The 60,176-nt window shown below is 41.8% G+C and overlaps 3 protein-coding genes across 6 annotated transcripts; all 3 read left to right on the forward strand.

Moving 5' to 3' along the window:
• The first annotated feature begins 635 nt into the window (after window positions 1-635).
• On the forward strand, window positions 636-40,618 carry LOC129821236 (disintegrin and metalloproteinase domain-containing protein 23-like). Of its 3 annotated transcripts, XR_008754285.1 has the most exons (27): window positions 637-958; window positions 1,828-2,054; window positions 2,818-2,894; window positions 7,380-7,443; window positions 9,528-9,610; window positions 9,755-9,818; window positions 12,630-12,702; window positions 14,333-14,400; window positions 14,708-14,773; window positions 15,157-15,225; window positions 16,072-16,238; window positions 16,504-16,588; window positions 16,674-16,761; window positions 18,041-18,092; window positions 19,749-19,848; window positions 19,971-20,042; window positions 20,131-20,217; window positions 32,144-32,224; window positions 32,316-32,366; window positions 32,500-32,563; window positions 32,701-32,806; window positions 32,957-33,076; window positions 33,215-33,383; window positions 33,667-33,778; window positions 35,666-35,756; window positions 37,806-37,986; window positions 38,720-40,618. XR_008754285.1 is itself a non-coding variant. In XM_055878660.1 (26 exons), the coding sequence occupies exons 1-26, from the start codon at window positions 883-885 to the stop codon at window positions 38,763-38,765; spliced, it is 2,358 nt and encodes a 785-aa protein (XP_055734635.1). In that variant the 5' UTR covers window positions 637-882; the 3' UTR covers window positions 38,766-40,618. The 3 variants fall into 3 exon arrangements, 2 of the variants coding, with proteins under 2 accessions (XP_055734636.1, XP_055734635.1); XM_055878660.1 differs by lacking the exon at window positions 37,806-37,986; XM_055878661.1 differs by lacking the exons at window positions 35,666-35,756; window positions 37,806-37,986; window positions 38,720-40,618 and adding an exon at window positions 34,591-35,659 and having other exon boundaries at window positions 636-958.
• A 4,096-nt stretch (window positions 40,619-44,714) lies between these two features.
• LOC129821537 (protein FAM237A-like) lies at window positions 44,715-46,223 on the forward strand. Its single transcript, XM_055879207.1, has 3 exons — window positions 44,715-44,802; window positions 45,306-45,690; window positions 46,053-46,223. The coding sequence occupies exons 2-3, from the start codon at window positions 45,306-45,308 to the stop codon at window positions 46,199-46,201; spliced, it is 534 nt and encodes a 177-aa protein (XP_055735182.1). The 5' UTR covers window positions 44,715-44,802; the 3' UTR covers window positions 46,202-46,223.
• A 217-nt stretch (window positions 46,224-46,440) lies between these two features.
• On the forward strand, window positions 46,441-54,668 carry LOC129821238 (caspase-8-like). Of its 2 annotated transcripts, none has more exons than XM_055878663.1 (13): window positions 46,441-46,736; window positions 47,901-48,184; window positions 48,436-48,541; window positions 48,683-48,827; window positions 48,927-48,994; window positions 49,145-49,190; window positions 51,002-51,075; window positions 51,250-51,283; window positions 51,397-51,492; window positions 51,642-51,730; window positions 53,011-53,131; window positions 53,250-53,763; window positions 53,907-54,668. In XM_055878663.1, the coding sequence occupies exons 2-13, from the start codon at window positions 47,904-47,906 to the stop codon at window positions 54,076-54,078; spliced, it is 1,746 nt and encodes a 581-aa protein (XP_055734638.1). In that variant the 5' UTR covers window positions 46,441-46,736; window positions 47,901-47,903; the 3' UTR covers window positions 54,079-54,668. The 2 variants fall into 2 exon arrangements, with proteins under 2 accessions (XP_055734638.1, XP_055734637.1); XM_055878662.1 differs by having other exon boundaries at window positions 46,441-46,615.
• Window positions 54,669-60,176: the final 5,508 nt, after the last annotated feature.

The following is a 60,176-nucleotide window of genomic DNA, read 5'->3' on the forward strand; positions in this document are numbered from 1 at the left end:
GCGGGCACCCCTTGGAGTCCCGAGGACTGAGTTTTGGAAATGCTGGTCTATAGACTTCGGTCAAGCAGGTAGCCTATTGGGCCAGTTACCAAAAGGTTGCTGGTTTGAATTGCCGAGCCGACTAGGTGAAAAATCTGTTGACGTGCCCTTGAGCAAGGCACTTAACCCCAATTGCTCCTGTAAATTGCTCTGGAGAGCATCTGCTAAATGACTAAAATATGATTTTTTTTTAAAGAAAAGCCAAGATGATTAACAAAACAATTAAATAATTCCCATCAAAATAGCTCTCCAACTGTTATGATGCTTACCAATTTGAGTTTAGACCGAGATAAACACTGTGGTGCAGAATACAGTAAAATACTCATCAGCCTTCAAAATACGTAGGCTAAATACATAGGCCACCATATCATAAAACTGCTCACCATTTACTTTGGACCATGTAAAATAGAGTGTGAATCAGAATAGGTATGACCTCATACACTATAGACAGAGTACATAATTGCAGCACGGATGTGATGCAGTTTATAAGCAGATGACCCGGGTTCTCTTCTCTATGAAAATCACCTGCATGTAGGCTACTTTAAGGCTCATGCACGAGCCTGTGCTATGTGCGCGCGGGCAAAGGGTGGACTTGTGTTGAATTGTGGCAGACTCGGCACTTGCGCGGATGCAGAATCAGGAGGAGTCTGCTCGTTGAATTCGAGTGGCTGGCCACCGCCTTCCATTCGCCCCCCCGCCCGTTGCTGCAGGAGTCCTCTCCCCCACTGACTGGATACATGAAGAATTACCCGTAAACGACATCTTCCCTGCAATAATGGGCCGCCAGCTAATTACTGCGTTGACGTGTTGATATAAAGATATTTCAGATATCAAATATGAATCATGCATTTGATATTTCTGGCAAATTTGCTCGTGAGCATTCTTGCGTCCTGGCTCCATCCATCCATAGCGGCAATTGGTATGTACTGCATATTCTTAGCCCAATCCTGTCCCTTCATAACGGTATCAGTTACATTTAATAACTCGCATGCTTCTTTGTGTCATTATCTAATATTTATGATAGATATGTTGGTTTTTCTCACTATGCCGTTTCTATTTTGTGACGGATCTGTCTGTGTCCGGAGGACAATTTAATATGCCGAGCCCTTTTAAGTGACGGTGAGAGAGGGGGCAGACGAAAGCACCTCAGCATCTTTTGTTCAGGTTTATGAACATGAAGTATAGCTAAATGAACCCGAGACAAATGTTTAAGATGAACTCGTTTTAGCTGTATAATTGTGTCTAATTATTAGTACCTCAAAGATCAAAACACCTTTATAAACTGCTGTTGCAGTTTACCTTAACGTTGACCTTAACAAGGCACTCCTTTATTATATTAAGCGCTAATTTAATTATGAATTGAACTGTTCTATTTTCATAGATTTCATTCGTAGAATAATATTCAACATAACAACATGAAGAAGCCTACCCAGTCGGTCATATTCAATTTATATTTCAAATATAGATTTTTGTAAAGCAATTTACACTATTTTGAGTTTATGTACATTTGTATTTAATTGTTTATGGGAATCCCCATATAATTATTTTTAGGTAGACCTTGAAAAAGGAATGTCATAGTTTACTGCCATACGCTAATGGTACACATACACAACATTATGCACTTAACTCTCTCAATTGTGTCCTGGAGGAATGGTGAAGTCATAATCACTTCCTGCAGTAGCAGCAATTGTTTACATGATTAGATTATGATTGACAGGCTTCCTTATGTTGGGGCTATGCAGAGTATAGACTGACTGTTATGCTCGTGTGGTATCTTCTCTTCTGCAGTTTCTCAAGGAGGAGAGAATGAGGTGGTTGAGAGGGACGCAGTGTCATTATTGTTGGAGCGAGAGGCAACTGCAGCAGCGGCCACAGACAACACAAGTCACCATGCGGCTGAGCATGTGATCACCTACCCCTCTCGGCTCATCTACTACCTGAACGAGGACTCAGAGAGCACTTACCATGACCTGGACACCCGGGCTAGGAACCAGGCCACAGAGGGTCATGATCAGGTAAGACTTTTGGTCAGAACTTGGGATTGTTATCCTATTGGGGAAAGGGGGATACCTAGTCAGTTGTGGAACTGAATGCATCTTCCGCATTTAACCCCTCTGAATCAGAGAGGGCTGCCATAATCAACATCCATGTCTTCAGCACCCGGGGAACAGTGGGTTAACTGCCATGCTCAGGGGCAGAACAACATATGTTTTACCTTGTCAGCTCAGGGATTTCATCCAGCAACCTTTCGGTTAGTGGCTCAACGCTCTAACCACTAGGCTACCTGCTGCCCCTGAACCTATTGGAGTGCAGTGGTGGTTATGCTTGCCAATGGCAGTACACTTGTCCATGTTGGCACACTGGATAAAGTAAACGGATGAATGGGTATAGTTTGATTTAAATGATAGAAGGAATCATCAATGAGAGCATTGTCTCGCTCTATCCTCCCCTCCTCTCCCATTTTATGAGGGCATTGCCCTATTTTACTTGATATGCAGGGGAGTTTCTTAACTTGGCTCGGCAGTGAAGTTGGCATGGCATTCCTTACAGTCATTACAGTTACAATTTCTCAATTAAATAACCATAGAAATAAGATTATAATTATATAACTATTAATAATAATAATACATGTGATTTTTATAGTGGTATCACTAGTCTTACCATTACCCTTACCAATGGCATCCATTCTCCCAATAAACCTACAATTAGAAAAGAAAACAGCCTGATAAAAACTGAAAACAAGGACCTGTGATGTTGTTAACATTCTCTCTCCCACAGGCAGTCCACCTTGCTCAAGCCAGTTTCCAGTTAGAGGCCTTTGGCTCCAGATTTGTACTGGACCTAACGTTAAACAAGTAAGTGTTTTTTCTACTTCATACCTTGCTTCTCTTACTCAATACGGTTTGGTTAGCAGGCGGATCTTTTAGCTTATGAAATAGGTGTGGGTATTAGCTAACAGTGATGGATATAGGCATTTGGGTGTTGCCCAGCTCTTGTTATTTCATGGTGTACAGCAGAGAGGTCATTTTATATAAACATAAGGAGTAATTTTCTGAACAGTCTTCCATTTTCATTCAGATCCAGTCTGTGGAACACATCCAACTACAATTTCTGTTATCAAGGTCATGGTCACAACAGTAGCCACGTTCTGCAGGGCCACCGTGCTAGACTCATTGATACGGAGAGCACCATGTTGGGCTGGATGGGTCATCTTTAAATCAAAGTGACAGGTCCCCATGATTCCAAGGGAGTTGTAGGTGATTTTCCTCGTAATGAGTAATGTAAGTAGTACATAGTACTAGTAACTAGTAATGAGGTGTACTATCGGTCAGGTTAATGCAGGGCCTCATGAGCCTTTGCTATGGTGATTGAACAGGTCCTCTTGGCAGAGACTGCCTGTGTGTCTCATCAATGGTAGACCTCATGTTGTGTTCACCATCAGTCTTCTCAGAGCTGTCACATGAAGAACATTAGCTCCTATGACCGTGAACATACATTATGTTGTGGGCTGATTATAATATCCTAAAGCTAAATGAACACTCAATGGAGACTCTTGGCAGCCATTGACCTTTGAAGGTAGTGTGGTTTGGTGACCATGTGTAGGAAGGTAGTAGAGATGGGGGAAGTGGTCATGGTGACCAATGCTGTCAGAGGAGATGGGATGATACACACACACACAATAAACTACAGCAGGAAGCATGAGGGGTCGGTGCCCTGTCCCTGACCTGATAACTTAACCATCTCCTGGCCTCACAACACAAACTAGTTTTCCTGTTACTCTCAGTCCCAACAGTCAGGCTTTGAACAATAGCATTTAATCAAGAGAAAATGTGTTTTTGATCAGACAATAATTACACAATAAGTAACCTTGTGGAAGTGAAGAGAAGCTGTTCTTTGTGACCAGATCCTATGTTGTTTTCATTGATTGTGAGTATTATGTGAGTGTGACTTTTTGGTGCAGGTCTTTATAGTCTGTGTCTATGGGTAGGATGAATTCTGCTCACTGTTGTAGCTGTGAGAATGCTGATCTAAATATAGATAGGTCTGCAACCTGCCAATGGGTGCAACTTGTACTGCTTGCTGTTCCTCTTACTTCTGCACCTGGAGAACATATTTTCAGCATAATAGAGTTGACTATTTTTAAAGGGATACTTCGGGATTTGTCTACTTCCCCAGAGTCAGATGAACTTGTGGATGCCATTTTATGTATCTCTGTCCAGTATGAAGGAAGTTGAAGGTAGTTTTGCGAGCCAATGCTAACTACCATTAGCGCAATGACTGGAAGTCTATGGGTATCTGCTAGCCGTTAGCGCAATGACTGGAAGTCTATGGGTATCTCCTAGCCGTTAGCACAATAACTGGAAGTCTAGCAGATACCCTTAGACTTGCACTAACACTATTTAGCAATTGTGCTAGCGCTAGTTAGCAACTTCCCAAATCCCAAGGTATCCCTTTAACAGTGAACTGTGTTTTATTGTCATTTCAATGTCAAAACCGATATAGTTTTCATGGAAAACCTATATGCAGATGGTTTAATGTAGGTCTAGATTGAGTATCTACTGGTCTCATAATATCTCTGTGTTTTAATTAGCATTGATCTGGGGCTGATTCAGTCATGCAGTGGTCTGGGCTGCAGTACAGTATGTCTTGTCCTCCCTTTCCCAGAGCATCACTATTCAATTAGGCGCAGACTGATTATTTCCATGTGCCAGGGCTATAGCAATGATAGCATCATGTGTCATTGGGGAATTTGGGCTGGAGCTGGTCTTTCGCCAGGCCCCAGAACCTCCTGCAGTTTCTGGTCTTTCCCCTCTCCTCTACCACTGCGTTGTGTAACTCAGTCTCCTGTGGACTCAAATACCTCAGGGTAGGACTCCTTGGCCCCAAACACATAAACACTCTCATACACACTGGCTGCACATTACACATTGCGACATGTACTTCTCCGGCCTCCCTTCTCTACACACACACATACACACACTTCGGTACACTCACGTTCCACTGCTCCAGCCCTCCACACTCTGCAATGCCGCACTCTCCCCTCTCTCCCCTCCACGCACTTTCTCTCTCTCTCTCTTCCTCACTCACTCACACATATACACACACTCTGTCTCTGTCTCACACATATATACATGCATGCACGCACACATACACACATTTTCTCTCACGTACACAGACATTCACACACACACTCACAGTGCTGTGGCACACTCTCCTCTCCCTGCCTCATACGTCAAGCTAAAAATAGCCCCTCACTCAGGAATCTCTCACAGACACTGCACTGGTGCTTTGACTCTCTCTCTCTCTCTCTCTCTCTCTCTCTCTCTCTCTCTCTCTCTCTCTCTCTCTCTCTCTCTCTTTCTCTCTCTCTCTACACTCAACTGTGCACAGCACTTCCAGCCCACTCGCTGAGCAACGCTTCAAAATGTCACACACGTACAGTACATTTCCAAAGACACTTCTTTTGTAATTTTTTTCTACTTTTCTGCAGCAAAAGGTGCTGTATGTCCAGGGGTGGGAGGGTGTTTTGAATGAGATCTACAAGGTTACCCCGAAAAGCGCCATTGTGGCAGAAATGTCAGTCTCTTGAAGTCAGTCGTCAGCTAACAGATTGAGTGTGTGTAACGGTGTGGTGTGACATGGCTCGCTGAGTCAGACGGTGGGAACAGCCTGGAGGACAGTGGTGCTCAAGGTGAAGCAAAAGCCTCACACAATCATTTATCATGTCTTGCTTCATTGACACCATTTTGAAAAGGGATATGATATCCTTAGTTACTTGTATCAATGTCATACCTGTCATGGCTGTTGTTCTATGTTCTTTGCCTGTCATGGCTGTTTTTCTATGTTCTTTGCCTGTCATGGCTGCTTTTCTATGTTCTTTGCCTGTCATGGCTGCTTTTCTATGTTCTTTGTCTGTCATGGCTGCTTTTCTATGTTCTTTGCCTGTCATGGCTGTTGTTCTATGTTCTTTGCCTGTCATGGCTGCTTTTCTATGTTCTTTGCCTGTCATGGCTGCTTTTCTATGTTCTTTGCCTGTCATGGCTGCTTTTCTATGTTCTTTGCCTGTCATGGCTGCTTTTCTATGTTCTTTACCTGTCATGGCTGCTTTTCTATGTTCTTTGCCTGTCATGGCTGCTTTTCTATGTTCTTTGCCTGTCATGGCTGCTTTTCTATGTTCTTTGTCTGTCATGGCTGCTTTTCTATGTTCTTTGCCTGTCATGGCTGTTGTTCTATGTTCTTTGCCTGTCATGGCTGCTTTTCTATGTTCTTTGCCTGTCATGGCTGCTTTTCTATGTTCTTTGCCTGTCATGGCTGCTTTTCTATGTTCTTTGCCTGTCATGGCTGCTTTTCTATGTTCTTTACCTGTCATGGCTGCTTTTCTATGTTCTTTGCCTGTCATGGCTGCTTTTCTATGTTCTTTGCCTGTCATGGATGCTTTTCTATGTTCTTTGCCTGTCATGGCTATTTTTCTATGTTCTTTGCCTGTCATGGCTGCTTTTCTATGTTCTTTGCCTGTCATGGCTGCTTTTCTATGTTCTTTGCCTGTCATGGCTGCTTTTCTATGTTCTTTGCCTGTCATGGCTATTTTTCTATGTTCTTTGCCTGTCATGGCTGCTTTTCTATGTTCTTTGCCTGTCATGGATGTTCTTTCTAATCAATGTACTTACTCATTTTAGAAAAAGTATTTGTTTTTGAAATAATGATACAATTTTAAATTATGAGTTGTTTTAGATATTCTCTTGCTCTAGATGGTGTTTAAAGGTTAGAATAGATTTGTCATTGGTTTGAACTCCAAAAGAGCATTTCTCCTTGTTTGTTCACTAAATGACAGCTTTGTGATGGATTCTCTATCCCTTTTTTGGAAGCAGTCTGTCACGACTGTGTGTTGACTGTCTTTCATACTCTTTCAGAGTATGCAGCTTGGTGTATTTATGCTGTATTATACTGTACGTATCTTATACATATTATTGTACTGTCTCAACCACCTGGCAGCCTAACAAAAATAATGTTTCCCTCCCCCCTCTCCTCATTCGAACTGAAGCATCTTACCTACTCTTTTTATAGCTGCACAGTATTCAACGTTTAAGCTACCTTTTTAACTGTGAGATGGTGTGGGTGTATTTTAAGTTCATGTGGGTGTATTTGACGTTGGGTTTTTGAAGAGGATTACCTAAGGTTTGTGGTGATTGTTGAATGTAGCTGTTTAACAGGATACACGCATTTAACCCGCCAAGTAAGTCACAGTACTAGGCCAGACCACAGCCAGACGGTTAGGGCAGCAGGTCATCACTACAGACACACATGTCACTAACCCACACCCTTCTCCTTTTACTTCCTAGTGACTTGTTGTCGTCGGATTATGTGGAGATCCACTATGAAGAGGGTAAACCTGTTCTATCAAAGGTAACATCTCCAGTCAGAACACAGACTCTGTTTGGGTACCTGTTTTTCTTTTTCTTTTTTTTCAGAGTAGCCTAATTGGTTCCCTGTGGAAGGTACAGGGCCTGCAGCTGTTACAGGATGTATTGTTTTGTTTAACTGTGGCTAGTTAGGGGCAATCAAAGAACAAGTGGAGAGTTAAAGCAAAATGCAGAAAAATGCTTAAAGACATCCAAACTATTCATCCTACTATGTTGACAGGACCACTGGGGTTCACAGACATGAAAATAAATAAAATGGCATTGTATAGTACAGAGGTACTTTGACATTTCTATTTTGATGTTATTTATTGACTTGGTCTTGATGTATCCTGACATTGCTGTTATTGATTACCATTAGCTAACCTCATCAAATCAATGGTGCTCCATCATCAGTACAACTATACTTTATCTTATCCACACTGATGTTGTGTAAGTGATGCATCTGTTTTAGTGATGTAAGAGAAAGACCGAGGGAAGGAGGGAGGGATAGACTGCTAGCAAGAGAGAGGTAAAAGAGGCTAGAGATGTGATAGTTGGCTGATGTGTGCCTGTGTTAGTTACTGTACTGCTGCTGCTGCTGCTGGTGTTGCTGAATCAGGTTGAGGCAGAGGGGCTGGGCTGGGCACAGTGGAGCTAGCTGACTCAGCACAGCTCCACTCCGCTCCCCTGCAGCCTCCTGTCTCTCCTGCCTGCCTGGCTGCCTGGAACCCAGGTCACGTGACAGGGGAGCTAGAGACGCTGGTGCTCTGCAGTAGCTATGCAGTGTGGGATGGTGGGAGTGAAAGAGAGAGTGTCCTCTGCTCACCCTGGGCCTAGTTGATAACTGAGTCACAAATGAGGGAGAGGGCGAGGGAAAGTGATGTGGACCATTGAGGTCTGAAGAAGAACAGTCATTAGTTTGAGGCCCACCACCACAACCCACACTGCAGAAAGATATTATTTATAAATGTGAGCTGAATGCGTAAACCAGGCTGCAGATGACATATTGCACACATTTATTGTCTCTCCAACTGAATAAACAGTCAAAGTCGACAATGTTGCAATAATCCATCAAATACACCCTAGGCCTAGTTGAAAGTAGGCTACTCCATCTGAGTTACGTTGCATTGCTATATATTGACTCATATGGTAAAGCTGTGAATGTGATAAGTACGCCATGTATGTATTTGTTTGATGAATATTTTGAAGGAAGCTCCACTCCAAACCCATGGAGTAATGTTGGTATGTACACTCAGTGGCCAGTTTATTAGGTGCACCACCCCGTTCACGAAAATGGTTTGCTCCTACTGACAGTGAGTTACATGGCCGTGGCTTGCTATATAAAGCGGGCAGACAGGCATCGAGTCATTCAGTTACTGTTCGATTGAATGTTAGAATGGGCAAAACAAGTGACTTAAGCGACTGAGCATGGCGATGATTGTCAGTAGCAGGCCCGCCAGTTCCAGTATGTCAGAAACGTCCGGCCTCCTTGGCTTTTCACGGATGACAGTGAAAATAATGGCAAATAACGGCACAGTACAACGGTGGTGTGCAGAACGGCATCTCGGAACACACAACTCGTTGGTCCTTGTCACGGATGGGCTACTGCAGCAGACGACAACACCGGGTTCCACTCCTATCAGCTAAAAACAAAAAGAAGCGGCTCCAGTGGGCACGTGATCACCAAAACTGGACAACTGAGGAGTGGAAAAAAATTGCCTGGAACCAACAAATCCTGGTTCCTGTTGCTTCATGCTGATGGCAGAGTCAGGAATTGGCGTAAGCAGCATAAGTTCATGGCCCCATCCTTCCAAGTGTCAATGGTACAGGCTGGTGGCAGTGGGTTATTGGTGTAGGGAATGTTTTCCTGGCACACGTTAGGTCCCTTGATACCAATTGAGCAATGTTTCCATGCCCTGAACAATTCAGGCTTTTCTGGGTGTTTTTCTGGAGGCAACCCCATGCTAGATGTGTGTACCTAATAAACTGGCCACTGAGTGTACAGTATATGTCTCATATTTGCCCTCTGCTCTACAGTAGGTGATGTTGTATAAGTATTGTATAAATGTTGTTTCTGTGTTTCCTCAGGGTGGTGAGCACTGTTACTACCACGGCCAGGTGAGGGGGGAAGATGACTCTAATGTGGCCTTGTCTACCTGCAATGGGCTGCAGTAAGTGAACACCAGCAGTTTTACATAAAAGTCCGTGCACGGAATACTTGTAGATATCGGTGCTTTCCACAGCTGCTATTGACTTAGTATTGACTGTCTTCTCTCTTCACTTTTCCTCTCGCTCCCTCTCTCTTTACCTGACAGCGGAATGTTTGATGATGGACTCTATGTGTATCTAATTGAGCCTTTGCAACAGACTCACTCAATTGTAAGTTCTTCCTCATATTTAGGTTTTTCAAAAGCTTTGCTACACAAATACTATTTGTTCTACCTCTACTTGTGCTACTGCTAGGATCGCTTCTGCCACTTTTACTGTTACTAAAGCCTCCTTTTTCCTGTAAAGCACATTAGGTTATCTAGTAAAGATTGTATGTTTGCCATTGACAAGGGTGTTCTTGTTTTTAAAGGAAGTCCATGGTTTACAATAGTGAAGGACATAATGATAACAAAGTGCTGCAAGTGTGGAAATGGTTATACCTCACTAATCTGTATTGAGCTTTTCCAAAAGTTATATAAGCATAGAATGTACAGTGCCTTCAGGAAGTATTCACACCCCTTGACTTATTCCACATTTTGTTGTGTTACAGCCTGAACTCAAAATTGATTAAAAAAAAACAAGTATCACCCATCTACACACAATACCCCATTATGACAAAGTGAAAACATGTTTTTAGAAATTCTTGCAAAACAAACAAACAATGAAATACAGAAATATCTAATTTACATAAGTATTCACATCCCTGAGTCAAGACATGTTAGAATCTTCGTTGGTTTAAAAATAATCACTTCTACTTTAAGTTAGAGGCCAGGAAATAGATAGGTGATTACAGCTGTGAGTCTTTCTGGGTCTTGAAGTTCTTTGCACACCTGGATTGTACATTTGCCCATAATTCTTTTCAAAATTCTTCAAGTTCTCTCAAGTTGGTTGTTGACAATATTTTTTTTTATTATTTAAAAAAAAAATATTTGTATTTTTTTAAATAATTGTTTTTTATTATTAACCCATCCACCATCCCCTCTCTTCGGAGGACACATATATTTTGGGGTGCTTACAGGTTCTGATACATATACATACATTTTACATATACATTTTACATATACATTTTACACATACATTTGACATATACATTTTACACATACATTTGACATACATTTTACACATATATTTTACATATACGGTACTTTTATGTACAGCAATCACATAACAATAATACGTTACCAACATAAGCTCTTTAATCCCTCCCTTCAGCCACTCTCAGCCCATCCCACCTAACACCCTAGACCCTCTTTTGGTTTCCATGTTCCATATATTTTTCAATTGTGCTGTGATGTTTTACATACATGTTGAACCTTTCTAATTCCTAGTATCCACCGATTGTGAGCTAAAGATGAGAACCTTTCCTTACGAGTATTATTATATTATTTATTGACTGACTATGGTTTTCCAAATCGCCCAACACTGCTATTTGTAAGGTTAATTTTAAGTGAATGTTGTGATTTTTTAAGTGAATGTTGTGAGCAGAAACAAGCTACATAGGGGCAATACCAGAATAAATGATCTAGTGATTATGTCTCTTCGCAGCAAAATCTACAGAGCTGAGAGTTTTGTATGCCCGATATTGTTGACCATTGCTAGACAGCCATTTTCATGTCTTGACATAGATTTTCAAGTCGATTTAAGTAAAAACTGTAACTAGGCCACACAGGAACATTCAATGTTGTCTTGGTAGGCAACTCCAGTGTATATTTGGCCTTGTGTTTTAGGTAAATGCCCTGCTGAAAGGTGAATTTGTCTCCCAGTGTCTGTTGGAAAGCAGACTGAACCAGGTTTTCCTCTAGGATTTTGCCTCTGCTTAGCTCTATTCTGTTTATTTTTATCATACCCATAACACGATTCAGTATATTTATGTATTTAGTACATGAAGTTCCTTTCTTTGCCACATTTTTTGCATTATTACTTTAGTGCATTGTTCCAAACAGGATGCATGTTTTTGAATATCTTTTTTTCTGTACAGGCTTCCTTCTTTTCGCTATGTCATTTAGGTTAGTATTGTGGGGTAACTACAACGTTGTTGATTCATCCCCAGTTTTCTCCTATCACAGGTATTACATTTTGTAACTGTTTTAAAGTTACCACTGGCCTGAAATCCCTGAGCAGTTTCCTTCCTTTCCGGCAACTGAGTTAGGAAGGACACCTTTATCTTTGTAGTGAATGGGTGTATTGATACACCATCTGAAGTGTAATGAATAACTTCACCATGCTCAAAGAAATATTCAATGTCTGCTTTTTTTCAAGGAATTGGAAAACCTCCCTGGTCTTAGTGGTTGAATCTGTTGGAAATTCACTGCTCGACTGAGAGACCTTACAGATAACTATATGTGTGGGGTACAGAGATGAGGTAGTCATTCAAAAATCATATTAAACACTATTATTGCACACATAGTGAGTCCATACAACTTATTATGTGACTTGTTAAGCACTTGTGTACTCCTGAACTTATTTAGGCTTGCCATAACAAAGGGGTTGAGTACTTATTGACTCAATACATTTCATTTTTTCATATTTTATTAATTTGTAAACATTTCTAAAAACATAATTCCACTTTTACATTATGGGGTATTGTGTGTCGGCCAGTGATACAAAATCTCAATTTAATACATTTTAAATTCAGGCTGTAACACAACAAAATGTGGAAAAAATAAATGGCTGTAATACTTTGTGAAGCCATAAGTCAAGGTCCATGATGCAAATGGAAAGAATAATGGTAATGATAATGATAATGTAGTAAGCTTAATAAAGTATTGAGTTTTACATGTCTACTTTAAATATTGATTGATGTTGACTAGTTGTGAAAATGAGATCATGTTCCTTGTCATGCAGACCAATGTCGATGCCCTCCGAGCCAGCCAGTCTCTACCCCGTTATGACCTATCTTTTGTAACTTGACCCCTGTTCCCTGTTCCCTGTATCCACCACATTTATCACACCCTTGCTGACGGTTAATGGTTTCCCTCACAGGATACAGCTGCACGACCCCACTCACTGAGCAGGAGGCCCACCCTCCAGAGGAACAATGACCAAGAGGAACTGGGTAATGAGTTATGCATCTTTCTGTCATCATGAATCTTGCATAACCTCTAAGAGGCCTCCACCACTTTACATCAACACTCTCAAGGCCTGTCTACCTGACATTCCAAAACCGTTCTTATCCTCTCCTACTAACGCTAACATTAGGTTCCCCATATGACAGCTCTAGACCTGGGTGAAATACATATACACATACTTTCAAATAGCTGTGTTGCGCTTGATTTGGTTTGCCCAGTAGGTTGGAACCAATGGAGTGAAAGGGAAAGGGGGATACCTAGTCAGTTGTACAACTCAATGCCTTTAACTGAAATGTGTCTTCCGCATTTAACCCAACCCCTCTGAATCAGAGAGGTGCGGGGGGCTGCCTTAGTGAAGAACAAACTCTAAGGTAAATCAATTGTCTTTTATATGTATTTGACCTATGCATACTTCAATGTATTTGACCTATGTATTTGACCCAGATCTGGACTGTGTCACAGGACACAGCAGGTTTCCCTCCTATGGCAGCTGTATCTTGCCCTATACATTGGTGTGTTTCTCTTCCCGGGTCCAGAGGTCCAATGCAGCCATTTTTATCTCAATATAAAATCATTTCTGGGTAACATTGAAAGTAGCTTGCTAGCTAGGTTTCCATCCAATTGGCGACAGATGTTCATGCAAACTGACTTGTTGGAGATAAAAATCACTGCATAATGACGTAGTGCACCCAAAATGTACTTTTTAGTTGAAGTTAAAAATCTAAAGTTCAATTTGATTCCATCGCATTTTCAACTCTAACCGATAATTGTCACAAAAACTGTTGTGTTAAATAGAAAATGTGCCTACTCTGGTCTTGGTACCTGGGCTCTAGCAAACAGCTCGCAGATACAGTAGGCTAGTCTACATGATGAGATAATTATGGATACGAGCAAAAATATTTGTATTTGTCAAGCGGCAGTCAAGCATCGATCATCATTTCAACAGAATAAGACCGTTGATATTTATTGGAAAGGAGCATCAAGCTTATCACCTTGCACTTTCACCACCCTGTGAAGTTCATCATAACTTATTTAATCTGTAGCCTAATAAACTGTATGGTTTCCTGAGGATCACACGATGATATAGTGTGTGGTCCCACCGCCATTTCTCGCAATTGTACCAACACAAAAAGATCCCACCATATCGAACAAACTAATTATCTTTCCTTATTTATTCAGTTGTATCGAAACTTCCTGTTTTCATCACAACTGTCATGATTTTTTTTATACAGTATGACTGTTTTCAATTAAACTTGTCAAAAATAAACAAAATAGCTTCTTAGCAAAGAGCCATTTTTCAAGAAATAATTTTCCTAGGACTGTCTGGGAGTGGTCTGAGTGGGAAGGGGAAAACAGAAAAAGAGCTGTTATTAGCAGAGAGGTTTGGAACTCTCTTTCTTATTGGTCTATTAACTAATTCACTGCCTGGTGATGTCACCAGGCAGGCCAAAGCTCCATCCCAACAAAACAGGCTGAAATTTCACTTCAATAACATTATCATAATTTTCACAATTTCACAGTATTATTCCAACCTCATAGCGTGGAAATATATATAACATACAGGCAAATCACATTTCTGACTGCACTGGGCCTTTAATGTGTTCTCTGTCTCTCTAGTGGAGGAGGAGCAGCTGCTTTCGGAGCTGGATGACATGTCCTGGCTGAAGCGCAGGAAAAAGCGGGCTGTAAGTCTGTGACCTCATCAGTCCCTTAAAAGGATTTTGTAACACACTCCACCTACTGTAAGTTCATTCACTCCTGCTGTATTATGTAGTGTGTTAAGTTATTGTGTTATGTAGCCTTGTGTTACAACGTAGCCTCCCAGTATAGGTCCATCATTTAAAGTGACCTCTTTTAATTTTGTTTATCTCTCACATCATAATTTGCAACTCAACTCAGCACCACACAACATGTTGTCTTTTGTTGTCTTCCTCTGTACATCTTTCATGTCTGTGTGTTATGAAAGTGAACTGATCTGTGTTTTTCTTCCAGATGCCTCGGAATGTCTTTGAGGAAATGAAGTATTTGGAGATTATGATTGTCAGTGACCACAATATGGTATGTGCCCTCAAAAAAACAAAACAATCAACACATAGACACAAGACAGGAAATATGAGTGAGCTGGTGTGAAATATTTCAGCAATGTCTTTTACTGTAAAGAATGACTCAAAATAGTATTCAACAAACTATGCCCACAAGAGGGTGCAACACGATTGAATGTGGTGGACGCATGATTCATATCCTATCTAACATAACCATTGTCCAGATTTGAAAACACCAGTCTTATTCTATTGTTGGACCTTCATAAAAACAACATGCATATTTTATGCATTTTTAAAATGGTGTCGGAGAAAATTGGTATATTTATGTATTTATTCAAATTGCACTTAATAATCCTTTTTAATCAAAGCTATGTGCCATTGTTTTTGTGTGGGGTGCAGTATAAGCGACACAAGGCCAAGCAGCACACCAGGAACTTTGCCAAGTCAGTGGTGAACTTTGTGGATGCTGTGAGTAACCTCTTCAGTTGGCTCTGAGAACTGATTCTTTACTTTGTGCCTCTTTTAAACTCTACAAATATTCAGTCCTCTATTTCCTTTTTCTGGTATATGTATCAGGGTGCCCACCAGAACATCCAAAATAAGGCTAAACTCTGATACTTTACTGGCTGTTGATATGTTTGTGTACCTTGAGGTATATTTTCAGTGTAATCATAGTTGAATCAATGATTGTGTTTTTTACAAAGTACAGGAATACCTAAACGTTTATGTGTATGCGTCCAGCACAGCGAGGTTGGTGGCACCTTAATTGGGGAGGACGGGCTTGTGGTAATGACTGGAGCGGAATCAGCGGAATGGTATCAAAGACATCAAACACATGGTTTGATGCCATTCCATTTGCTCCGTTCCAGCCATTATTATGAGCCGTCCTCCCCTCAGCAGCCCCCAGTGGTGTATATCACTTTATGCGTATGTCTATTGAGAAAAGTTGTTCAACATGTTATTAGAGAGCCCCTAGAGGTAGAACCCAGTAATGACCACTTCCTCATGTATCACACTGTACATCTCCTGTACCCTGAGTCGGCCCCATACTCGTGTCTGTGCTATTCAGATTTTGTACTGTATCACTACGGTGTTTGTTGTTGCTCTGTGTAGCCGTGATGTGCAATAACAGTCCCTTGTCTCTCCCTGCTCCCAGTGTGCTTTGTCCCCTGTCCCATGTCTGTCCTCAGACAGTACAGATGATCATTCACACCCAGTGTTCTTCTCCTGTCCCTGTGCTGTCATTTCTCTCTCTCTCGCGCTCTTTTTCTCTTTCTCTGTGTCCTCCCACTACCCATCATGCGCCGATGACAGGTCTTTAAGGAGCACCTGCACACACGGGTTGTTCTGGTTGCCGTGGAGATATGGACGGACAAGGACCACATTCCCATCAGTGTGAAGCCACTGGACATGCTGAAAGATTTCTCTAAGTACCGGGCGCAGAGCATCAAGCAGCACGCTGACTCTGTGCACCTCTTCACGTAAGTGCCCTCTCCTCTCTGTCCCTCGGGGCCAACCCATGCTGCTACTCGCCAGACTGCCATTAGTATATCTTACACACTGAGTCCTTATGGCTTCCCAGAATATTAGAGCATGTCAGAGGACTAGGCCCTAATACTTTGGCTTTAGCAATAAAGCAAAACATTTCCATCTACTTCCATTTGTCTTCCAAGGGCAGCTGAATACCTCTCACTTGTCCGTCTACCTGTCTGTTTGATAGTTACTCTGTGTCTCTTTGATGCACAGCAATGTGACCTTCCACTACCGCCGGAGCAGTGCAGCGTACTTCGGGGGCATGTGCTCTGTGAGCCGTGGAGTAGGGGTCAACGAGGTAAGATGTGCTGACTAATGTAGATGATCGTACAGTTTGATTACAGCAGAGCAGACGAGTAACTGCTGATTTGCTGTACCTGCAGTATGGCACCACGTGGACCATGGCTTCATCACTCTCCCAGAGCTTGGCACAGAACCTAGGCATCCAGTGGGATCCAGCCGCCAAGAGAAGTACAGAGACTGGCTCCCATTCATCACTGCACATTAATTTCTGCCTTACAGACAGACACTATTTAAGGAACAGTTTAAAACATTTTAGGCACATACACTACCGTTCAAAAGTTTGGGGTCACTTAGAAAATGTCCTTGTTTTTGAAAGATTTTTTTTTTTTTTGTCCATTAAAATAACATCAAATTGGTCAGAAATACAGTGTAGACATTGTTAATGTTGTAAATGACTATTGTAGCTGGAAACGGCAGATTTATAAAAATAAAAAAAATGGAATATCTACATAGGCGTACAGAGGCCCATTATCAGAAACCATCACTCCTGTGTTCCAATGGCATGTTGTGTTAGCTAATCCAAGTTTATAATTTTAAAAGGCTAATTGATCATTAGAAAACCCTTTTGCAATTATGTTAGCACAGCTGAAAACGGTTGTCCTGATTAAAGAAGCAATTCTACTGGCCTTTTTTAGACTAGTTGAGTATCTGGAGCATCAGCATTTGTGGGTTTGATTACAGGCTCAAAATGGCCAGAAACGAAGCACTTTCTTCTGAAACTCGTCAGTCTATTCTTGTTCTGAGAAATGAAGGCTATTCCATGCGAGAAATTGCCAAAAAACTGAAGATCTTGTACAACGCTGTGTACTACTCCCTTCACAGAACAGCGCAAACTGGCTCTAACCAGAATAGAAAGAGGAATGGGAGGCCCCGGTGCACAACTGAGCAAGAGGACAAGTACATTAGAGTGTCTAGTTTGGGAAACAGACGCCTCACAAGTCCTCAACTGGCAGCCAGTCTCAACGTCAACAGTGAAGAGGCGACTCCGGGATGCTGGGCTTCCAGGCAGAGTTGCAAAGAAAAATACATATCTCAGACTGGCCAATAAAAAGAAAAGATTAAGATGGGCCAAAGAACACAAACACTGGACAGAGGAACTCTGGCTAGAAGGACAGCATCCCGGAGTCGCCTCTTCACTGTTGACGTTGAGACTGATCAATTAGCCTTTTTAAATGATAAACTTGGATTAGCTAACACAACGTGCCATTGGAACACATGAGTGATGGTTGCTGATAATGGGCATCTGTACGCATATGTAGATATTCCATAAACAATAGTCATTTACAACATTAACAATGCCTACACTATATTTCTGATCAATTTGATGTTATTTTAATGGGCAAAAAATTAGCTTTTCTTTCAAAAACAAGGACATTTCTAAGTGACCCCAAACTTTTGAACAGTAGTTCTTTGTAAGATAGCCATGTTGTGTGTTGTTCTTTCACAGAGGAATGTGGCTGTGCTGACTCCTGGGTGGGCTGCATCATGGAGGATACTGGGTAATGTTCTACTGCTCAACTGTTATTCTCACTTTCTCTCTCTGTTTCTGTGTCTGTCTCTGTCTTTCTCTCTCAAATGCACGCACGCACGCACGCACGCACGCACGCATGCACGCACGCACACACGCACACACACACACACACACACACACACACACACACACACACACACACACACACACACACACACACACACACACACACAGACACAGAGACAGAGACAGAGTATAACACCATGAAGCAGATGTTATAATTAAAGGTTCGATTAGGAGAGAGAATAGATTCTTTCCGTGGATTTGTGTGACGGTAATGTGCAATAACGAGCTGCTATCCCCCAGTCCCCCAGCCCCTCTCTATGATAGCAGGGTATGGCTCTCCCTTCGCGTAATGACAGGGTGTGCAGAGCTACAGCTCAGCTGAGTCTCTCCTGGGTCATGACCAGCATTAGCATGTGAAAGGTGCCCTGGCGTCATGCTTGTGTTGTTGACAGCGGCTCTTTAGGCACACTGGCTCAGAGTGCGTCACCTGACGTGATTGACTGCTCATACAGCCTCTTGCTCTAAGCTGACTTATGGAATTGTTTTTAAGTCATACCATGGATCATTTACAGTTCCGGGAACCTATTGTTGATACTGAATGTAATCAGATCTTCAACCAAAACATAATATTAGATAAAGGGAACCCGAGTGATCAAATAACATAACAATTACTGTACATACTTACTTCATTTATTTCATAAACAGAGTTATGCAACACCCAATGAACATGTGTGGAAAAGTAATTGCCCTTTTACACTCAGTAACTGGTTGTGCCACCTTTAACTGGAATGACTATAACCAAATGCTTCCTGTAGTTGTTGATCAGTCTCTCACATTGCTGTGGAGGAATTTTGACCCACTGTTGCATGCAGAACTGCTTTAACTCAGCGACATTTGCGGGTTTTCAAGCATGGACTGATCGTTTCAAGTCCTGCCACAACATCTCGATTGGGATTAGGTCTGAAAAATAAACAAAAATAATTTTATAAAATATTACATTTGGCCTACTATAGCCCATAGAAATGCATTGAATAACACATTCATAAATGACAAAAAAGACAGTCAAAAAATAAATCATAAGGAATAATATTTTGAAGTTTCTGTCCTATATCTATAAGATATAAAAAAGCTCAGGAATTGTACAAAAAAAGTTTTGCACTTATTTAACCACTTATTTTTGCTGGCACAAAACTACCTCCGTACTTGCCATTCATTTGTATGGGTTACCTTCAGACGAGTCCCGTGACACTTGTGGGAGCCGTAGAGCGAAACGGAAAACACCATCGTGTCGCCCTACGTCCCCTTTCTATAGAAAGGTCATAATACATTGTTGACCAAACCGTTCGAATGCTACAGATGTTTTCGTGAGAAGATCGATTTTCGGGATCTCACCTGGTCTGACAGACAGCGCTGTAGCTCTGACACTTTCCACCACAGATGCAGAAGGACGCCATTGGCGGATGTGATGAATTGAGACGCAGCCCATGCAAAAAAATGCTGACAGATTTTGATGGGGATTTTTGTGTTATGTTACTTAGATTGACGAACCGGTGCATCAATAGACTCTAGGGGGTTTAAAAGCTGGATGTTAAAGGTGGATGTATCCCTTAACCCCCAGGGTCCAGCATCCCCGGATGTTCTCCAAATGCAGCATCTCAGACTACAAGGAATTCCTGCTGAAAGGCGGTGGATCCTGTCTTTTTAACAGGCCAAACAAGGTGAGTCAGACGAGAATAGTTCATGTTGTGGTTGTCATACAGCAGAAAATCAAAGACAGATACTGTATATAACCAGTAATAAAAAGACCATAATAACCCTCTGATTGTGTTTGCTTTGGCAGCTGTTTGAATCCACAGAGTGTGGGAATGGATACATTGAGGTGGGAGAGGAGTGTGACTGTGGAGCTAGATCCGTGAGTTACGATGCAATATTATTCTATTTACATCACAGTTATATTATTCGAATAAAGTGTCAGACTGGTGGTGTCGTCTGTGTTGTAGGAGTGCTACAAGGAGTGCTGCAAGAAGTGTTCCCTAGCTAATGGTGCACATTGTGCTGATGGACCTTGCTGCAACAACACTTGTCTGGTAAGGGCTTTTTAATCACTGTGTAAGTCTGCTCACTAAGAACCAGAATGGCTTTTTTCTTAGTGTACAAAAGCTGAAGAACATAGGCACGTCCAGGTCATTTCTTGCAGGTGCTGAAGTTATAGGTGAACTCGTGAAAGATAAAAATAAAATGCGGCACACTGCTGTTCATGCTCCCAGGAGATTTTATTGATACAACGTTTCAGGTCTTCATTAGGCATCAACATCTCAGGTGGGGTGGAATGTCCTATATACAGTGGGGAGAACAAGTATTTGATACACTGCCGATTTTGCAGGTTTTCTTACTTACAAAGCATGTAGAGGTCTGTAATTTTTTATCATAGGTACACTTCAACTGTGAGAGACGTAATCTAAAACAAAAATCCAGAAAATCACATTGTATGATTTTTTTTTTATATATATATTATTTTTGCATTTTCCAATTAACAAAATTCAAGACAAACGTGAAAAGATATTAGACAACAATAGTACAAAGTGACAGTAACAGATGAGCGTAACAAAGACAGAAAAAATAAAACAAATTATAATTATATATACAAACATACAATAATTTTTTTTTAGAATGAGACATTGGATCATATGGTCACCTGCCGTAGGCTACATATTATACATTACGTGTGAAACATTATATAAGCATAATATAGAGATTCATTCAATGTGATGTGGGGGGAGATTCTCTATATAGTCAATAAAAGGTTGCCAAATTCTGTAAAATGTATTTAACTTATTCCTCAAGCGGTAAGTAATTTTCTCCAGTGGGATACAACTATTAACTTCTGATAGCCACATTGCAACTGGCAGGGGGGAATCCAATTTCCATTTCAAGGCGATACATTTCTTGGCAATCGCTAGCAATATTTATGTTAGCTTTATAGTATGGCTTTGCCTAAGATTGGTGTTAGTAAAGTTGCCCAGTAGACAGACCTCCGGGTCTAAAGGGAATGCAACCCCATGAATTGAGGATATGGTATCGCATACCCCCTGCCAGAAACCGTGTAGTTTTGAACACTGCCAAGTGGAATGGAGGAATGTTCCTTCATCTGAGCCACATCTAAAACATAGGGAGGAGATATCAGGGTTGAACTTGTGCAGTCTAGATGGGGTGATATAGAGCTGATGGAGGAAATTAAACTGGATCAGTCTGTATCTGGAGTTCAATGTGGATGTAACACCATCCCTGCATAGGTCACTCCATAGACCCTCATCAAGATCAATAACCAGATCTTTTTCCCATCTAAGTCGGGGTTTTTCTAGCCCAGGCAGTGTTAGTCCTGACATAAGAGCATCGTAAACACGGGAAATGGTCTTGAACAGTGGTTGGTCTGCGTGGCAGAGTTGTTCAATAGGTGACATCTTAGGTAGGTTCCATTGTCCCTTGAGAGACACCCTAATAAAGTTTCGTAGTTGTAGGTAGCTAGAGAAGTCCCTGTTAGGCAAGTGGTATTTCTGTTTCAGCTGATCAAAAGACATAAGAACTCCCTCCTCGTAACAATGTTCCAGAAGAGTGATCCCCTTATCAGACCATGGTCTAAAGTTACTATTCTGGAAAAACATAGGAATCAATCTATTGTTCCATAAAGGGGTTTTAGGGGATAGGAATCCCCCTAAAACCTAGAAAGTCTAGAAACCTAGACTGTGCTGCCCAGTAGTACATTCTAAAATTGGGGAGGTTTAAGCCCCCTTGACTGTAATCCAGGGTCAGTTTATCCAGGCCAACGCTAGGGGTTTTGCCGTGCCAGATAAACCGTCTGGTCATCTTGTCGAGAGAGGAAAAGAATGCTGCGGGAGCAGGGATAGGGAGAGATTGAAACAGATATAGAAATCTGGGCAGGACATTCATTTTAATTACATTGATTCTACCCAGTAGAGTGAGAGGTAAGTCCATCCATTTACAAAGGTCACCCTCCACCTTTTGCAACAAACTAGCCAGATTGAGTTTATAGAGGTTGTTCAGGTTACCATCCACCATTATGCCCAAATATGTGAAGCCCATAGGCGACCATCTAAAAGGAAACTTGTGCTTGATGGTATGATGGTCAAAGACAGACAACGGTAAGATTTCGCTTTTATCTAAATTGACCTTATATCCAGAGAAAGAACTATAACACTGTAGTATGATCTGCAAGTGAGAGAGGGAGTGTTCTGGGTTTGTTAGAAATAAGATAAGGTCGTCCGCAAAGAGTGATAATTTATGGGTAGGGGGGCCCACCTCAAAGCCATGTATGTCAGGGCACGTTCTAATAGCCTCAGCCAACGGTTCGATGGCGAGGGCAAAGAGGTGGGGGCTAATTGGGCAACCTTATCTGTTCCCCCTATAGAGAGTGAAAGAGGAGGAAGTAATCCCATTGGTAGCAATCCTAGCTTTAGGAGATTTGTAGAGTGATTTTATCAAATTTACAAACGCGGTACCTAAACCAAACCTTTCTAAGACGCGAAAGAGATATGGCCATTCAACCCTATCAAAGGCATTTTCAGCGTCGAGGGAGACTGCGACACTAGGTATTTTGTTTTTGTTAGCAAGGTGAATTATATCAAAGAACCTTCTGAGATTATTGGAGGACAATCTATTAATTATGAAGCCAGTCTGATCTGGGTTAACCAACAGGGGAAGACATGACTCCAGTCTCTTAGATAGCATCTTGGTGACCAGTTTACAATCTATGTTAAGGAGAGAGATTGGTCTATATGAGGCGCACTTTAGTGGATTTTTCCCTTTCTTGTGGATTACAGTAATCACTGCTTGAGAGAAAGACTCTGGAAAGCAGTTGTCTTCCCTGGCTTTTTAAACATTGTATGATTTTTAAGTAATTCATTTGCATTTTATTGCATGACATAAGTATTTCATACATCAGAAAAGCAGAACTTAATATTTGGTACAGAAACCTTTGTTTTCAATTACAGAGATCATACGTTTCCTGTAGTTCTTGACCAGGTTTGCACACACTGCAGCAGGGATTTTGGCCCACTCCTCCATACAGACCTTCTCCAGATCCTTCAGGTTTCGGGGCTGTCGCTGGGCAATACGGACTTTCAGCTCCCTCCAAAGATTTTCTATTCGGTTACGATCTGGAGACTGGCTAGGCCACTCCAGGACCTTAAGATGCTTCTTACGGAGCCACTCCTTAGTTTCCCTGGCTGTGTGTTTTGGGTCGTTGTCATGCTGGAAGACCCAGCCACGACCCGTCTTCAATGCTCTTACTGAGGGAAGGAGGTTGTTGGCCAAGATCTCGCGATACATGGCCCCATCCATCCTCCCCTCAATACGGTGCAGTCGTCCTGTCCCCTTTGCAGAAAAGCATCCCCAAAGAACGATGTTTCCACCTCCATGCTTCACGGTTGGGATGGTGTTCTTGGGGTTGTACTCATCCTTCTTCTTCCTCCAAACACAGCGAGTGGAGTTTAGACCAAAAAGCTCTATTTTTGTCTCATCAGACCACGTGACCTCCCATTCCTCCTCTGGATCATCCAGATGGTCATTGGCAAACTTCAGACGGGCCTGGACATGCGCTGGCTTGAGCAGGGGGACCTTGCGTGCGCTGCAGGATTTTAATCCATGACGGCGTAGTGTGTTACTAATGGTTTTCTTTGAGACTGTGGTCCCAGCTCTCTTCAGGTCATTGACCAGGTCCTGCCGTGTAGTTCTGGGCTGATCCCTCACCTTCCTCATGATCATTGATGCCCCACGAGGTGAGATCTTGCATGGAGCCCCAGACCGAGGGTGATTGACCGTCATCTTGAACTTCTTCCATTTTCTAATAATTGCGTTGCGACAACTGTTGCCTTCTCACCAAGCTGCTTGCCTATTGTCCTGTAGCCCATCCCAGCCTTGTGCAGGTCTACAATTTTATCCCTGATGTCCTTACACAGCTCTCTGGTCTTGGCCATTGTGGAGAGGTTGGAGTCTGTTTGATTGAGTTTGTGGACAGGTGTATTTTATACAGGTAACGAGTTCAAACAGGTGCAATTAATACAGGTAATGAGTGGAGAACAGGAGGACTTCTTAAAGAAAAACTAACAGGTCTGTGAGAGCCGGAATTCTTACTGGTTGGTAGGTGATCAAATACTTATGTCATGCAATAAAATGCAAATGAATTACTTAAAAATCATACAATGTGGGCCTCCCGGGTGGCGCAGTGGTCTAGGGCACTGCATCGCAGTGCTAACTGCGCCACCAGAGTCTCTGGGTTCGCGCCCAGGCTCTGTCGCAGCCGGCCGCGACCGGGAGGTTCGTGGGGCGACGCACAATTGGCATAGCGTCGTCCGGGGTAGGGAGGGTTTGGCCGGTAGGGATATCCTTGTCTCATCGCGCTCCAGCGACTCCTGTGGCGGGCCGGGCGCAGTGCGCGCCAACCAAGGGGGGCCAGGTACACGGTGTTTCCTCCGACACATTGGTGCGGCTGGCTTCCGGGTTGGAGGCGCGCTGTGTTAAGAAGCAGTACGGCTGGTTGGGTTGTGCTTCGGAGGACGCATGGCTTTCGACCTTCGTCTCTCCCGTGCCCGTACGGGAGTTGTAGCGATGAGACAAGGTAGTAATTACTAGCGATTGGATACCACGAAAATTGGGGAGAAAATGGGATAAAAAAAAAATAATAATAAATAAAAGAAATCATACAATGTGATTTTCTGGATTTTTGTTTTAGATTCCGTCTCTCACAGTTGAAGTGTACCTATGATAAAAATTACAGACCTCTACATGCTTTGTAAGTAGGAAAACCTGCAAAATTGGCAGTGTATCAAATACTTGTTCTCCCCACTGTATATATCGGCAGTGCTCAGTGACATCACTTCCTGAAACAAGAGGTACAAATATATAATATAGGTTCACAATATCAACAGTCAATATATCAAATATTAGCTCAGCAAAAAAAGAAACGTCCTCTCACTGTCAACTGTGTTTATTTTCAGCAAACTTAACATACGTAAATATTTGTATGAACATAAGAATCAACAACTGAGACATAAACTGAACAAGTTCCATAGACATGTGACTAACAGAAATGGAATAATGTGTCCCTGAACAAAGGGGGTGGGGGGTCAAAATCAAAAATAACATTAGTATCTGGTGTGGCCACCAGCTGCATTAAGTACTGCAGTGCATCTCCTCCTCAAGGACTGCACCAGATTTGCCAGTTCTTGCTGTGAGATGTTACCCCACTCTTCCACCAAGGCACCTGCAAGTTCTCTGACATTTCTGGGGGGAATGGCCCTAGCCCTCACCCTTCGATCCAACAGGGACCAGACGTGCTCAATGGGATTGATATCCGGGCTCTTCGCTGGCCATGGCAGAACACTGACATTCCTGTCTTGCAGAAATCACGCACAGAACGAGCAGTATGGCTGGTGGCATTGTCATGCTGGAGGGTCATGTCAGGATGAGCCTGCAGGAAGGGTACCTCATGAGGGAGGAGGATGTCTTCCCTGTAACGCACAGCGTTGAGATTGCCTGCAATGACAACAAGCTCTGTCCGATGATGCTGTGACACATAACCATACTCTTTTTTAGTATGCTGCTATAGGCAAACTGCCAGTATCTGTAGAATATGTGTGTGATGTTAGATAAGGTCTCTAATGCTAACAAATATATTTATTTTCTTGGTAACCTGAACATTGTCATAGTTCTCCTATCAAGAGGAACCTTCTTACTTTGACTAATGCCTGTAACATGACCCAGGTTATCACTCAACCAACTGCAGTGTATACCAATAGTGTTGGATCTGTTACATCCACTTGTATTGATCGTATCTTCACTAATTCTGCTGAGCTTTGCTCCAAAGCAATATCAGTTCCCATTGGCTGTAGTGACCATAACATTGTGGCAATAACAAGGAAAGCCAAAGTACCAAAGGCAGGGCCTAAAGTTATGTATAAGATATCATACAATATGTTTTCTCGAGACTGTTTTGTTGAAGATGTAAAAAATGTATGTTGTTCTGAAGTGTATAAGGAGGAGAATCCAGATGCAGCACTTGGAGTATTTGTAAAATTATTTTTGCCAATTGATGACAAACATGCACCTGTTAAGAAACGACTGTGAGAACCGTTTGAGCCCCCTGGATCGATGATGAATTGAAAAAGTGTATGGTTCAAATAAATTATGCAAAAAAGGTGGCAAACAAGTCACACTGCTCAGCTGATTGGTTCACATACTGTCAATTGAGAAATTGTGTGACTGAAGTACATGAAAAACAATGGGAAAAGACTTTGGAGCACCTTTAATAGTTTTTTTTGCCCAAAATATAATTTATCTCCATCGTTCATTGAGGTTGATGGGTCATTTATAACAAAACCTTTTGATATAGCCAATCATTTCAATTACTATTTCACTGGCAAAGTGGACAAACTGAGAAGTGAAATGATAACATTGAACACTAAACCATCATATTTTGTGTATTGAAAATAATTAATAATAAGTAAAAGAAGGATTGCTGTTTTGAGTTTGGACAAGTTTGTGTGGAAGAGGTGAAAAAATTATTGTTATCCATCAATAATGATAAGCTACCAGGTATAGACAGCCTAGATGGGAAACTATTGAGAATGGTAGCAGATTGTATTGCCAGGCCTATTTGCCATGTCTTTAACCAAAGCCTAAAGGAGTGCGTGTGTCCACCGGTGTGGAAGGAAGCTAAAGTCATTCCACTACCTAAAAATAGTAAAGCACTCTTTGCTGGCTCTAACAGCCGACTAATCCGTTTGGTGTCTCTTCTTAGTAAACTGATGGAGAAAATTGGGTTTGTAACAAATACAATGCTATTTTTCAAAGAACAAGTTAACTACTGATTTTCAGCATGCGTATAGTGAAGGGCACTCAACTTGTACTGCACTGACTCAGATGACTGATGATTGGCTAAAATAAGTAGATAATAAGAACATAGTTGGAGCTGTATTGTTAGATTTCATCACCGGCCATCACATGGTTGGAGAGTTACTTATCTAATAGAACCCAGAGAGTATTCTTCAATTGAAGCTTCTCTAACATCAGATATGTACAGTGCGGTATCCCTCGGGGCAGTTGCCTTGGGCCGTTACTCTTCTCTATTTTTACGAATGATTTGCAACTTGTCTTACAAGAAGCTAAAATTACTATGTATGCTGATGATTGCACACTCTACACATAAGCACCTACAGCCAGTGAGCTCACTGAGACTCTTAGCAAGGAGTTACATTCAGTGTCGGGTATTTAACAAAAAAATGGTCTTAAATACATCTAAAACCAAAAGCATTGTATTTGGTTCAACGGATTCTCTTAGACCTAAAACTCAACTGGAGTTGTGCATAAAGGGCGTGACCATTGAACAAGTTGAAGAAGCTGAACACCTACGAGTAACATTGGATGGTCAGTCATCATGGTCAAGTCATGTTGACAAAGTTGTTGTGAAGATGGGGAGAGATAATGTATGTCTGTTATAAAAAGATGATCTGCGTTTTTAAGACAAAAATTAACTGTACTAGTTGTTCAGGCTCTGATCTTGTCCCATCTTGATTACTGTCTGGTAATATGGTCAGGTGCAGCAAAGAAAGACAGCAAAGCTGCAGCTGGCTCAAAATAAAGCAGCTTGCCTGCACACACAGATGTTCCTCGTAGGAGTTCAGCTTCTTCAACTTGTTCAATGGTCACAACAACAGGCATGATAGTCTTTCATGGTTGTGGCTTCTCTTGTAGTCTTTTTGAGAAACATTTGTGTGTTGAAAATGCCTAACCACTTGTATAATCCATTTGCATACACTTCAAACAGACACAAATATCCTACCAGACGTGTCACTATGGGTTTCTTCACTGTACCCAAACCAAAAACAGATTTAATGTGTCGCTCAGTTATGTCATCATGGAATGTCATCATGGAATGTTCTGCCACCAGAGATTACTCAGACAAAAAGCAAGTTTAGCTTTAAGAAACATATTGTATCACAGCTCTTCTTTCTAAATATCTTTATTTAACTGGACAAGTCAGTTAAGAACAACTTCTTATTTTCAATGACAGCCTAAAAACCGTGGGTTAACTGCCTTGTTCAGGGACAGAACAACAGATTTTTACCTTGTCAGCTCGGGGATTTGATCTTGCAACCTTTCCGGGCTACTAGTCCAACGCTCTAACCACTAGGCTACCTGCCTCCCCATCTAATTGATCTGTAATGTATATAACAATATGAATAGGTACAGTGCTTTCAGAAAGTATTCACACCTCTTGACTTTTTCCATATTTTGTTGTGTTACAGCCTGAGGGCACCTATTGGTAGATGGGTACAAGTTAAAAAAGCAGAAAATTGAAAATCCCTTTCACTTTGGATGGTGTATAAGTCACTACAAAGATACAGGCGTCCTTCCTAAGTGGCAGGCGTCCTTCCTAACTCAGTTGCTGAAGAGGAAGGAAACCTCTCAGAGATTTAAATCACCATGATGCCAATGTTGACATTAAAACAGTGACAGAGTTTAATGGCTGTGATAGGAGAAAACTGAGGATGGATCAACAACATGGTAGTTACTCCACAATACTAACCTTATTGACAGAGTGAAAAGAAGGAAGCTTGTACAGAATAAAAAATATTCCAAAACATGAATTCTGTTTTGCAACAAGGCACTAAAGTAATCCAGCAAAAAAATGTGGCAAAGTAGTTCACCTTTTGTTCTGTATATAAAGTGTAGCTCAGTTGGTAGAGCATGGTGCTTTCAATGCTTGTGGTTTCGATTCCCACGGGGGACCAGTCTGAAAATGTTTGCGCTCACTACTGTAAATTGCTCTGGATAAGAGTGTCTGCTAAATGACTAAATTGTAAAACATGGAAGTTGTTATGTTTGGGCCAAATACAACACATTGCTGAGTACCACTCTGAATATGTTGAAGCATAGTGGTTGCTGCATCATGTTATGGGTATGCTTGTAATTGTTAAGGACAAGAGTTTTTCAGGATAAAAAAGCAATGGAGCTAAACACAGGCAAACTCCTAGAGGAAAACCTAGTTCAGTCTGCTTTCCACCAGACACTAACCTAAAACGCATTGCCAAATCTATACTGGAGTTGCTTACCATGAAGACAGTGAATGTTCTTGAGTGGCCAAGTTAAACTTTTGACATAAATCTGCTTCGAAATCTATGGAAAGACCTGAAAATGGTTGTCTAGCAGTGATCAACAACCAATTTGACAGAGCTCGGAGAATTTTGAAATGAATGATGGGCAAATACTGTCCAATCCAGGTGTGCAAGGCTCTTAGAGACTTACCCAGAAAGACGCACAGCTGTAATCGCTGCCAAGGCTGATTCTAACACATATTGACTCAGGGGTGTGAATACTTATGTAAATTAGATATTTCTGTATTTAGTTTGCATAATATTTCCAACAATATCTATAAACATGTTTTCACTTTGTCATTATGGGGTGTTGTGTGCAGATGGGTGAGCAAAGAAATATTGAAATACGTTTTTAATTCAAGCTGTAACACAACAAAATGTGGAATAAGTCAAGGGGTATGAATACTTTTGTTGTCTCTTGGTGTCTTTTCAATGTATAACTTATTTTATTTGTATTTTGTATTTGAAATGTCATGTAATATCTTATGTTGTTGTTGTCTGTGATGGTTCTGTACTTTGTCATGTATTTGTACATGTATGTGGACCCCAGGAAGAGTAGCTGCTGCATGTGCAGTAGCTAATGGGGATCCTAATAAATTAAACATGAGGAATGTGATAAATATTTACAGTGATATACAGGTATAAAACATTAAGAACACCTTCCTAATATTGAGTTGCCCCCCCCCCCTTTTTTTCCCCTCAGAACAGCCTCAATTCGTCATGGCATGGACACTACAAGGTGTGGAAAGCGTTCCACAGGAATGCTGGCCCATGTTGTGTTGACTCCAATGCTTCCGACAGATGTGTCAAGTTGGCCTGATGTCCATTGGGTGGTGGACCATTGCAGTTTTTGACACAAACTACCACACCCAGTTAAAATGCACTTCAATCTTTTGTCTTGCCCATTCACCCTCTATATGGCACACATACACAATCCATGTCTCAATTGTCTCAAGGCTTAAAAATCCTTGTTTAACCTGTCTCCCGTTCATCTACACTGATTGAGGTGGATTGAATCAATAAGCAATCATAGATTTCACCTGGATGCACCTGGTCAGTCTATATCATGAAAGATCAGGTGTTCATAATGTTTTGTACACTCAGTGTATAAGCGTATATACACTATTCGATTAGGGTAAAAAGCTGTTTGTTTTTTATTGTCATGAATCTTGCCATGGAGGCAGCTCTGCAGAGTGGTCACTAGCTGGCACAGCCACAAAGTCGTAAAATCTGATTTTAAACATGCAGATAATCAGGCCTTGTCCTGTGCAGGGGTGGGTGAAATAGCCACATTTGTACGTGAAACTCAATTTGGCACATTGGCCACATTTTTAATTCCTGTGGGTACCCTCTGGGCACACAATGGTTGAATCAACGTCGTTTCCACGTCATTTCAATGAAATGACGTTGAACCAATGTGGAACAGATGTTGAATTGACATATGTGCCTAGTGGGTAGTCAGATTTGGCCACAAAGTCTCTCAGGTTTGGGGGTCTTTTGAAGACCATACATGGGGATGTTTAAAGATGGGTTTCAGTTGTGGGTGAATGTCAACAATGTACCAGTGCTTCCTGATAATGTCATTGAATGCCTTCCCCAAGGCGTAAAGCACGAGGGGACATGTTCTGCTTTTCTTTTACTTTTGGTTGAAGGCTTTCTAATTGTGTTAGACTTTCAAAATGATCATCGGCATGTTTGACCCAATTCTCTTTGTACCCTCTGTGTGAGGTCCGTGGTCTGTTTCTGGTAAGAAGCATCAGAGCTACACATGAGACATTTAATGAGTGGAGGTGGATGGAAACGGTCACCTCTAAGGAAAGTGTTCCTTTCCGTAGGTTTCCTGTAAAGATCAGTAGAGAGGGACATTTTGTCCTTAATAACCATCACATCAAGAAAACAGATTTTGATTCATGGTTAAAAGGAGGTGCTCATTCATAGAGTTTAGATAAGCCTAGAGTTCTTCCTGAGTCCCTGTATAGATCAGGAAAATATTATCTAAATATCTAAAAACGAGGAAAATATTGGGGAGAAAGGAGCTAAGTTCTGGATTCAGCACCATCTGTTGTTCTAACCTTCCTCAGCCAAGTCCACAATACAATTGGTGCTGGGAAGAGCATCGAGGTAGAACATGAGGGCCTCTAGTCCACCCTGGTGGGGGATGTTAGTGTATAGACTGGTAACATCAAAAGTACACGGAATAGAATGTTCTGGTATGTGGTCCACAGATTTCAGAAGATTGATAAAATCAATAGAATCTCTGGTGTACGTGGGTAGAGAGCTCGGTCAGGGTTTTGCAAAATCTTCTACAAAGGTAGAAATGTTCTGTTTCAGAGATCCGGGACCACTCACAATGGGCCTGCCTGGTATAGGTGGGGTCATGTTCTTGTGAATTTTGGGGAGGGTGTACATGACAGGTGTGGTTGGTCAGTCAACTTTCATATACTCATATTCTGTCTTTGCAATCTCCACTTCATTCTGAAACTTCGATCAGACCATGGATCAGAGACTTGAAAACATATCACTGTAAATATTTATCACATTCCCGCATGTACGGTTGTATATTATATTAAATGTCGATATTGTGAACCTATATTATAAATGTGTACCTCTTGTTTCAGGAAGTGATGTCACTGAGCACTGCCTCTACATATAGGACCTTCCACCCCCACCTGGGATGTGGATGCCTAATGAAGACCTAAGGGTCGAAATGTTTTATCAATAAAATCATCTGGGAGCATGAACAGCAGTGGGCAGCGTTTTCCTTTAGGGTTTTTCTTAGTGTTGCATGAGACACCAAAGTGGTACAGGAAATTCCACTCTTGTTTTTCTCCCTCTATGTCAGTTCTACCCGCGAGGTTATAGTTGTCGCTATGCGGTGAATGACTGTGACATCTCAGAGACATGCTCAGGAGACTCTGGCCAGGTGAGTTGGGCTCTAACTATTATACATTTCGGAGAAAGGATGAAACGTTCAGCTCTGTTTCAAGGAAATATTTGTATATCGTTCATTATAGTGCCCTCCTAACCTTCACAAACAAGATGGCTACCACTGTCAAGTCGACCAGGTGAGCAGCATGATCACTGAGACACAACGACATACTCATATCTATTCAGATTGTATGATTTAGAAAATGGTCGTCACCATAGGCTTGCTTTAACAGATAGGGAATGAATGAGTGGGCCCTTTTGTCTCTTTAGGGACGCTGCTACGGTGGAGAGTGCAAGACCAGGGGGAACCAGTGCAAATACCTCTGGGGTTCAAGTGAGTTCAAAATCCCTTTTGCTTAAGTTACTCACTGCAAGATATGCAAAAATATGTAGTCAAAAAGGCATTGAGACAGAATCTGAAACGGCTGTCTGCGCTCCCTTTCCCCTCTCCTATGTTGCGTCTTCCTGCAGAGGCGGGAGGCTCCGAGAAGTTCTGCTATGAGAAGCTCAATACAGAGGGAACAGAGAAGGGAAACTGTGGGAAGGATGGAGAGAAATGGCTCCAGTGCAGCAAGCAGTGAGTTGAACATGATACCAAATACACTGTAGTTATGCACTAGACCAGAACAAACATTTGAGTGTTGCTGTATCTGTTCTACATCAATGTAGTACTCACAAAGTATCAGTGTTCCCTTAGCTCTAACTCTCTCGGACTCTCTGTCTGCAGCGATGTGTTCTGTGGGTCCCTGCTGTGCAGCAACATAGGACGCAACCCCCGCATCGGGATAATGAAGGGAGACATCACCCCCACCTCCTTCAACCATCAGGGCAGGCTGGTGGACTGCAGGTGAAGACAACCGTCTCACCTCTCATGTCCACACACAGAGACACCAGCCACGGATACTGTCTGACCTCTCTCCTACGGCACCCTCTCTCTCTCTCTCGCTCTCTGTCTCTCTCTCTCTCTCTCTCTCTCCGTCCACAGTGGTGGCCACGTTCTTTTGGACGATGAGACTGATTTAGGCTACGTGGAGGACGGGACGCCCTGTGGGCCGTCCATGATGTGTCTTGACCGCAAGTGTCTGCCCATCCAGTCCCTCAACATGAGCACCTGCCCCAGCGGGCCCAACAGCCAGGTGTGCTCAGCCCACGGGGTAAGTCCAGGGGAGCTGCTTAACCCTCTAGGTGTACCCATACGAGCCCAGCCGATTACCGCAACCTTGAATGTTCTATTATTAGCCATAAGTGTCCACAATGGTATCTCCAGTGACAATGTCAATTAAGTGACATATTCACTACAATTTCAACAAGCGTGTAAAATCTCGTCCCCAGCATGCGGTAACCATTGAACCTGGGACGTATTCACTTGTTATGGAGCATAGGTTAATGAAGTCCTCCCTGCCCGCCTCTCTTGCTCCCTCTATCATACCTGGCCAGGTGTGTAACAATGAGGCGACGTGCACCTGTGACACTACATGGGCGGGGACAGACTGCAGCATGCCTGACCCCCCCAAGGAGCCTGCACCCGCAGAAGATGAAGGACCAAAGGGTTTGTTTCCGTCTAGTTTTCAGAACGTCCCTATCTCCTCTCCATGATAGACTAAATATAACGTCCTTTCTTGAGTACGGTCAGTCCATTGTGTTTTGTATCACATTTAAGGTAGATTTGTTAATATGTCAGTTATTATCAAGTGCCCTCTTCTGTCTAAAGATCAAAGCTACATGTCACAGAACACTTGCACATGTCAATGTGATTGAAAGGTCATTCAAGATGGCGCTGGCTTTTAACTACTGTGCCATTTAGTTCTTGTTTGTCTGTTTTTAATTTGTAATTGTTTTTAAATTCGTTTTTTTATTGCTGTTTTTATTGATTTACTTTTATTGCTCTTATTGTTTTACTATCATGTTTTATTGTGTTATTTTATTGTTTTTTTGAAAGTGCTAATTGTAAAAGCACTTTAAGCTGCTATTGCTTGTATGAAAGGTGCTAAACAAATCAAGTTTATTATTACCATTAATATTGTTATAATAACATGGAACAGGTACACAGATACGTCTAATGATTCCCAGGAGAATAGAGAAAGATGTTCTAGCTGAGGCCTCTAGCTGCTAATATCACCATGCATCACAGATATAGAGAGCCTTTTGAACATAAACACATAGTCATGTCTGAGTATTTCTATTGGCTGTTATAAGTCAGTGGATTTCCTAGGGCTTTCGACAGCAGGTGGAGGGGAGGCGGAATGGACAGTTGCCAAGGGAACGGCATCACTCTACCCATGTTACTGAAGCAGAACAGAAGCCTGCTGTTTGTTGTGACCAGGTGGTAATAATGATAATGCTCCTTTTCCCTCTGCGCAGTGAGCGTGGCAACTAACAGGCTGATAGGGGCAGTAGCAGGGACCATTCTGGCCCTGGGGGTGATTTTTGGAGGCACAGGGTGGGGAGTAGAGTAAGCATCTTTCTCCGTTTCCACAGCTCTTCCTCTCATTGTGGTGCCTCAGTGTGCTGGCTGAGGGTCTCGTGACCCGGCCTGAGCCCGTGTGTGCGTCCTGGTGGCTTTGTCTCGTGTTGGTGGTGACCATATAAATGTCATGTGATTGGATGTTTCAGTGTCATGTGATTGATCGATGGATTCCCCTTATCCCGCCATTTCCTGTTGTTCACCCATTATTATTAGTGTCCCTCTTGCTCTTTTTTTCCTCTTCTTCTTCCTCTTCTTCTTCCTCCTCTTCTTCCTATTACTCGTCATGTGGCTCCTCTTCTGATCCTCTCCTTTCTGGGGCATGTGGGGCATGGAGATAGACCCCAGTCAAGGGAAGTGATTCGCAGTGAGATAGCCTGTCTTTCAGTGGTGGGCTGTGTGGTGACTGGGACTCCCAAATAGTGCCATGTGGTCATTTTCCACGATTCAAATCCTCATATAGATCACCTGAGACAGAACCTTTATGTAACCTGTCATCGGAAGCTAATGTAGGTTAGGGTGAGAATGTGGCTAGGTACATGCCACCATAAAGGAGTAAAACAACTCAGTTTAAGATGATACAGTAAGAGAGAGGTCTATGGTCTCCTGTGGTTTGCTGTGTGCTAACCACCATGTTTATCGGGACCATTGCTCTGCCCAACTTTTTGACTTAGTGGTCTGTCTTTTCAGAACCTCCGCCCGTAGACAATAGGGTCCCTGAAATGTAGACTTGACCTTTGAATTTACAAGCAAAGTGCTACATCACATCAGATTCACGATCACTACCATGGTAACATTATTGTCGAAGGGCCTGATGAGCATGCAAAAATATACCATAGACGTAATTAGTCAGTTCAATGGGTATTCTCATGCTATGTGTTCTTGTTCTTAACATCTGTGTAAGATCATCCATGTGTAGAGAAATGCCATACGTGAGGCGCTCATGTCTTTCTCCCCCATAACCCTTCGCAGGTCCTAGTGCCACCAATCTTATAATAGGCTCCATCGCCGGAGCCATCCTGGTAGCTGCCATAGTGCTGGGGGGGACTGGATGGGGCTTTAAGTAAGCAACACGCCGCATGTCTCTCCTACCGTGACTCTGGCATCCCTGCTGCTGCTTATAGACACCAGGGTTTGAGCTCCTGCTACAGAATATAGACCCAAGGGGACACACAAACATACCTGATACGTACGTCAGCTCAACCACACATAGCCTTACATAGTAAGCCGTAAACACACACTTAACATAGACATATTTAAAGTAATCTTGCCTGTGCTCATGATACTTAACATTGTCTTAAAGTAACTGTCCAGTGAAAATCTCCCTTTTAAAAGTTCATATTCTGTTAACTCATACCCAAATAATGTTGTTGACTCATTTTATACTCGTATTTTTGGCCAAAGCATAAATTGGAGGGGGAAAAAACCCTTTAAAAACCCACTTCAAACTTGTATCTCAAACAGAGCGTTTAAAAAATGCTTGCTATTTCCTCATAGAGGATTATGTCATCCTCCTGAAGAGGCCCAGCTGGCCAACCAATAGTCTACTCTCATTAATATTTTTAATGACCAGTATCCGCCCACACTATTCGAACACAGAAAATAGTTTTTTTGACAGTAGAATTGGAAGGAAAACTATTTAACACATATTTCATAGAAATCTGGAAACATTGGACAGTTACTTTAATAAAGGTCCACAATCAGTAATATAGGGTGATTATCATAGAGATTATGTTGGAGAGGTGGTGGGCATCTGTGCGTCTGTGGCAGAACCTCAAACTGATAAGACGGGCACAGCTCAAAGCTTGACGTGCATGTTCAATACAGTTACTAAACCTGCTGGTTAGGGCGGAAGGTAGCCTAGCGGTTAGAGTGTTGGGCCAGTAACAGAAAGGTTGCTGGTTTGAATACCTGAGCCGTTAAGGTGAAACATCTGTTGATGTGTCCTTGAGCAAGGCACTTAACCCTAATTTTCTCCAGGGGTGCTGTACTACTATGGCTGACCCTGTAAAACAACACATTTCACTGCACCTATTTGGCATATGTGACAATATAACATATTTTTTGGGGGGGGTTAGCAGAAAAATAATTGAATCCGTTTTATAAGAGCACTTGTAGACCAAACTGTTCTTATTACTAATTTAGTCTATGGATTAAGATTATACCTCCTTTACACATACTCTTCCAGATTGTACATGTATACACTGAGCATACCAAACATTAGGAACACCTTCCTAATATTGAGTTGCACCCCGCCCCAAACTGTTGAGCGTGAAAAACCCAGCAGCATTGCAGTTCTTGACACAAACCGGCACCTACTACCATAGGCACTTAAATATTTTGTCTTGCCCATTCATCCTCTGAATGGCACACACACAATCCATGTCTCAATTGTCTCAAGGCTTTAAAATCCTGTTTAACCTGTTTCCTCCCATTCATCTACACTGATTGAAGTGGATTTGAAGTGGAATGAATCAATAAGCAATCATAGATTTCACCTGAATGCACCTGGTCAGTATATGTCATGAAAAGAGCAGGTGTTCATAATGTTTTGTACACTCAGTGTATATACAATATTCAATTAGGGTAAAAACGCTGTTTGGCTTTTATTGTCATTAATCTTCTCCTGGAGGCAGCTCTGCAGAGTGGTCACTAGCGTGACATCAATAAGGGATCATAGCTTTCACCTTGATTTACCTGGTCAGTCTATGTTATGGAAAGAGCAGGTGTTCTTAATGTTTTGTGTACTCAGTGTATAATACATAGCCAGCTAGTTTACTGTGTGATGCAGTATGCTATGTTCCCTAATCTGAGGTATCAAGTGCCAATCGCTCTCTAGTAAGCCTGCTGTTTCAAGCAACAGGAGTGTTACACACCATAAATCTAAATTAGGAAAAATAAGGAGTTGATAAGTATTATACTGCAGCCACCAAAGCATGCCAGTTAGCAACGCATCATGTTTCTCACCCCCAAAAATATTTCTGCATGTAGACTTGGTTGACTTGGAGAAGGTCAGTTCATTGCACAAAGGCTGAGCCCAACTCAGGATGACATGCTCCTGGGTTACCATACTCTTATCACTACCATAATCTTTTTCTCAATCTGGTACGAGGGTTCAAGGGTGAGAGTTTAAGCGGAAGTGGTGAGAGAGAAGCCAGGGCCATATTGTTGGCCGCAGCCTTTGTGCCATGGCTGGCCACACCCACCTGGATGGCCAGGCTCCGCCCTAGAGCAGAGCAGGACTCCTGGACCCGCCCACACCAGCTGCCATTGCTGCCTGCTTCACAGACCTGGTACAGACACGGCGCATTGAGCTGCATGACCCACCACGCACATCAATAGTGCCACCTCCCACTGGCCTACTATTGAAACAGGTGCATGACAGACTGCTAGAAGCCCCACATCAAGCCACATTACGGGGAGGTTATGCATAACTCTCCTGTTGGTGTTATCTTGTTGTTGGTGTTGTTGTCGTTGTTGTTGTTGTTGATGTGTTGTTGTTGTCTCCTCTTTCCCCCTTTAATAGAGTACATTTTTGTTGGCTCTCTCTCCCCCCAGATGGTAATGTTTTGAATGGAACTAATGTATTTTCCTGTCAGAGATGGTAATGAGAGATTCGTGTCCTATCCTTGTCCTTGTGTTTTGGAAAGCTAACTGTATGCCACATGGACAAGCACAGACTCTTCTCATTGCCTCCAGCACCATATTATGGTTGCACATTTGAAACACAAAATCGATGTCATTACAATGCAGAAGAATTGACTCATAGGTCAATCTGAAAGACTTAACAACAGCAATACACATACCAATAGTGAACATATCAAATCAATCTAGGGGATCTAGTGACCTCACTGAAGCGCGTAGCTGCAGGGAGCAGTCCAGTACGAAAGGAACAGATATGGCTCCTGTTGTCTAAGAGATGAGTGTGGCTGCTTCTCCACGGTGCACTGACTGTACCACCATCATCAGTAATATACCATGTATTGATCCCTGTCTTCTTTCCCCAACTCTCCCCTGAATGCGAAGAAATGTGAAGAAGCGACGGTACGACCCCAACGCCAGTGCCATATAAGGCCGGAGGAGAGGTCGAAGGGCACAGAGGGATCCTCTGGACTGCACTTACAGCTGCTGATTTTTGGCATTAGATTTACTTGAAAAAGAAATAGAGGACAATTTAACAAATTCCATCTTAGTCATGTAGAAATGCAGCCTTTTTCAACCCCACCCACCTAACAACCCCATCCTGATCTCTAGAGCCACAGAACTCCTCTCCTTTTCCTTTCATCGTTAGTGCCAGTGCACAGGCGTTCAGGCGGAACTCACACCATTGTATTCTCTCACCAGGCATGATTTCCCGCACAGAGCGTGCAGCTCGCTGGCTCTGGCATGAGGGGCCCTCGCTAAAGGACTTTGCATGGCTACCAAAGCTATGAACGACACACAGCAAATCAAAAAAAAGAAGAAGAGAGAAATCACTACTGAATCGTCAAATGGAGGAGATAGCCTCATTAAAAAACAAACCCGGTGGTACGCTGAAAAGGCTCCTCCTCCTTAGGTCACCAAAATGAGAGGGATAGGGCTGCATGCTAGAACCCAAATGGGAAATGCAGACCACATTCAATAAATTTAAGTATATATCGGGCAACATTGTACATAAAAGAGGAGAACGAGTTCAGATTCTGAATTATAACATATCATTTTACACTGACACACTCTGCTTCTGTTTTATCTTTAAGCATGTTGTATAGCGGGTGTTTTTGGCAATGTTAATGAAAAACAGTAACACAATTATGATTTGGACCAAAATGCTATGGATAACCAGACAATGTCATAATCTGTCTATTAGGTGTTACCACACGCTACATTCTGTATTTATCCAATATAGAGGTCACGGGTCAGGTTCAGTATACACAGTACAGATGAGAGGTCAGATTTAGGGGTCTACATGTGTCTTCTCTAGAGGTCAGGGCACAGCGATGATGACAGAAAGATAGATCGCAGATTATCCAGTCTATGACTGACGTCATGGGGTTCCTTAAGTACTTCCAGTAGTGACTCAAAAGCCAAAGAATCAATCACGTGGAATGTCTGGATGTTGTCGCACACAGAGCACTTTCCCCTTTGTCTGCAATCTGTGTGCCTCTCTCTCCCAGTGCTGCAGACAGGCATGCAGTGTGTCCCTGCAGATTAGTCCCACCTGTGTTATCAGGTGGTGTCACTATTTAACAGTCCTCATCAACACCCACTATACTGGCTAGCTTGGCGCTCTCCATAAACTCTTACTAGAAATCAAGTTCAGCTCTACTGGTACGCTGCATGCATTCACACTATAGTGGGCTTATAATTCTATAAGGGAGTCCCAAAATCCGCAAGCTAAAATACGCTACAAAAGATAGGTGCATGTCAACAAACAAAACATTTAACTTTTATTTCTATGCAAAGAAAGATATTGCACAAACTTATGGGTTATTAAATGTAATAATGATATCAGTATAAACATGGAACAAAAACCTTTGCGAATCAGACAACCTTTTGTATTCGGCCACTCCCACATCTTGTTTCATTTAGCTTCAAAGTACTGAAATAAAGAATGGAAAAGCATAATTGAATTCATATGTCCAAGTGAAAAGTGAAAGAACATCCTTTTACGTTTGTGGAATCGAAGGAAAATATTATTTTTGTGTGTTTTTCCACCAATCTAAGATGACATTTCTAATCTGACATACTGTATGTGCCGAGGCCTCAACAGGTTACTTTTCCAGGACTTTAGTTTCCAGCCCAGCTGACAGACAGACAGTTGGTGTGTTCCAGGTGCTGCCATAGCACTGGCATTGTGTAAACCTCCATATTAGTCATCATCTCGTGTCCCTATCAACACTGCATCATGTACAGTTGGACCGACGAATAAACTACTGAAGTATTTTATCCAAGAGCCTCTGTCTTTCTTTTGAGCCTTAGAACTGTAGAACTGTGCTTAAAGGTCCAGTGCAGTCAAAATCGTGATTTTTCCTGTGCTTTACATATAAACTGCTCAAAAAAATAAAGGGAACACTTAAACAACACAATGTAACTCCAAGTCAATCACACTTCTGTGAAATCAAACTGTCCACTTAGGAAGCAACACTGATTGACAATAAATTTCACATGCTGTTGTGCAAATGGAATAGACAACAGGTGGAAATTATAGGCAATTAGCAAGACACCCCCAATAAAGGAGTGGTTCTGCAGGTGGTGACCACAGACCACTTCTCAGTTCCTATGCTTCCTGGCTGATGTTTTGGTCACTTTTGAATACTGGCGGTGCTTTCACTCTAGTGGTAGCATGAGACGGAGTCTACAACCCACACAAGTGGCTCAGGTAGTGCAGCTCATCCAGGATGGCACATCAATGCGAGCTGTGGCAAGAAGGTTTGCTGTGTCTCTCAGCGTAGTGTCCAGAGCATGGAGGCGCTACCAGGAGACAGGCCAGTACATCAGGAGACGTGGAGGAGGCCGTAGGAGGGCAACAACCCAGCAGCAGGACCGCTACCTCCGCCTTTGTGCAAGGAGGAGCAGGAGGAGCACTGCCAGAGCCCTGCAAAATGACCTCCAGCAGGCCACAAATGTGCATGTGTCTGCTCAAACGGTCAGAAACAGACTCCATGAGAGTGGTATGGGGGCCCGACGTCCACAGGTGGAGGTTGTGCTTACAGCCCAACACCGTGCAGGGCGTTTGGCATTTGCTAGAGAACACCAAGATTGGCAAATTCGCCACTGGCGCCCTGTGCTCTTCACAGGTGAAAGCAGGTTCACACTGAGCACGTGACAGACATGACAGAGTCTGGAGACGCCATGGAGAACGTTCTGCTGCCTGCAACATCCTCCAGCTTGACCGGTTTGGCGGTGGGTCAGTCATGGTGTGGGGTGCCATTTCTTTGGGGGGCCGCACAGCCCTCCATGTGTTCGCCAGAGGTAGCCTGACTGCCATTAGGTACCGAGATGAGATCCTCAGACCCCTTGTGAGACCATATGCTGGTGCGGTTGGCCCTGGGTTCCTCCTAATGCAAGACAATGCTAGACCTCATGTGGCTGGAGTGTGTCAGCAGTTCCTGCAAGAGGAAGGCCTTGATGCTATGGACTGGCCCGCCCGTTCCCCAGACCTGAATCCAATTGAGCACATCTGGGACATCATGTCTCGCTCCATTAACCAAAGCCCCGTTGCACCACAGACTGTCCAGGAGTTGGCGGATGCTTTAGTCCAGGTCTGGGAGGAGATCCCTCAGGAGACCATCCGCCACCTCATCAGGAGCATGCCCAGGCGTTGTAGGCAGGTCATACAGGCACGTGGAGGCCACACACACTACTGAGCCTCATTTTGACTTGTTTTAAGTACACTGCTCAAAAAAATAAAGGGAACACTTAAACAACACAATGTAACTCCAAGTCAATCACACTTCTGTGAAATCAAACTGTCCACTTAGGAAGCATCACTGATTGACAATAAATTTCACATGATGTTGTGCAAATGGAATAGACAAAAGGTGGAAATTATAGGCAATTAGCAAGACACCCCCAAAAAAGGAGTGATTCTGCAGGTGGTGATCACAGACCACTTCTCAGTTCCTATGCTTCCTGGCTGATGTTTTGGTCACTTTGAATGCTGGCGGTGCTCTCACTCTAGTGGTAGCATGAGACAGAGTCTACAACCCACACAAGTGGCTCAGGTAGTGCAGTTCATCCAGGATGGCACATCAATGCGAGCTGTGGCAAAAAGGTTTGCTGTGTCTGTCAGCGTAGTGTCCAGAGCATGGAGGCGCTACCAGGAGACAGGCCAGATCAATAACAAAGAGAGTTTCAAATCTCTGCTAATAACAGCTAGTTTTTAGGTTACATATCCCCCCCATTAAGCTCGTCCAATTAGGCCCCTCACTCAGACCACTCCCAGACAGTCCCAGCACAATTATTGCTTGAGAAATTGCTCTTTGCTAAGAAGCAATTATTTTTCATTTTAACCATTTCTGTCAAGTGTCAGTGTGCAGCGGATAGGACGGAGTCAGGCGCAGGACACAGAACTGAGTAAAAACGTACTTTACTCGGAAAATCACAAACAAATTCCATACAGGGAAAAATATTCCAGCTCGACACAAAAGAGCGACTACTTAACAAAGAACAAACACGCACAAAACTATGTGGGAACCAGAGGGTTCAATTTGGAATAAATTATAACGTAATGGAAACCAGGTGTGTACAATCAAGACAAAACAAATGGAAAAAGCAACGTAGGTCGGTGGCGGCTAGAAAGCCGGTGACGTCGACCACCAAACGCCGCCCGAACAAGGAGAGGCACCAACTTCGGCAGAAGTCGTGACAATTTCATTTTTTTAATAACAGTAAGGTACTTAATTGTTACCCAGAAATGATTTGATATTGAGATAAAAAAAAAGCTGCATTGGGCCTTTAAATAATGCAGTCAAGCTATAAAAGTGTAGTAGAGAATGAATACGAGGTTAGAGCATGTTGTACTGTGCTTGAGTCGGTATATAAATCCATCATGTGATACTGACCACCTCCTGTTCTCAGACGTGTGTGATATGAACTTTGAGCGTATTATAAACATGTAGGTAGGCCCTGTGTCATGAAGAGACCGAGTCATCAGCCAGGAAGTGCAGCTCAAACTCAAACTAAATAAAGTCCTCCAAAGTGTTGAAGCTTTTGTCACATATGTACAGTGTAACAAAACCTTTCCAAATGTTTATACCATCTAATGAATAATGATTCCTAAACTTCCTGCCTATAATCACTCTAACATTATGATTTGAACTTTAATATTCCCAATTTTACTGAGGTGATTGCTTCCTTTAATTGAAAGACAATTCTAGTGTCTTATCCAGTCAAAACACCAAAGAGAGAAAAGGTGGAACTTCCATCATAAAATCTCTCTTAATGCGTCATTAGAAGGATGAATGACTTGGTGGTAGCCCACTGCAGCCCACTTATCTATGGCTTCTCACTAAGGCTGCAATTAACTCCCAGATCACGCATGCATGTGGCATTTCACTAAAAGCATCGGCACACTGCTTATGTAGCACACCAGTACTCCCGTGTGTTTCGTCTGCACTGGAACCGGAAATAAGGACTTTCCAAGTTGACCCAGAGTCAGATCTCCTGCTGTCTTCCTTTCAGTGACTCTTCAGCTTGAATGAAACTGGGCAGTACTCATGGCTGTGCAGCAGTCTGACTCATTCACTCAGGAATATGGTTATACCCGAACTGCCTGAAATTGTAGTTATCCTTGAGATGTGATTTAGGATATGCAAATTCTCCTAGAAGTTCTGTAAGAAATTCTGATATCTGAATAAAGTAACGGTTCTTTGCACAAAGTTGCAAATAGAGGAGATCCCCCCCCCCCCCCAAAAAAAAGAAATGTTGTGTAAAAACAACCAATTGTTGCATTATGAATAGGGTCAGTTTTTACTAACCAATGACCTACTCAGTAAACATGTATCATGATTAAAACATGCAACAGAAAGTAATCAACCAAATAGCCTGTTTCATGAACGTGTTTACTTGCTTACTCCTGGACTTGCTTTCTTACCAAGAAATATGTCATATAATATCTCTGAAAGGTTTAGTCACAATTCCTGTTGTTTTGTTAATACAAACTTTAACCACAGACCAGAGGCCTAATCCAAGGGTTGTTCATAAAACCACCTTTTCAGTTCTTAACAAAGTTTATTCAGATGGTTTATTAATATATTAATGAAATATTTAGTTTTTATTTATTATGTTTTTGTATAGACGATTTAAAAACAAAGGAACAGATTGATGCACTGCCAAAGAGGAAGGTCTAGGTTATAGCCTCTGTGGAAATGAAAGAACCCTCCCTCCAGTGTAAAATTCCTGAAGAATGATGTGTAACAATGTACATTTCAATTCACATTTTATGCAAATGATGAATCCGTCCAATAGAAATCAGCATGTGACAGTCAGACAGTGTTTAATCACTTCCATTGGAAAGCTAATAAACTATTTGGCCGTCCCCCTTAGATAGACTGACGTACTGTATTTGAGAGCAAACAGATGCGCATCTAAACATCGAGGGCTGCACAAACTACATCACTCTACAAAAGGTAAGTCCCTGTTTTGCACCTGTTGTATTTTATGAGCTTTTTCGTGTATATTTAATAAAAACCTGAAATTAGAACGTTTTGTTTAAGAAATATTTGTTGCCAGGTTAATCTTGCAAAATGTACTTTATTCGAAATAAAGCAGTTTAAAATAAAAGCTTAGTAGGCCTTTCACTTTTATGATATTTCCTCACACAACAGTTATATGCCTATTCTTCATCAATATTTGGCATGTTATTTATTTAAAAAAATCATAATTCAAAATAGAATGCCTGATATTTGTTCGGAACATATTACTTTATTTGGATTTTATGGAAACATAACTATGTTTTAATCTTTACCATTTCAAGGGAAAAGTTTATTCTGAGAACGTGTAAATTTTTATGGGCTATCTTTAACAATAGCCTAATTCAAATATCCATTCTGAAAACAGAATGCAGTGATAACATTATGTTTGATTGATGTCATTCATGTTTTACTAACACTTACATTCTGTCTCAACGCAGATGGATACTACAATCCTCAACATGTATCTGGCTACAGTGCTGCTCATGGGCTGTGTATGTGTGGTACCTCTCCAAGGTCAGAAGCCAGGACAGGTGGACCCCCTGACTCTGAGCAGGGCATCACAGTGCTGGACCTCCTCCTCAGAACTCCTGCTGGAGATGCGCTCCCCGAGGATCGCTGACACCGTGCCTGCCTTCTGGGATCTGATGGTGTTCCTCAAGTCGTCAGACAACAGAAAGCACAGTGCTCTTTTCTGGGACCTGGCCCAGGTCTTCTGGGACATCTATGTGGATTGTGTCCTGTCCCGGACCCATGGACTGGGGAGGCGGCAGCTAACTTGGCCCCATGAGCAGATCACTGCAATGCGCTCACTCGTCACTGACAGTAAGTACCTGTCTCTGACACTTTTCTCTCCAGTTTACAGTTTGGGCGTGGATACTTTTTAAGGAGCCGAGTTAGGCTCTGTCTGTGTGTACAGGATACATGTTCTATTGCAACTGATATCAAGGCTGATCTGGTGCCATAATTATAACACAGAGGTAGCCTATAAACGTGTGTTGTGAGATAATGACTGCTATGTTGTGTGTTGCTGTACATATCATTGATTAGTAAATTGCAAGTCATTGTTAAAATATAATTATTATGAGACGATGGGATCTTATCTGTACCCATTACCATGCTTAAATCTCTGAATGAAACATATTTACCACTAGTAATGAATCGTTTTTTCTGACTTTATCTTGCAGAATCTTTGGTTCAGGACTCACAGACGAACGTCTCCAAACTGAAGGAGTCATCTCAGGGATGGCTAGAGATCCAGGTTCAGCACTTTGGACCAGGCATTTTAAATCACATCATTCGTACCAGGGGGATCAAGAGTAGATCTATTCTTTAACCACGCATTATAATTCAACCAAGTCCATATGTCCTATTGACTTTTTCTACCTTTGATGTGTTGAATAAAAATATTACATTCAGAGTACTTCTCTAAGTGTATGTTGTGTGTATGACAATGCATAGATGCCACTGTACATTTGTGAGGATTATGGTGACTCATCTGTATTAATTACAGCTACATTGCAACATTTGGAGAGGGTGAGACCATTGGTTGAAAATATTGAAACGGGGCGTATCCTATGAAATTGGCGTGAGGAAAGCTCGAAGTACTGTACTGACTTCTCGCCACTTGTATCGAAACCTCCCGATACTTTCAAGGAAATAAAATGACTTGTAGTTGTTATCGGGAAGAAGACAGGATCTTTGGAAAAAATTGATATTCCTGTAGTTTATGTTACCTCCAAAAGTACAGGTAGGCCTATTTGGACTTGAAATATCAGGACGCACATTTACACTTCGAACGCACTATTATTCCTAGCTGAGGAACGCTCAACTCCGTCCTTCAGCTATACTTTCTCCAAACTTGTTCTTGGGTGAGGCATTTGTTCTAATTAAACAGTAAAACAATAGTATTATACACTGTATAGCCTTTTTGGACAGTGTGTTATTTTTTTATTGGACAGAGTGTGTGGCTTGTTATGGGTGAATTCATGTAGATTTGTCATGGTTTCTCATTCTCAACTTTACGTCTATAATAATGTGGGCTAAATCCGGGTGTACACTATATGACTTTCAGAATCCTAACATCGCTGAGCCTCTCACATTAGACGTCTTTTATGTCACTAAACGATGTGGCACAGACAGTGGTCACACACTGCAAGATATTTTACTTGGTCGTGAGGATTGTTGATACCACGCTATCTCGCAAAAAAACATTGTTTGTGCACTTCGGAGCTGTAACGATTTGACGCTTTGGTTAATTAAAGGCAAGTACAAAGTGCAGACGCATACTAGTAGTAGTCATCGCTCCGGTTCGTGAGTCTACGCCTTCTAGGTGATGCGAAACAACGTCATCATCTCACTGGTTTCTTCTCTGGCGAGCTTGCATTGGCTGTCGCTGATCACTGTTCTCAAAACTTGTCAGGGCACATCTCACACTACAAGAACATTGCAGATTGTGTGCTGATAAAATCAAACGTTTGAAAATATCGGGAAGTCTGGGATTCCTGAAAGACGAGATCGGTATCCCTCAGATTGTGTCTCTGAGCCGCTCACATTAAACCAGCGTCGGTGACGGCCGCGCGCCCAGATTAGGCAATGACATGGGGATTTTTGTCTCCGATTTTAAAAACATCTCTGGGACAGCTAAATCGGGGCCAAAAACGTGTAGTGTACACCCGGTTCAAGACATATTACTCTTTTATGTAATTATGTGAGCATAATCTTCTAGTGTTTTAAGTATGAGCTCTTCTACAGAATATAAATGTTTTGCAATGGTTTCCTCTCTGATTTTTATGCGGCTGGAAATTAAATTCTAGAAAATAATTATACTGGGACAAATTAGAAAATTCACTGAGGCCCCTAGGGGTCTCCATCCCCCTGAAAGTCCCTGCACTAGAGGACTATCCAATTGATTACTCACCTGGGCTAATTGATATTTTCAACTGACATTATATTAATACCATGTACAGAGATGGTAAATTCACAATATGTATTTATAGATATCAAACATAGCAATCATATTGGTATTTCGACAGGAGATGGATTTCCAAAGGCGGCTGTTGCAGGTGGAACAAGCCCTGAGCAGTGAAGAAGTACAAGCACTTGCATTTCTTTGCAAAGATTTACTGGATAAAGACCTGAACTCAGTGACCACAGCTAGTAAACTCTTCTCTCTTCTGACGGACCAAGAACTGTTATCCCCTGATCAACCTTACTTGCTTGCTGACCTACTCCTCACCATCCAGAGGCACAGGTTGATGCGAGGCCTTGGCCTCAACAACCAGCTACCAACAACCAGTAGACACATCTCTCCTTATAGGTGAATATATAGGCCACATTTACTATAACCTCATCCCCAGGCTTAGTGTTGTCGGAAGTGGCTGGGAATGAAATGATTACTACATCTGAATCCATACATCTTTCCCCACAATTGAATACAGACAAAGATAACTACTCACTCATGACACGAATATAAACACTTGTTGTGTTACAGTTGATCACTCCATATACTGTACTGTAATATGATGTTCTCTGAAAAGTGAATGACACATTGTATCTAACCATCTGCAGAAAGCTGCTGTATAACCTGTCAGAGAACATCACTAGCGATGAGTTGAGGGAGATCAAGTTCTTGTTGTGGAATGAACTCCCTCGTAGAAAACTGGAGGACAACCTGGTGAGTATGTCAGAGCAGTCTAAAATGCAATATGTGTTGTCCAGAGTAGGGCAGGAACCTTTTATTTAGTGCAATATAATTAGAAAGAATGCTTATCTTAATGGACCAACTGACGTTACACATTTTGCTTCATTCTTTCAGACTACCTTGCAATTATTCCTGGAAATGGAGAAAATGGATATTTTGAGCATCATAAAACTAAACACTCTTGAAAGCATTTTTGAAAGTGTCTGCCCCATCTTGAACACAACAATCAAAAAGTATAAGACACAGAATTCCTTAGCTGGTAAATCACTTATATGCTGAACAATCCAATCCCTTGCCTGTCAATCATTTAGAACAGGGATATGACTGAGATGTTTTATGCTATTCAATCAAAAACCAGGAACTCAAGAGACAGGGGTGGGACAGTTAAGACCAAGATCTGTGTCTGACGCTCATCCAGGAATCCAGGTAACATACAATTCTCGTCAGCACTCCTTTTTATTTCTTACATTATCTTGATATCCAGTACTCATGGACACATTTAAGTTCATATCTTAATAAGCTACTACAGTATAATCCTCACAGACTCTCATGCCTGTTTTATTTGTTTTCCTTCAGGCTGCCTCCTTGCTTCCAAAGAGGCCTGTCTCTTGTGAAGTATCAGGTAGATAGGAGCTGTCACTATCCACTGGGCACAAACTGGTTGAATCAACGTTGAATCACCTCCTACTAGAGAGTAGATCTGCAGCTGTTCATTTGGTCTCCCATCCAGGGTTTTAACCAAGCCCAGCTTTTATATTTGTTACTGACTACTATTAATGTGCTATCGTGAGAAGGATTTTTGAGTGACCTCTTAAAAACGAAATATATTCACTTTTGCTATCAAAGTCATTCCAATAGGTAGGTTTAACAGAGCAAAGGAAATGGGACCATACGTTATCAGTCATATATCATCAATGATGCTATTCAGGACTATATAGCATTAACAAAGTCATCAACAGCTATTGTTTCAATTCAACCCAGAATTCAACAACAAAAATAGACAATACATATGCTTAGGGTTTCAAGCTTTGGTTGATTTCAAGTGTAATCTTCAAGTTAATCATTAATATGTTGGATTCATAATCTCCATCTCAACCAAAAAGTTGAGTATAACTAATTCTAATGAAACTTTATTCAAAGTGCTTTTAATGTTTGATTAGATTAGATTTAGTACTATTCTTTAACTTGAGTTTGTGGTTGAGATGGAGATGTGAATCCAACCTATCAATTATTCATTTGTGTAATATCAACATTTGAAGGAGATGTCTCTCCTGCTTGGATAGCTCCATCTGTACCACTGAATTAGCCTGGCTTTAATTCCACTTTGTCTACAAATGAATCATTGATATGTTGGATTCACGTCTCCATCAACCGAAAATCAAAATGAAAGAGTAGGGCTAAATCAAACTTGAAATGTACTTTAAATAAAGTTTCATTTGATTTAGTCCTATTCTTTAACTTTGATTATAGGTTGAGATGGAGACGTGAATCTAACATATACATTATTGATTTGTAGACAAGATGGAATTTGTTGACCATCAAACAAAATTCAATATCACTTTTGCAATACAGTCAATAGCCTATTAACTTGTCGACAATTTAACAAATGATGTTGGATCTCCAACTAACCAAAAAAAGTTAAAGAATGGGATTAAGCCAGTGGCTCTAATGAAACTATCCAAGCATTAAATGTTGATATTTGGTTGCGTTGTCAACCAAACACAATTCAATATTAATTTTGTAATACAGTAAATTGCCGAAAGTGAAAAATATCTTACAAACTAATGTAACAGTATTTATTCAACCTTAAAATGGGTAACACATCCATGGCCTCATTTTGACGTTACTGTAACTATAAATGTCTTCTTATGTAATCACATTAAGCGTGCATGTTCAAGATAGCATGAATAGGTCATCACAGGTTTGTGGAGATCTTCACAATTGCTGTACTAATCTGTGCAGAATCATGAACAACATCGATCACTTGCACTATGTACTTTTAATGTTATCTCAATTGCAATCCAATTAATTTGGTTGTGCTATTAGATAAAGCACAGTGATAACATATCAAGTTGTGTAAATACAAAATATGTGACATTGTATTCCCATTTGAACTTTGTTTTGCTTTTTAATGGTTGAAAGTGTGGTGATAACACATTTAGATGACAACTAAACCAAAAATCAGACGTTGTTTTCCCATTGAAATTTGGTTGTGCTTTTAGATGGTTGAAAGCATAGGGATAACACATTGGGAATTCCACACATTTCTGGCAGTCTTTTTAACTTTGTGAAATCTCATTGATCAACGCCTTAACCAAATATTACCCAAATTTCAACGTTGAAATGACACGATGTGCCCAGTGGGTACTGTCAATGTCAAATCTTCTTCAGTATGTTATAACATGCTCACCTTCCATTTTCTTGTTGTCTTAGTTGAACAGTATGACCATTCTGACGAGACTCTCATTCCCCCCACTTACTTCTCGAGTTCACAGCCTTCAGCCAAGGTAAGTGTCTAATGTTCAGTCCAGGTTTTGGGGCCACACTTATTTGCTGTATATGCTGCATTGGAGCTGACAGCATACATCAACAGGAACACCCCACCTGTCTTTACATCAGAGGCCATGGCCTTCCCTTATGTCTGTGTAGTAACTTGTCATTACCTCTTCTTCCATTCACAGGTATCCTCTCTGAATCAATCTGACACCTCTCTGGGTAAGTCCCACACTGAACATGCTGTGCCGCCCTCTACCCTTGTTCTCTGTTTTGGAGTACAGTGCAGAACTCACATGACCTTTTTGTGTCATCTTGGTCTATCCACACAACAGATGTTCGGAGAGTCTCATATTCGATGGATGCAGGACTTTCACATGGGCTGAGTCTCCTAAGTACCAATGGGGACAACTGTGCTGCTCCCATTAAAGGTCAATTGAGAATGTATAATGCCAATCTGCAAAAGGGACCTGCTGACTCTTACCTTTCCTACTCACTCTGTTGGCTCATTGGCCTCACTGTTTAATGTTAGCTGTATCATTGATTAATTCTCACCTGATCCATGTCTTCTCTCACATAGAGTATCATCATGTTTCATCCACATCCTCATGTGGAGACAGTAAGAACTTTGGCCCAGCAGATCCTCAGACAGGAAACACCAAAAGAGAGGTTTCTCTTATAATTCTTTTTTTAAAGGAGCATTGACAAAGTCATGTCAGTGCCTGTTTTTACTGAAAACTGACTGTAATGTATAGATTATTTTAGGTACACTAGTTGTTTCTGGGATTATGGATTTGTATATGACGTACAGTGCATTCGGAAGGTATTCAGACCTCTTGACTTTTTCAAGATTTTGTTACGTTACAGCCTTATTCTAAAATTGAAGAAATTGTGTTTTTCCCCTCATCAAACTACACACAATACCCCATAATGACAAAGAAAAAACTGTTTTTTCTAATGTTTTGCAAATATATATATAAAAAAAGCTGAAATATCACATTTACATAAGTATTCAGACCCTTTACCCAGTACTTTGTTGAAGCACCTTTGGAAGTGATTACAGCCTCGAGTATTCTTGGGTTTGACGCTACAAACTTGGCACACCTGTATTTGGGGAGTTTCTCCCATTCTTCTCTGCAGATCCTCTCAAGCTCTGTCAGGTTGGATGGGGAGCATCGCTGCACAGCTATTTTCAGGTCTCTCCAGAGATGTTCAATCAAGTTCAAGTCCAGGCTCTGGCTGGGCCACTGAAGGAAATTCAGAGACTTGGAAGGTGAACCTTCGCCCCAGTCTGAGTTTCTGGTCACCTCCCTAACCAAGGCACTTCTCCCCCGATTGCTTAATTTGACCGGGCGGCCAGCTGTAGGAAGAATCTTGGTGGTTCCAAACTTCTTCCATTTAAGAATGATGGAGGCCACTGTGTTCTTGGGGACCTTCAATGTTCCAGACATTTTTTGGTACCCTTCCCAAGATCAGTGCCTCGACACAATCCTGTCTCAGAGATCTACGGACAATTCCTTCGACCTCATGGCTTGGTTTTTGCTCTGACATGCACTGTCAACTGTGGGACCTTATATAGACAGATGTGTGCCTTTCCAAATCATGTAAAATCAATTGAATTTACCACAGGTGGACTCCAATCAATTTGTAGAAACATCTCAAGGATGATAAATGGAAACAGGATGCACCTGAACTCAATTTTCAAGTCTCATAGCAAAGGGTCTGAATACTTATGTGAATAAGGTATTTCTGTTTTTATGTTTAATACATTTGCAAACATTTCTAAAACCCTGTTTTCGCTTCGTCATTATGGGGTCTTGTGTGTAGATGGATGAGAAAGTAGTTTTATTTAATACATTTTAGAACAAGGCTGTAACGTAACAAAATGTGGAAAAAGTCAAGGGGTCTGAATATTTTCCGAATGCGCTATATGTGTTTTCTTTCTGTAGGAACTGGGAGAATATTCTATGACAGGAAAGAAGAGAGGTTTCTGTCTGATCATTAACAACCACGACTTTAGAAATTCCCCTCAACTGTTAAAAGAAAGAGAGGGAACACACATTGACAAAAGTAAGATCATCTTTACTTGTAATACTTACTATACTGAAATACTTCCAATACCTGTATGTTGGTTGCTTTTGATGAAGCAGGGCTAAACCACAACCACTTGTATGTGTTTGTGTTTTAGAGAGTTTGGTGAGTGTGTTTAAGTGGCTGGGCTTTGAGACACAGACTGAGCCAGACTGCAGTCGGGAGAAGATACTGTCTCTACTTGCGGAGCTGCGCAACCGGGATCACAGCCAGATGGACTGCCTGGTGTGCTGCGTTCTGAGCCACGGCCTAGAGGGAGGTGTTTATGGGGTGGACGGGCTGGAGGTCAGTGTCAGGGAGCTCACAGAGCCCTTCTCTGGACTGGAGTGCAGCTCACTGAGGAACAAGCCCAAGCTGTTCTTCATCCAGGCCTGTCAGGGCAACAAGGAGCAAAAGCAAGTGTTCATCCAGTCTGATGGCCCGGGACCAAGCTCTACTACCACCAGCTCTATCTGCACTGATGCAGTGGTACACAGAGACTCCATTCCCACTGATGCTGACTTCCTTCTGGGTATGGCCACCGTCCCTCACTTTGCCTCTTTTAGAGACAAGAGGCAGGGCACTTGGTTCATCCAGTCGTTGTGCCAGAACCTCATCGACTTGGTGCCCAGGTTAGTGCTCAGAGATATGCTTGGTCTCTCTGTTGTTAGATTCTGCCATCAGTACACAGTGAAATATGACATACAGATGTGAGGGTATTGTTGGTAAATTAATATCAGGTTTAATTTCCTCTCATTGTTCTCTCTCTGTCCAGTGGGTATGACTTGCTGTCCATCCTGACCAAGGTGAATGATGATGTCAGCAGGAAGACAAATGGCATTAAGAAGCAGATGCCCCAGCCTGCATACTCACTCAGAAAGAGGGTGGTCTTTCCCATTCCCAAAGAACCACCTCCCAGACTATGTGAGCCACAGGCATTGGCTTGAGACCACTAGAGCAGATTTCTTTAATGGTCGTCACCTTTCCCATCTATTCAGGGACTGATTCAGAAACTAGTTGAGTGGACTCTCACCGACGATATTAATCAATGGCGAAAAGACTAGTACTTGAATAGCACTGCACTAGACTGAGAGACTGTCTCCACACTCCTGTCTACACTGCACACCTCAGGAAACCATCAAGTATAAACTGCTGTGTTTTTCCAAAACTGAATGTTAACTGTTTTTTACACCTTATATAAAAAATGAAATTCAATATACATATATCCAAAGAACTGTAAATAGAAGATTTCAGGAATTTTTTTAAAGGGTATTTTTAAATGTAGAGAAAAAGCAAGAACAACCGAAGAGCACTTAATATGCAATGTTTTCCACATGTTTTTTCTAAATGGTCTATTTCTTACTCCCTTGCATATTGACTTCCTAAATGAATACAAAATAACATTTTCAATCAATATTGATCATTTTGTTGTTGCTGCTGTTTCAATACATCACAGTGTACTCCTTGACACCACATGTCATACAACACATTTAAGACAAATTCTATGACAGAAGAATAAAAAATATGTTCAAACATGTATTGGTGTGATCATGAGTTGCACTATGGCTCTGTTGGTTCTTGCGTGATGCATGACATGCGTCTTGGTCCAAGCTGGCTTGGATTTTTCCCGAAGTCTGACATGCGAGAGGTCTGTCACAACAACAAGATATCCATCACTAGCAGGTTTGAACAGAAATTTCAGTGACAGTTTCTCTGGATGAAGAGGATACATAGAGTATCAGTAGCTCACCACAATATCCAGTTGCTCTTGTGTCTGGTGATAAGCTGTTCTCAACAAACTGATGGTTACATCCTTCTCTGTCAGCTCACCAGCTAGTACCTAGAAAGCCACACACACTCAGTCACTTCAGAGGTAAACTATCCCATTGTCCGAACCACCTTTAAGTCAAATTCAGGTTAACATTGGTAGCAACAATCCTCCTCTGACCTGAATCTCCTCCTCAAACCTGGTCTGGAGTTCTTCCATTTCTGCCTCAAAGGCTTTTCTTTGGTTATCCTTTTCCTGCTCACTTTTGTTCAGCTGCTCACGTACTGTCAGAGATGAGAAATATACAATTTCTAAATATCAACACTGAAACTGAGGAGCTGTATAATAACTACTTTGCATAACTAATTGTTAATAACCTCACAATGCATCAGTTGGTCCATGAGATGCCTTTCCTGCTCCTCTTTCCAGCTGTTCTCCTTCCTTAGCCAGCTGCTACGCATCTCCTCAAATATACTGTCCTAGAGCAGTAGGGAAAAAACTTTATTTTAGTTTTCAATAAATAAATCTACCTTTTTTTGCAGTACATTTCACTGAAAAAATATGAAACGCCAAGTTCTGACTGGTGCCATCTGGCAACAGGTGGCAAGGCTAATTCACCTTGTATGTGCGGAAGGAGCTTTTGAGGAAGTCATAATCTTTCTCCAGCAGGGCTGTGAGGGTTGACGAGCAAAGAAAGGGTGTGAGTGATAGGGACAGGGAGAAGAGATACAGTATTAGTTAGACTGTTAGGCTGCCGCAAGTCATTGTTTCTTGTTTAATACCACATCTCTCCTCTGCACAGCCCTTCTCCCCCTCCAGAGTCTTGGTATGGAGGGTCACCAAAGCACTGATCTCTGATCTGTGGGCCTGCATTAGCTGCCTGTAAATCAACAGGAAGTGGTGACTGGGAATCACCTCTTTGTCAAAAGACTTTATTCCAATTTGACAGTCTAGCATGAAAGGACGCCACCTCTGCTAGCTGTGTGGGGCATAAAGTACCTACTCAATCTCCTGTTGTTGCTGCTGCCTAACTCTCTCAGCTCTCCGCTCTGCTTCGTCCAACAGCTGTGAAACAGAGACATGATGAAGTCAGAAGGAGTCAGAGGTTCTCTTTAGATGACCATGTTGGAGAAACTATCTAGATATCTCACCGCACGGCAGCTGTGCTGGTGGGACCGCCGTTCATCCTTTAGGAGGTCTGTCAGTTTCCCCATCTGCTCCTGCATGTCCTGCAAAAAACCCTGCCTAGAGAACACAAAGGCAATAAGCCAAGCATGTAAAGGCCAATAACTCTGTAATCCAGAAGAGCAGATTTCATGCACAGAATGTTACTATCCATGTCAAACTACCCAAATCAACTATATCAATGGTATTTGAATGAGTTCTGTGCTTTGAGTGACATATACTGACAACTGACTAAATACAGGGAAATTAAAAACTCACATGTCCATAGTTTAGGAAACCCAGTAGTCCACTAGGCCTGAGGACTACACTGTGCAAGTTCTCAGGTTTTTTGCCGGGATTCTAATATGAGGTCATAATTAACTTCTAGCTTCTCACAAACTTTACTGTTCCAGTAATCTCTGTTAATCCAGAAGTCAAATATTTCTCAGTCTATACGCAGAATCTGACCATTGGAGATTACTGTTCCAGAATTTGAGAAAAAATAATTTCTGGGAATGAATCAAGCTTTACGCATCCCTAAAGTCACTAGACACATACGCATGTTACAGACTGACCAAGTGGGAAAGAAATTAGGGGCACGTGTTTAAAAATACTAAATATATACTGTTTTTAATATATAATGTAATACTACTAGCCACCTGGCAATTTTATGAAGTTGGCGTTAGCTAGCTCAGATTGGGAGATTGGGAACCTATCTCCCAATCTCATAACTAGATACACTATATGACCGAAGGTATGTGGACACAGATCAAATCAAATCAAATGTATTTATATAGCCCTTCTTACATCAGCTGATATATCAAAGTGCTGTACAGAAACCCAGCCTAAAACCCCAAACAGTAAGCAATGCAGGTGTAGAAGCACGGTGGCTAAGAAAAACTCCCTAGAAAGGCCAAAACCTAAGAAGAAACCTAGAAAGGAACCAGGTTATGAGTGGTGGCCAGTCCTCTTCTGGCTGTGCCGAGTGGAGATTATAACAGAACATGGCCAAGATGTTCAAATGTTCATAAATGACCAGCATGGTCAGATAATAGTAATCACACTGAACAGGTCAGGGTTCCATAGCCGCAGGCAGAACAGTTGAAACTGGAGCAGCAGCACGGCCAGGTGGACTGGGGACAACAAGGAGTCATCATGCCAGATATAGATATATACAGATATAACAGACTGAACCTAGCCCCCCGATACATAAACTACTGCAGCATAAATACATGACACCTGCTCGTCAAACATCTCCAAAATCATGGGCATTAATACAGAGCTGGTTCCCTCTTTGCTGCTATAACAGCCTCCACTCTTCTGGGAAGGCTTTCCACTGGATGTTGGAACATTGCTGTGGGGACTTGCTTCCATTCAACCACAAGTGCATTAGTGAGGTTGGGCACTGATTTTGGGCGATTAGGCCTGGCTCAAAGTCGGCGTTCCAAATCATCCCAAAGGGCTCTGTGCAGGCCAGTAAAGTTCTTCCACACCGATCTCAACAAACCATTTCTGTACGGACCTCGCTTTTTCTGCACGGGGGCATTGTCATGCTGAAACAGGAAAGGGACTTCCCCAAACAGTTTCCACAAAGTTGGAAGCACAGAATCATCTAGAATGTCATTGTATGCTGTAGTGTTAAGATTTCCCTTCACTGTAACTAAGGGGCCTAGCCTGAACAATGAAAAACAGCCCCAGACCATTATTCCTCCTACACCAAACTTTACAGTTGGCACTATGTATTCGGGCAGTTAGCATTCTCCTGACTTCCGCCAAATCCAGATTCGTCAGTCTGCCAGATGCCATATGGTGAAGCGTGATTCATCACTCCAGAGAACGCATTTCCACTGCTCTAGTGTCCAATGGTGGCAAGCTTTACACCACTCCAACCGACACTTGGCATTGTGCATGGTGATCTTAGGCTTGTGTGCAGCTGCTTGGCCATGGAAACCAATTTCATGAAGCTTCATGAAACAGTTATTGTGCTGACATTGCTTCCAGAGGCAGTTTGGTACTCGTGAGTGTTGCAACAGGAAAAGAACACTCCCCATCCAACCCGACAGAGCTTGAGAGGATCTGCAGACAAGAATGGGAGAAACTCCCCTCTCCATTTTAGAATAAGGGTGTCATGTAACAAAATGTGGAAAAAGTCAAAGGGTCTGAAAACTTTCCGAATGCACTGTATCTACTGCTTGGATATTTCCATCTGAGCCACTGGTTTAATCACATTCTTTAACTTTTATTTTTGGTTGAGTTGGAGACATTAATCCAACATATCAATTGTTGACTTGTCGACAAGTTAAATAGGCTATTTATTGTACACTGTATTTCAAAAGTAATATTGAATTATGTTTGGTTGTCAACACAACCAACTATCAACATTTGAAAGAGATGTTTCTATCGTTTGGATCTGTGCCACTGATTTAGTCTGGCTTTATTCCAGTTTGTCTACAAATTGATATGTTGGATTAACGTCTTCATCTCAACCAAAAATCTAAGTTAAAGGACACGACTAAATCAAATCAAGCTTTAAATGCACTTTAAATAAAGTTTTATTTGACTTAGTCCTATTCTTTAACTTAGATTTTTATTTGAGATGGAGACGTGAATCCAACATGTCAATCATTCATTTGAAGACAAACTGGAATTAAAGCCAGACTAAGATGGTGGCACAGATGTAACTCTCCAAGCAGAAGATACATCTCCTTGCGTTGACAACCAAACACAATTCAATATCACTAAATATCAACAACCAGAGCTTGAACCCCTAGGCCAATTGTATTGTCTATTTCTTTTGTTGAATTGAAACAATAGCTGTTGATGTCTTTGTTAATGTTATATAGTCCTGAATAGCATCATTGATGATATATGACTGATAACGTATGGTCCCATTTCATTTGCTCTGTTAAACCTACCTATTGGAATGACTTTGATAGCATCAGTGAATCTATTTAGTTTTTAAGTGGAGATCTCTCAACAATCATTGGTAATATTCAGTGACAAATATCATAGCTAGGCTTGGTTAAAGCCCTGGATAGGAGACCAAATGGTAGCTGTAGATAGATCAACTCTCCAGTAGGATGCGCTGCCCAACCTATTGTTTTTTCTTCTGATAGTGGATATAAGGTTGAAGATCTGACCTTGTTTAAAGGTACAAATTCAACATATTTTATTTATTTCACCTTTATTTAACTAGGTAGGCAAGTTGAGAACAAGTTCTCATTTACAATTGCGACCTGGCCAAGATAAAGCAAAGCAGTTCGACACATACAACAACACAGTTACACATGGAGTAAAACAAACATACAGTCAATAATACAGTAGAAAAATAAGTATATATACAATGTGAGCAAATGAGGTGAGATAAGGGAGGTAAAGGTAAAGAAAGGCCATGGTGGCGAAGTAAATACAATATAGCAAGTAAAACACTGGAATGGTAGATTTGCAGTGGAAGAATGTGCAAAGTAGAAATAGAAATAATGGGGTGCAAAGGAGCTAAATAAATAAATACAGTATGGGAAGAGGTAGTTGTTTGGGCTAAATTATAGATGGGCTATGTACAGGTGCAGTAATCTATGAGCTGCTCTGACAGCTGGTGCTTAAAGCTAGTGAGGGAGATAAGTGTTTCCGGTTTCAGAGATTTTTGTAGTTCGTTCCAGTCATTGGCAGCAGAGAACTGGAAGGAGAGGCGGCCAAAGGAGGAATTGGCTTTGGGGGTGACCAGAGAGATATACCTGCTGGAGCGCATGCTACTGGTGGGTGCTGCTATGGTGACCAGCGAGCTGAGATAAGGGGGGACTGTACCTAGAAGGGTCTTGTAGATGACCTTATATGAGGTTTATGTTGAAATTTGGTTACCACGATGACATCATCCTGTTGACATTTCACCCTTAAAACAAGTTTTGTTCAAACAGTTTTTTCAAATCCAATGTATTTTCAATGTATATCACAACACTTTGACAAATTACGTTGGGAAAGCTGAATTCTCTTGCTAGAAAATGTCATTTCTAGTGCTCCTCATTAAACCAGTAGATGCCAGTATTCACCTATTTTCTGACGTCTAAACGGGTTCCGTGGGACGTCCCAATGCTGATGTCACCCCAATGACGTTGA

The sequence above is a fragment of the Salvelinus fontinalis genome, chromosome 23, assembly GCF_029448725.1.
Source record: "Salvelinus fontinalis isolate EN_2023a chromosome 23, ASM2944872v1, whole genome shotgun sequence".
In the NCBI taxonomy this organism is placed as follows: domain Eukaryota; kingdom Metazoa; phylum Chordata; class Actinopteri; order Salmoniformes; family Salmonidae; genus Salvelinus; species Salvelinus fontinalis.

Excerpts from the sequence above, each read along its gene's own strand:
- LOC129821236 (XM_055878660.1), top strand. The coding sequence starts at position 883 with ATGCATTTGATATTTCTGGCAAATTTGCTCGTGAGCATTCTTGCGTCC. Across the intron at positions 2,895-7,379 it reads CTGGACCTAACGTTAAACAA|TGACTTGTTGTCGTCGGATT; the intron begins GTAAGTGTTTTT and ends TTTACTTCCTAG. Across the intron at positions 7,444-9,527 it reads GTAAACCTGTTCTATCAAAG|GGTGGTGAGCACTGTTACTA; the intron begins GTAACATCTCCA and ends GTGTTTCCTCAG.
- LOC129821537 (XM_055879207.1), top strand. The coding sequence starts at position 45,306 with ATGGATACTACAATCCTCAACATGTATCTGGCTACAGTGCTGCTCATG. Across the intron at positions 45,691-46,052 it reads GCGCTCACTCGTCACTGACA|AATCTTTGGTTCAGGACTCA; the intron begins GTAAGTACCTGT and ends TTTATCTTGCAG.
- LOC129821238 (XM_055878662.1), top strand. The coding sequence starts at position 46,595 with ATGTTACCTCCAAAAGTACAG. Across the intron at positions 48,542-48,682 it reads GAAAACTGGAGGACAACCTG|ACTACCTTGCAATTATTCCT; the intron begins GTGAGTATGTCA and ends TCATTCTTTCAG. Across the intron at positions 48,995-49,144 it reads ACGCTCATCCAGGAATCCAG|GCTGCCTCCTTGCTTCCAAA; the intron begins GTAACATACAAT and ends GTTTTCCTTCAG.